We start from the raw sequence: 60,948 nt of genomic DNA on the forward strand, positions 1-60,948 counted from the left end.
TTTGTTGTTGCCTTCCTCAAACCCATGTCCTGAACCGGAACACTAAAACTGTCAAGTTTACACTCCCAAATCTTGGCTTTTTCTCATTAAGTGGCACCTGCTCACTTGGCCACTAGGTGGCACTAAAAGCCTAATCTTTTGCTTTATAAACCAAAGGAAGCTGGAAGCAAATTAGGTGTGTTTGGCAGTGAATCCTGTATTTTAAAATTAATTCTATACTATTAAAAGAGCTATCCTGTATATCAAACCCAACACACAATGTGAAAAAAGCCTGACAAAAACAGGAGTTTAACTTTCTTGTATTAAATTTTTTTTGAGGTAAAAATAATATTAATGTATATTTAGTGACTGCATAAATTTCAGAATAGTAAAAGGGCATGTCTGGCATGGTGGCTATGAATACATTTATTTTTTTTATTTTATTATTATTTTTTAATATTTATTTTTTAGTTTTTGGCGGACACAGCATCTTTGTTGGTATGTGGTGCTGTGGATCGAACCTGGGCCGAATGCATGCCAGGCGAGCGCGCTACCGCTTGAGCCACATCCCCAGCCCGAATACATTTATTTTTAGGAAGATTTTATTTATTGGTTTAGAACACTCTGGTCAACTGATAGGAATCTTAACATACTTTGTAGGATGGGTTAGAAGATCATGGAAAGTGGTCAATGCCCTCCTTGTAGATAATGTGCTCTGACTTTTGGAATAATGACTAGTAAGTCTTGGTGAAATATTGACCCTTGGAAGATTCTGCTCTTCTGTTCTGCTGTTGCTGGTAACTATGAGAAATTTAACAGAGCCATCTGGTCCTGCCTTAAACAGATGCTTTCTGCTTTCCCCTTATGCTTGCCTGAAGACTTCTGCTATGAGCTAGTCATCAAAAATTGGGTTTCACGAGAGAAATAACAGAAAAGGGAAACCTCAGAGGTGCATGACTCTTGATATTGTGGAGAATACACACACATATATGTATATTTATTCTATTTTCTGATGAGCATAAGAAAACCTGTTTTTTTTCCCCTTTATTTATCTATAACTCTCAGCTTTAGCCTATGCTTATGGAAACAAAGTCAAATGTTCTTGAGTGGTATCTGTTCCAAGGGACCCAGTTTTTCTGGAAAAATATCCTATAATAAATCTTAATGTAGATTACGAGGTCTATTGATTACTTAGGAGAAATTAAGCATGATTATGGACCTTATTAATTGGAATTTTGACAAATGCTTTTAAAATATTTTAAGGTTAGGAAAATCTTTGCTATCCTTTGTTAAAGAGCATAGAGTACAATTTTGCTTTTCATAACCACCATACATCTATAAACTATGAAACATTTTATAGATAGCATCATTGATAGAATTTATGATGATTTTTCTATAGAAAATTTGATACATAGTTATTTTCTGAAAATATGCAAAGTGCCTTTTATGGGTTACTTTGTTTTTACAAAAAATGTAGTAACATGCAATGTTTCAGTGATCCTGAGAGCCACAAATTTGGAGCCCTGAGATACCAGAACTGTTACATTAAAAGAAATCTCATTTATTTGGGCATTAAATTATTAAAGAGTGGGCTGGGGATGTGGCTCAAGCGGTAGCGCGCTTGCCTGACATGCATGCGGCCCGGGTTCGATCCTCAGCACCACATACAAACAAAGATGTTGTGTCCCCCGAGAACTAAAAAATAAATATTAAAAAAATAAATTATTAAAGAGCAAAGACTGTAGTTCATATGTGGAAACAAGGCTTACAAAGTCCTCCTAGGTACTGGTTTATAGGAGTCCCCACCTGATAGGTAGAAAAAACTTACTTTTGATAAGCCAGGATCACTGGTGAATTTTGGGAAACTCGGAGAAATAGGATTTCCTCCATAGATAGGGACTATGTATTGTCCTTAAAGCAAAGGAGAACAGTAAAACAACATGTCCCTGAAGGTCTCCTTTTTGTTTCCAAAATCCTACCCAAGTTAAGGGAACAATGAAAGCAGGCTTGGGTTAGAAAGTTCAGATACATATTATCTTGAAGGACACTGGTTTTCTGTTGGGCACACGGGAAACTAGGGCAAGTTAGTGTTATCTGCAAAAAGCTACTTTCTGGCATGTACACCAGGACACCTGCTCTTGGGGATGCTGGTCCTACAAGCAAGCTAATGCTGGAGATGTCCCTGCTTCTGTACCTTAATATATAAAACCCCTCTTTAGGAGTGGGGACAGGTGTGGAACTGAGGGCACTGTGGAACGGACATGTGCTGCTCATCCAGCTGGTGAGGGAGGACAAAACACCGTGAGGGAGAGGAGGCACTACATGGCACAGTACCCTGAGTGACTGACGGAGGTGCGATCTGCCTGTCGCCCTGAACTTCTCTGCTGTCTATAAGCACTTCTTTGGCCTCTCTGCAATCCTGGGACATCTGGGCTGTGGGTGAGACAGACTACAAGCAAAACTCTGAAGAGATGAGTCAGGGGAGGTTTCTCAGAATAAATGAGTTGATGAGTGGGGGTAAAAACAGACCTAATGGTTGGGGTATAGCTCAGTTGGTAGAGTGCTTGCCCAGCACCACACACACACACACACACACACACACACACACACACACCATACCATACCTTGTGGGCTGGGGGTGAGGCTCAGAGGTAGAAGGTGTGCTTAGCTTGCAGGAGGCTCTGGGTTCCATCTCCAGCATGCACACATGCAAACACACACACACACATACACACACACACATCCTGGTTAAGACTGAAGTGATTGAAATTATGACCTTATAGGACAAAGCCTTTCAGGCAGATGTGAACTCTCTAGCCTTAATCTGATAAGATTTTTGCTTTGTTAATTATACAACAAGGAAGTCTTTATTTCTGAATTCTAAAGCAGGTCAAACTAGAAGAGACGATAAAATTAATGAAACTGAATTAGAATATTTCTGTACCTTAAGGTCAGGAATTGTGTAGGAAAAAAAAATGTTCCAGATTAGTAATAAGGTGAAATTGTGCCTATTTGATTATTTAATATCATACTTGAATCTTTTCTCAATAGCCTGCCTCAACATCTGAGTGATTATAACTTGCTTAAAAGAGGCCAGCTCTATCAACCCAGCCTATACATTTAGAGGCTAATTGGTAGGGAGCTGATAAGGGATGGTGGCTTTTGCCTTTTCTCTGTAGAGGAGATAACATTAAGGTTGGGATTTTATTACCCTGTAGTACATTAACCATGCTGAATGGCTAGCAGCAGTTTTTCCTGTTTTTCATCCATCTCTGTTTTCATGATACTCTTTGAATCAAGTCTCTTGCATTCTTCCTGGTTCCCTCATAAATGATTTTGATAAAACTTTGAAAAGTCTAGTAAACACATCTGTTTCAGAATTAGGCATTTGGAAAGGAAGTGCTAGAACAACGGATGGGGGGCTCCTCTTGTGAAGTGGGAAGTCCCAAACCACACACAGAACGAGGGTGCTGAACCTCCTCAGTGCTGTGGGAGCTTGAGATGCTGCTGCTTCTTCTGTTAGGAACTGTGCGTTACTTGCAGCCACTACTACAGGCACCAGCCAAACCACTTCTGTTCCAGGAACTTCATCTTTTTACCATCGCTTCTGCAAAAGCCAGTTGCTGCTTCTTTTTTTTCCATTGGCCTTTGCCAGCAAAACGAATACAGGTTGGATGCTTTTTCCTGCTGTTGCTTCCTTTTGAATTGAAGTCTCAGGTGGATGAACTTGATTGATGGGACTCAGTTCCTGTGTTTCTGTCCTAACTTCAAAAAGGATTTGAGGAAGTGATTTTTCTGATTTCTACCCTAGAGAGGCAGGACTCATAAGGTAGGAGCTACTTCAGAGGACTCTAATGGTGTCCAAATTTGACGGACACCCAGGAGATATAATCAGAGTCCATACCCCAAACACTGTGAGTGCTTGGAGAAGTGTTGGGCTGCCATGAAAAGGCATTTTGGCTCATGGGCTGTGTCAGTGGTTCTTAGAGGTCTGGTAATTCACAGACTCACAAGACAGGATAAAATAATTTTTTTTTCTTTAGTCTAAAGTCATTAAGTTTGGGGGTGGTTTGCTAATAGCCACAGATAACTGAAATAAACAGTATGTTTTTTGTGTATGTATCTGGCTTTTTCACTTGATATTATTATTATTATTATTATTATTATTATTATTATTATTATTATTTTGTTACTGGGGATTGAACCCAGGGGTGATTTACCACTGGTCCACGTTCCCAATCCATTCTATTTTTCATTTTGAGACAGGATCTCATTAAGTTGCTGAGGTTGGTCTTGAACTCCAAATCCTCCTGCCTCAGCCTCCTGAGTTGCTGGGATTACAGGCATGTGCCACCGGTGCTTGGCACTCAATATTATTTCTGACAGAGTCATCCGTGTTGTTGTATTATCAGTTATTCATTAATTTTTCATTGCTTATGTAGTATTCTGTTGTATGAATAAGCAACATTTTATTTATCTATTTATTGTTGATGAACTATTTTGTGAAACCATTTCAGGGTAATTTATGGACAGTATGACATTTCACCCCTAAATGTTTTGTCATGTACATTTTAAGAACGTGGACATTTCTCCTGCGTAATCACAATACCATCATCGCTCCATCATCAGATAAACTTGATACAATATTACCAAACACATAGTCCTGTTAAAATTGTCCCTATTGCACCAGTAATGCCCCATAGAAAATTTTTGCTTTTGGCCTCATTTATGAGACAGCAGCAGATAATACCAGAGTCTCCTTCTGCTAGTGGGATATTCATGGAGGGGTTTGGTGATTCATGGTCCTCAGACTTCTCTGGATCCGCTCCTGGGCTCTCAGTTCATATCTCAGGATCCAGACCCAACCCAGCAGTGGCTGTGCCTTCGCATCAGGGCTCCTGTGGAGTTTCGCAGCCAACAGTAGACCCTGGGCTGGCCCTCGTCCTTGTCTGTGCCGCACTGAGGATAAAAATATTCCCTTAAGATGGCCACAGACACTTCTAAACTTTTCATTCACGTCTCAAGTTGGATTAAAAGCTTTCAGTTCAGGGGCTGGGGTTGTGGCTCAAGCGGTAGCGCGCTCGCCTGGCATGCGTGCGGCCCGGGTTCGATCCTCAGCACCACATACCAACAAAGATGTTGTGTCCGCCGAGAACTAAAAAATAAATATTAAAAATTCTCTCTCTCTCTCTTTCTCCTCTCTCTCTTTAAAAAAAAAAAAAAAAAAGCTTTCAATTTATTCTTTCTCCTCTCCGTGCTCTCTAGGGCAGTCAGAAGCAGCCAGCCTGTGATGGTTGGGACAGAAACCTCAACTGAGTCACCCAGAGTTTGTCTGGTACCATTCTATCTTGTCACAGGTCTCCTTGGAAGGGAGGCCAATCTGACACTTCACGGATGACCGTAGCAGTTCACTTAATCGCTCCTGCCACATTTACCTTAAAGTTTCACTTTGTGCCCTTGATGGCTAATTTTATGGGTTGACTTGGCCAGCGTATGGTACCCATTTGTTTGCTACCAGTCTAGATGTCACTGTGAAGGTATTTTTTTTTTTTAAGATAAATTCAGCATTTAAATCAGTACATTTTTGGTAAAGCAGATTACCCTCTCCACAATGCAGGCGGGTCTTCCAATTAGTTGAAGGCCTTAAGAAAGACTGACATTCTGCGAGGAATAAGGGACTAACTCTACCTCCACACTCCATTCAGGCTTCAGCTGCAACATCTATTCCTCCTTGGGTCTTCAGCCTGCCCAGAAGATTCTGAACTTGCCAGTCTCCATAGACACTGAGCCAATTCCTTAAAATAAATCTTTCTAGGGCTGGGGGCATAGCTTCATGAGAGAGCACTTGCCTGGGCCCGGGTTCGATACTAAGCAACACAAACAAAACCCAAACCATCTCTCCATCAATTCATTCTATTGGTTCTGTTTCTCCTGACAAATACAAGCCATTTTATAGAGAATGGAATCTCTATATTTTATCTCTGCATTTTTGAGAGCATACATTCTGTATTACACATTCTATACATGGAACTCTGTCATGTTCCTTGTTGGGTAAAGTTGAATATTGTGAGCCAATTTCCAATGCTTCTGCGTAAGTCCAGTGAGTGAAAATGTTTTTCTTTTCACAATATATATCCATAGCCTGCAGACTCAAGAATTTAAGGAGGACCAAAACAAAATCCATATATTCTAGCTTATTATATAAAATAAAACATGTTTTTTACATTCCAAAAGATTTATAATAATCTCCCCTGACCCCACAAATGCACTGTGGAGAGAGGCAAATGTAGGAATGAATATAAGAATAATTCTTTCTTTCTTTTTTTTTAAGTATTTTTTGTTGTAGATGGACACAATACCTTTTTTATTTACTTATTATGTGGTGCTGAGGATTGAACCCAGTGCCTCACACATGCTAGGCAAGCACACTACCACTGAGCTACAACCCCAGCCCTGTAAGAATCATTCTTCTTCTTTTTTTTTTTTTTAAATAACTTAATTTTTTTTTTTTTGAGAGAGAGAGAGAGAGAGAGAGAGAGAGAGAGAGAGAGAATTTTTTAATATTTATATTTTAGTTATTGGCGGACACAACATCTTTGTTTGTATGTGGTATTGAGGATCGAACCCGGGCCGCATGCATGCCAGGCGAGCGCACTACTGCTTGAGCGACATCCCCAGCCCAAAATAACTTTATTTTGTGTATTTATTTCTTTATGTGGTGTTGAGGATCCAATCCAGTACCTCACATATGTGAGGCAAGCTCTCTACCACTTAGCCAAAATCCCAGCCTGAATCATTCTTAGTTCTTACCTTCCCTTTCTAAATCTTGATCTTCAATTAACTGCTTTGTTTCCTGTTTATTTAGTTGTATGGGAAAAATGGGGGAATTAGCTAATATTTGTCATGAAAATATAAGGAAAATTGCTCTCAGAACTATGGTTTTCTTGTGAGTTGTTGATTTCATTTTAACCTCAGATGCAAATGGTGGAATTAATTCTATTCCTCAGTTCATTGTACATGGTCATCATCAGTCTATATAAAATCTCCTCTGTATTCATTATAATTTATTTCATTTCCTACTTCCAATTTCTTTCCTCTCACTAAAGACAATCATTCTAATGTGCCTTATGTATATTTCTTTGTTATATGTATTCTTGCAAGATTTGTATTGTTTGTGTGTGTGTGTGTGATTTTAACTGAGTAGTTTTGTGCTAAAATCTCATTCTATTGTTTCCCTAGCTTTGTGTTTTCTAGATCCATTCATGTCACTATGGGTGCATTTAATGCAATGCTCTTGGCTTCTTCCTGGTGCTCCAGGGTGGCCATTCACACCTTTCTCCTGCCTTCTCTCTGGTAGACCTGAGGGTTGTCTCCATCTCCTGACACCACAAGGTGTTTAAAATAGCTGCCTTACAGTAGGAGAGGTCTCCTTGTGGACACATATAATAGGAGATGCGGGCATGTTCCCAGGAGTGAGGTTATTGATCATAGGGTGTTCATGCACATAATGTGATCAAGCATCAGAAAATTCTCCCCAGAATGGCTGCACCAGTTCATATTTTTACTAGCAGTGTGAGGGGCTTCTCTTAGCCCTATTTCCTCAACATTTAGCATCATCTGACAATGCTTTCCAGTCTAATAGGTAAGAGGTTGTCTTTTGGTGCATTTATCTCTAGGGGTTGCTAACTTTTTAATTACTGATTTCCAGTAGTTCATTGTATATTCTGGATATTATCCCTGGTTTTATTTATTTATTAATTGCAGTGCTGGGGATTGAACCCAGGGCCTTGTACATGATAGGTAAATGCGCTACCAGTGAGCCACATCCCCAAACCCCTGGTTGGTTTTAGATAATGCAAATACCCTTTCTCATTCTCTTTTTTGTAAGTGCTGTCCCCTTCATTAAATTTTTTTTAAATTTTAATTTAATTAAATAATAAAATATTTCCAATTATGGTTTTTGAAGTTTTATATTTTTGAATAAGTTCTTTGCTACTAATCTTTTTTAAATTTTTTTAGACATTGATGGACTTTTATTTTATTCATATATTTATATGTGGTGCTGAGAATCGAACCCAGTGCCTCACACATGCTAGGCAAATGCTCTACCACTGAGCCACAACCCCAGCCCCTGCTACTAATCTTGAAGATAATTTTTTCCATTTTATTCTATAAAAGTTTCACATTTCTCTTTTCACTTCAACCTGACTGTAGTCTGTTATTGTATGTGGCATTATGTCAGGATCTGGTTTTATATTTCTTTATATGGTAAACTTTGTTTTGAATAACATCTGTTACAATCCATAGTTTCTCTATTAGTTTGTGGTGCCAAGTTAATGCATATTAGATTTCCATAAATCTATGGGTTTATCTTTCAGCTATTTCTATACCTCATTTCCATACCTCTGTTCCCTTGTCAATTTATTTTAAAAATGACTATTAGATTTATAATAAGTCTTTTTCCCAGTTAGTTCCATAGAAGGTCTTAGTATTTCTTTAGGTGAGTCTCTCCTTTATATTATTCTTTTCTGAAGGTTTGCTTAGCTATTTGATGATTTTATTCTATCATATATATTTTATTTTATTATTTTAATTCTATCATATATATTTTAAAGTAAATTTATAAGTTTCTTCAAAAAGGTCAAGTGGAGTTTCAAATGAAATTAAATTCAAGACTAATGGGGGGGGGAAATTGATACCTTTATAAGATTATGATCCTCCCCAAGAACACAAAATGGCTGTTATTTAAAGTCATATTCAATAACTTCTTAGGGTTTTAAATTTTTCTATAAATTCTCGATTAAGTTAATCACTACATGCTTTATAAGTTTTTTGTTTATGGTGAATGCTTCCTGATTTTATTGTATTTCTTATTGGTTGTTCTGGTGTACTGAAATTCTCTTAATTTTATAGCTGAAAATCTTGATAAATTCTTTTGTTATTTTAATAATTTGTTGCTTATGTTTTTTTCAGCCTGCATTATATCTGCTGTGCAGTGATCTGTGGGTGGACTACATGTGATGGAATTGATGGTCTTCCTCTATCATCAATGTTACAGGATTCTTTTTAAAAATATTTTTCTAGTTGTTGATAGACCTTTATTTTATTTCTTTATATGTGGTGCTGAGAACCCAGTGCCTCACACATGCCAGGCAAGTGTGCTACCTCTGAGCCCCAGCCCTAGTCCCGAATTTTTTTTTTTTTTTAAGAGATCATTATAAACAAAAAGTTAGGGCTTGCTGGTTAGAATGAGAACCAGTCAAGGAAAAGTAAACTCTTCTGTCCCCAAAGGGCATTAACTAGGTCTGTTTTCATGTGCATCAGACAGTACATGTATAGGAAGCACAGTATCAGTGTTTGGTTTTTCATGTGTGTGTAAGCTTAGTTATTAGTCTCCATCGGATACAGTCACCTGTTACTCAAACACACGTGGTGCCTATTGAAACAACAGGATAGAGCTGCAGATGTTCAGTAAGGCTAGGAAAATATTTGCCCATTTTAGCCGAGTTTGGTTTTTAATGGCTATAGTAATTAATTGAGGCAACTCTGGGGCATGTGCTATGAAAAATTCTATTCCTTTTCTTTTTTAAAAAAATATTTATTTTTTTAGTTGTAGTTGTACACAATATCTTTATTTATTTATTTATTTTTATGTGGTGCTGAGGATTGGACCTAGGGCCTCGCCCATGCTAGGTGAGCACTTTGCCGCTGAGCTACAGCCCCAGTCCCCAAAAATTCTATTTCTTATTAAAGAACAACTTAATAGTAGATGAGTATTTCAGCAGTTGACTAATGTTTGAAATTATTTTTTTCTAAGAATTTTTTATAACCTTCCCAAAGTAGTGATGTTTGTAGTTACTATAAGCTTAAGAAGTCCATAATAAATAAATAAATGAAGACTGCCTTCCTTTTAGGAAAAAAAATGCAATTTTCTGGCCACGAGGACATAGTACAGTTCACTTAAATGTTGACATAATTTATAGTCAGTCTCCTTTTCTCTTATGCAAAAGGTGCATAGTAAACCATATTTTCTAAATAGTTATTCTTAAAATTTCAGTCTTATAAAGTTAGTAATAGAGTTTTATTTAAAGGCCTTAGTCATTATTTTTTTTAAATGAGTGCTTGAACTCAAAGCAGGTATTTGGAATAGCTGCCGAAATTGTAGTCTTGTGTGTGATTTTTTTTAAGTTGACATGTTTAATCTAAAGATTGTTCCATTAAAGTTTGATCTTATGCTCAGGATGAGTTTGTGAACCACAAAGAAAATGAGACTAGAAAAACAAGTTAAATAATAGTAATTACAGTGGTTGCTGGTATTGAGATTATTGTTAAACTATAGCTAATAATTTGGATGGCAGTATTTATGTTTGTTGGAAACTCTCATAGCTGAATCACTTAGGTATAATTTAATAGAGTTTTAGTGTAGTTAATTCTTTTTTTTTAAAGAAAGAGAGAGAGAGAGAGAGAGAGAGAGAGAATTTTTTAATATTTATTTTTCAGTTTTCGGTGGACACAACATCTTTATTTTATTTTTATGTGGTGCTGAGGATCGAACCCCGAGCATGCTAGGAGAGCGCGTTAACGCTTGAGCCACATCCCCAGCCCTGTAGTTAATTATTAATGGGAAAATCTGAAACCTAAATTGCAGATTTAAAAGTTACTGTATAACCATTGTTTCTGTAAATAACCTTTAGTATGTAATACAACTCGAGTGAGCGCTTTGGGAAGTATTATCAAGTTCTAGTGGTTACTTCTTAGTATTGAAGTGAATTTTCAATTCTGTCCTAGACATTTTTGCACTACAGTAGCCAAATCCATTCTTGTGTCTTTTTGTTAATGTGCTCTATGCTGCCGGGGAGTGCTCCTTAGTTTCCTTACCAGCTGCTACAGAAGGTTATTTTACATCCCTGTAGCTATCGCCAAACCTACAAAAAGGAAAAGCTATATTTGTATGCAACATTAACCCTTTGATTTCTTTTTAAAAAACATTTATTTTTTAGTGGTAGGTGGACACAATACCTTTATTTTTTTATTTTTATGTGGTGCTGAGGATGGAACACAGTGCCTCACACATGCTAGGCAAACGCTCTATTTCTGAGCCATAACCCCAGCCCTAACCCTTTGATTTCTAATGTATGTTTCTGCTCTCTGTGCCTTGTTATGGCTGCTTTTTTGTGCTAAAAAAAAAGTATGTTTGGTGTTCTCCTTGTGGAGATTTTATATATATATATATATATATATATATATATATATATATATATATATATGAGAGAGAGAGAGAGAGAGAGAGAGAGAGAGAGAGAGAGAGATATTGAGAGAGTATGTGTTTGTGTTATCAAAATAAAAATGTTTGTGTTTTCAACCGGGTACAGTGGCGCATGCCTGTGATCCCAGCAGCTTGGAAGGCTGAGACAGGAGGATCACAAGTTCAAAGCCAGCTCCACAACTTGATAAGGCCCTCATCAACTTAGTGAGACCTTGTCTCAAAATAAAATATAATAAAGTGCTGGGAATGTGGCTTAGTGATTAAATACTGTTGAGTTCAATCACTACCCCCCCCCAATAAGATTTGATTCTTGGATCTATAATTTTTTTTTTCATTTATTTTTTTAGGTGTAGATGGACACAACACAATGCTTTATTTTTATGTGGTGCTGAGAATCCAACCCGGGTCCCGCGCGTGCTAGGCGAGCGCTCTACCACTGAGCCACAATCCCAGCCCCTCTATAATTGTTTTCCCCAAATCATAAATATATAGTTTATCAAGTGCATTTTACTAATCAATTGAAGAAAAGCAAATGACTCTAATTTTTTAATTTATAAATATTGTGAATTATAGCAATGTATTTTATTATATTGAATCATCCTTGCTGTCCAAGGATTTCCCATTTGATCTTGATGTATTATTATTAGGTTTAATGTCATCAAAATCAGTTCACAAATAATTATTTATTTTTTCCCATCTGTATCCAAGGTTAGGTGGACCTATTATTTTCTTTCCCTGAATATTTCATATTTTGATTTGGAATCAAAACTACATTAACCTGATAAAATTAGCTGGGAATCTTTTAATCTATTTTTTTTTCTATTTTGTGAGAAAAGTGCTGTCATTCTGGGAGGGCACAAACCTTCAGTCCATAACATGACCATTAACATCACACTCAGTCCATAACATAACATGTGAGAAGGAAGAAGATTGAGATACCTTGCCAGCTCCAAGCATGTGTGGGTGCTCCCAGGGACCTTCTGCATTCATCACCTCCTCTGCCTCCTCTTCTTGTAAGCCTTCATTTTGGACGGCAGCTTATCTACCAAGTCTTTGAGCTGGGGGATATTCTTGGGGGGACTTCCCAAGCTTACAAAGAGAACATCCATGATAGGACTCCACAAACCTATTTGGCTTCTATTGATGAGATTTGGTCCACATGACCTTTGCTGAGGTTTTGGAGCCTCCACCTGCCCCTATTCTGACTATGGTAATCGTGCTCCTGATACTTGAATAGTGGCCACACACTCCAGATGTTGCCTGCCTGGCCTCTGGCCTCCTGGGTTCTGAATTCCTTTCCAGCAGTCACTGCACCTAAGCCCTGGAATACCCCTGGGTTGAATCTTCCTCATGGTGGCTATTCATGGCTCCACCTTTTCCTATCTTTTGCACCAACATTGCATCCAAGTGGTCATAATAAGAGATGAATAAAGTATCTGGATGATTCAGTGGTGTGTCTGTTTGTTGAATATTTGGGGTATTACAAAATAAAACAAAACAAAAATGGGTGGCGGAGAATGAAGAAGCCAGGATACTGGACATCTGAACAACAACTGGGTTCAATGATTTGAGTTTGAGGTCCCTATTATGGGTTGAATTGTGTCCCACCTGTAATATGTGGAATTTCTAATCCCCAGAACCTATTGTGACTTTATTTGGAAATAAGGTTTTTGTAGACGATGGAGTTAAGATGAGGTTATATGGTGGGTCCAAATTCAAAATGACTGATTTTAAAAAGCAATAATTTGGACACAGAATCAGGCACGCATGGGAAGAAAGCCAGAGATGATAAAGGCAGAGACTGAAGTGATGCTTCTAGAAACCAAGAACATCAAGGATTGTCCACAAAACACCAAAAGCCAGGAAAGAGGCCTGGAACAGATTCTACCTCTCAGTCCTCGGAAGGAACCAACCCTACCGACACTTTGATTTCCAACTTCTAACCTCTAGAACTGTGAGATAAAAACTTTATTATTTTAAGATTTTAAGTAAAAGGGAGAGGAAGAATAAGGAGGAGGAGGAGGAGGAGTAGGAAGGAGGAAGGAAAGAAAAGGTACATAAGCTGTGAGCTGTGAGGCTGGGAGTTGTATGTTCTTTAATGTTTGATGTTAATCACTTTTTTTTTTTTTTTTTTTTTTTTGGTACCAGGGATTGAACCCAGGGAAGCTTAACTACTGAGCCACATCCCCAGCCCTTTTTAGTTTTTATACTGAGACAGGGTCTTGCTAAGTTGCTGAGGCCAGCTTTGAACTTGGAATCCTCTGCCTTAGCCTCCTGAGCTGCAGGGACTATAGGCGTGTGCCACTATACCATGACTGGTGCAATGTTACTCACTTGTAAGATCATCTGGGCATTTAAAAAAAAATCATTTATCAGAGGCCATCAACAACTTTTTCTGTATCTTCAATATTAATTGGTGTAGTTGATTTTGTATTTATTCTTGTGCTGATTTTAGTAGATTAAGTGGTTTTCTGGGAACTTATCTATCTCACCAAGGTTTTCAAATTTATTAGCATATATTTATTCAAAATACCCTTTATTATGTTTATATCTCTGTTGTACTCACAGCAATTCTCACTTTTTTGTTCTTTATTTTTATTCATTTTCTCCCCTTTATCCACAGTCTTGTTCTAACTTTGAATATTTTAGAAATATATTTTAAGAAGTAGATTTTTTTTTTCTGTACTAGGGATTGAACTCAGGGACACTCGACCACTGAGCCACATCCCCAACTCTATTTTTGTATTTTATTTAGAGACAGGATCTGACTGAGTTGCTTAGCACCTTGCTTTTGCTGAGGTTGGCTTTGAACTCAAGATCCTCCTGCTTCAGCCTCTGAGCCAATGGGACCTATCCCTTTTTATTTTTTATTTTGAGACAGGGTCTCAATAGGATGCTTACAGTCTTGCTAAGTTGCTGAGGCTTGGCTTTGAACTTGCAATCCTCCTTCCTCAGCCTCCCTAGCCTCTGGGATTATAGGTATGTACCACCATGCCTGGCTATACCTTTTGTTTTGTGACTCTTCACTACTTAGTTTTTGTTCTCTATTTCATTAGTTTCTATTTTTTTAAAAATATTTTTGTTCTTCTTATTTCTTTAGGTTTATCCAATTTCTATTTTCCCACAGATTTTTTTTGTACCAAGGATTGAACCCAGGAACACTTTAACCACTGAGCCACATTCCCATCTCTCCCCCCAGATTTTTTTTTAATCTTTATTTTACATTTATGTGGTGCTAAGGATCGAACCCAATGCCTTGTGCATGCTTGGCGAGTGTTCTACCACTGAGCTACAACCCCAGCCCTCCCCCCAGCTTTTTGAGGAGAATTTCTTGGCCATTTATTTTTAACTTTCTCGTTCTAATAAATATATTGAAGTCATAAAAGTCTTCCAAATTACTGCTATATCAGTATTCCAAAACATGGGGTAACATTTTTTTTAACCTGGTTTCAAATGAGTTCATTTTTCTCATGATTGACTTTTTTTTTTTTTTAAAAGAGAGAGTGGAGAGAGAGAGAGAGAGAGAGAGAGAATTTTTTTCTTAATATTTATTTTTTAGTTCTAGGCGGACACAACATCTTTGTTGGTATGTGGTGCTGAGGATCGAACCCGGGCCGCACGCATGCCAGGCGAGCGCGCTACCGCTTGAGCCACATCCCCAGCCCCATCATGATTGACTTTTAAATCAATGTTAGTTATCAATATTCTGTTAGATAAAAAAAAAAATAAAAAAAAATATTCTGTTAGATAAAAGAATTTTAGATATCATTTTGTTAATCGAGTTCTCATTCTGTTGCAGAACATAGTTTCTAAAACTGAAACTTTGAAATTTACTGCAGTTTTCTTTATAGCATAATGCATATTCTATTTCAGTAAAAGTCCTGTGTGACTTAAGAAGTTATATATTTGGGATTTTTGGGTGGCTTTCAAAATATAAATCATGTGAAATCTTGTTCTAGGTTTTATTTCCTTGTTCTCTTTCTATACCCTGTAGGTCAGAGCCAACTGTATTTTATCCATTGATGGCCGGCTGGTACATATGTGTCTTGTTAAACTAGCTTTCTGGGGGAAAAAACAAGATCTGACTGGTAGCACTGTTGATTTCTGTAGTGTAAATACTTCCATCATGGTCAATATCAAATTACCAATGATTAACAACTGTCTTGAGAAATTCTTTGAACTCACCATCCTTCTGCCTCAGCCTCTGAGCCAATGGGACCTAGCCCTTTTTATTTTTTGTTTTGAGACAGGTTATATTTTACAGTCTGTTCTTGCAAGCCAGTGTAAGCCAGCTCCATACCACTTTAATGTATATACACATTTTAGCCTTTAGATTCATTTATTCTCTTAACCTAATTTTCCCTTTACCCTGATTTGTACTTTTAAAAATTATGTCTGGCTGGGTATGGTGGCATACACCTGTAATTCCAGGGGCTCAGGAGGTTGAGGCAGGAGAATCGAGAGTTTCAAGGCCAGCCTCAGCAATTTAGCGAGACCCTCACAAAACCCTGTCTCTAAAAAATAAAATTCAAAAAAGGGCTGGGGATGTGGCTCAGTAGTTAAGCACCCCTTAGTTCAATCCTACGTACAATATATATATATATCATATCTGTCTCTAAACTGTTATAAACTCTTTTTGGAATGAAGGGTAGGGATATAAGAGCAGTTAGTTGGCCAATAAAAAAAATCAAGCCTTCCAGTTTTAATAAGTTTCAATCTTGGTTCAGTTCTCAGTCTCACTGTGCTGCTTAGGGTGTGTCACATGGGTAAGTCCCTGGCTTGTGCAGCTCAAGGGTAATTGAGCAATCACGAGGGTTCAGACCTGGAATCAGGGAATCCCCAGCCTCAGGGGTCTTTTCTGGAGATTCCCCTACACTCTCCAGCCCACAGGAGCCCTTTTTCTTACTTCCTCTAGTATTTGTTTTGGAGACTTAGCATTTGTGCTATGCTCTAGTGCACGTCTGTACTCAGAGAATGACTTCAGGGCAAAGGGGGGTGGGGAAGAAAGGCCTTGAACATGGCCTTTGAGTTCTGACCCTCTTCACAACCCACCTGCTCTTGTTTACTTTCAGACTCCTCAAGTACTTGCTTTTTGTATCCTGTACAGAGTTTCTAGTTGTGATCACCAGGAGAGAGAGGCTCTTAAACTATTATTTTTAAAATTCAAAACAAATAGCAAGGAGGCTTTTAAGATTTTAGATTTTCCCCACACTCCTAAGGGTATGTGATTGTCTCTGAGTACTCTAAATTAGCAGGTTTAGCCTGAGATGCTACTTATATTTCCGTTTCCGTTGAATGGACCTCTTAAGGGATCTTTTTTTTTTTTTTTTTTTTAAAGAGAGAGAGGAGAGAGAGAGAGAGAGAGAATTTTTTTAATATTTATTTTTCAGTTTTCAGTGGACACAACATATTTATTTTATTTTATGTGGTACTGAGGATCGAACCCAGCACCCAGCGCATGCCAGGCGAGCGCGTTACCAGTTGAGCCACATCCCCAGTCCAAGGGATCATTTTTTTAAAAAAATATATTTTCTTTAGTTGTAGATGGACACAATACCTTTATTTTACTTATTTATTTACTTTTAAAATGTGGTACTGAGGATTGAACCCAGTGCCTTACACATGCCAGACGAGTGCTTTACAACTGAGCCATAATCCCAGTGTCCAAGGGATCACTTATTAGCAAAATGTCATTGGATGCTGGAGAAAGAAAACACTCACCACTCTCTGGTACAGAGAAGAAAAGGAGAGCTCTCTGAAGGGAAATAAGTTGCCCTGTCACTCAGGAAGTACAGGCAAAGATAGTACCAGAACTCAGCTATGTTTAACCCAGTTACTCAAACATCTGTAACAATTTCCTAAGTGTCAACAGACAAACTTGCAGGTTATTTTTTGCACCCTTATCTCTTAAGCCTTGGAATGAGTTGTTTTATTATTATTATGATGATGATGATGATGATGATGATGATGATGATGTGTGTGTGTTAGGGATTGAATCCAGGGCATGTGCTCTGCCACTGAGCCATACCCAGCAGCCCTATGAGATTTTAAAAAATTATCTATAATGTTTAAAAATCACTGAGTACATGATGACCTATCACATATAGGTTCCCTCCTATTTCTAGTATTCTCCTGTCTCCTTTCTCTAGGAAAGATGTTTCAGATCTGAGACAAGAATTAAAAGGATATGCTGACATCTGGGAGGGAAGAAGCCCCCTCTCCTAATATTCACCTCTCTGACACCCATTCCCCATTCACCACTCTGGCCTCTGGTCCTGTAGAGTTTATTAAAAACAAGGAAGGAAAGTCAGAGGAAGATTCACTCGTCATAGAATTTTGGCAGCTCATTCCCCAAGATTACTCGATGATCCACACCTGCAGCGGTGATAGTGACCAGGTAGATGACACCTCCACTGGAACCATCCCGGTTCATGGCCAGAGTGATAGCTGCAGAGGATTTCAAGTTCGAGAGAGGAGGAGAGAATGACTTAGCTTCAAAAATCTTTTCCTTCCCCTCCTGTCCACCTCAAAACCCCGCTTCCAGAGAGGCATATTTAGTGGTGAACTGGTAAACCAGCTTCAGAAAAGCAACCAAAAAGAAGCCTTCATATGTAGCTCCCACTCATGCCCTTGGTTTAGATGTACCCACTGATCAGTTTCAAACAGATTAACAAGAAGTTCCAAACCCTCGGATATTTAACAGTCAGCCCTCATGCATTGACATGAGCCAGCCCAGCACACCACTGGTTCCTATGAGGACCACATATCCTAGCTTATTTTGTTCTGAACAGTTCTGATTTACCCCTATTGTCCTCAAACCCCATTCAGTCTTATATTTGTCCTTCCCAATTTCCCTTTCACAGTGTCCCAGTTTGGACATTAAATTAAGTGGCCATCTATATTCCTGTTCCTTGTAACCTACTTCCTTCCCACGTGCAGCCTCCCACCCCCAGGTTACCTCCCATATGGTTAGTTACCATCTGTGGTGAAGCGCCTGCACTCCTCAGGGGTCATGCCTGGTTTATATGCTGCATCCACATAACCGTACATGTAAGTGCTGCCAGATCCACCAATGGCAAAGGGCTGTCGAGTCAGCATTCCTCCCAGGGTTCCATATACCTGGCAGCGGAGGCACCCTCAGGTCAGACTAAAGAATCATAGAGCCGCTCGATCCCATTGAGTCAAGCAGGTCGTCTCTGCACCCTGCAGGGAAGCCCCTGTTTTTCATATTCCCAACAATTGAGGCTGTAGTGTACTTTTTAAGAGGCAGTGTCTTTGGAACTCATTGCTGGAATGACTTATGACCTCCATCTCCTGGGTAGGGAAATGGGAAACCCCAAGGAAGGGGGTGCCTTAGGAGGGACTCACCTGGCCCCCTTCACGTTGGTCCCAGCCAGCTATCATGAGGTGTGCCGACAAGTCTTCCCTATATTTGTAGGTGATGTTCCTTATCACATTTGCAGCAGCCAGAACCAGTGGAGGTTCTTCCAGTTCCAACCTGAAGGAGATGTTAGGAATAAGGGTTGATAACATTTTCTTAAGTCCCACCCTCCTGTGCCGTTACTGTCATCCCTGCCAAGTGACACTTGAACCTACAGCTGCAATAGTTCAAACTCCAGATTCTTTCCCTCATCTACAGAGAAACTAGAGAGCCACACCACCAATTTGTAAGGAGCTTTCAGTTATTCACCCTCTTCCACTCAGCTCCACCCCACCCACCTTGCAATGGTACAAGTCTCTTTTGGCTGCAAGGGCCCTGCCCTTATGGGGAAAAGCAGATAAGCTTCACCTCAGTCCTAGGGACTTTGATTTCTCATGTGGTGACTGCCTGATATTATGGTGAGCCCCACATCATCGTTTTCTTCCTGATGAGTTTTCTTAGGATAGTGATTTACAGTTTTCAAACGGCTTTCACATTTATCATTTGATCTCAAAACAGCCATCTGGGGAGTCAGGGTAGGTACTATTTACTCCACTTTACAGATGTGGAAACTGTTCAAAGCTAACAAAAACAGAAGCTGAAACATTGCTCCTAGAACAAGATACTTCATCTGGAGTCAGGTCCTCAGGGTGTCATACCCATGCAACTCCAGCTGGTAGGCAGCCATGTCTGCAATGGCTTGGGCATCAGCGGCTGAACCAGAGAGGGCACAGTAGATGCGATGGTGTAGAGGGGACAGCTTGTCAAACACCCGGTTGACCACTGCTTCTCTGTTGGGAAACAGCCAATGGTCATTAATGTTAGAGTTGCAGGAATTTGGGGGCTAATCATTTATTGTTTCTCAAGGTTATTTGAAAAGAGAATAGCATGAAATTTAATGCTTGGATTAAAGCAGCCAACAAAAATAAAATAACCTCAGATAAAATAATCACTCTATTAATCATTATTAATTAGACTTCTTTTCAGACTTAGATTTTACAACAAAACAAATATACGGAGTTAAGAAACATGTGCCTCATGAATTTTTCTTCCCTATTAATCATCTTGGAGGAGTTCTGTTCTACAGAACATAATGTAAGTAATACTGATCTAATCCTATATACTCATGTTGCATGTGAGAAAACTGGCTAGGAGGGGAGAAGAGACAAAATTAAATGAAAATGTAAAAATGAGAAGTGAGATGCTTACTTGATGAAGCCATCTTGTTTATCCTTAAACACAGATGGAAGAAGACTCCTCAGAAACCTACAGCCTGTGCCACATTCAGACCCTAGTCCTTTACACTTATCGTGACACATGACAAGGACAGGCTATTTAGGCACTCAGACCCTAGATCCTCCTCCATGAATTCAGCACCCATACATCTACCCAAGGTCATATTATAGTGGATTTTTGAAAAGGTCAGCTTCATTTCCTGAAAGCTCTAACCTATCAGATTTTTTCACAAATGGGTCAGAAAAAATGTGTATTGGGGGCCATCATTAGCTTCCTTCCAAAGGTATACACCTTCACTGTACTCACCCTGCAGACACCCGGGAATCAGAACCCACCACGACACCCCCATCAAACTCCACTGCCATGATGGTTGTCTGCAAAGACACAGAGTATGAAATGTCAGAGCAGGAAAAGTCCCCATCCCTTAAGCTATAGAAGAGGAGACATTCCCGGAGAGGGAAGGTGACTAGCTCAAGGTCACACAGTAGTTCAGGCCAGAGCTGACTCCTAGCACAGGATTTTTTTTTCCCCTACATCTTTCTTCTTTCCCTACTGTTTCATTCAGCTGTAGGCAAATGTCACAGCCTGGCTCTAAGACCGCACAGAAAGAGCTATCTCTAAGCTCCAACTTCCCTAAGTGGAATTCTTACCACTCAAAAGAGAGGTGGAGATGAGGTTCCTAAAGGGAGAAGTGATCCTCCTGAGGGGAGGGCTGGAGGGGGTCACTTCCATGTGCTGGTGAAGAAGCCCACAAGTGAATAGTCTCCACTATCTTGTGCCTGTTGTAGGTGCAGATGTGGTCCAGATCTGATAGTGCAAGTTACTGTGAATTTGATAAACAAGGTCAGATCTTTTTTTGATCCCAAATCCTCTACCTCCATTCTTGCTTAATCAGAAGTGAGCTCTTTAAATTTACCAGGCAATGGAAAACATCAAGGAGGTCAGTGGTTGGCATGGCCACGGGTCAAGGTAGGAGGGTAGAAACAAGAACACATAGAAGGATTAAAAGAGGTAAATCAAAGTCTTTGCAGCCAGGGGAAGAGTCTGTACTAGGAGAGTGCTGATCTCTGTCCAGATCTCTTGACTGGAAAATTTGAACTGAAATTTCCAGGTCAAGAAAAGGATTAAGGAAGAATGAAAGAGGATAAAGATATACTTTTCCAGATCTTGTTGAGTTGGAAGGAGCCTTAAAGATTCTCTGTTCAGTGGAGGAAACTGAGTCACGGAGAAGAAATTACGTAGCCAAGGTCATGCAGAATTAATAGCAGACCTGGAACTAAAACCCAGGTCTAACTCCTATCCCTTGATTGGACTTCTTGTGCTTTCCACTGCTAATCTGGCAGTGAGACTTCTTGTGCTTTCCACTGCTCACCTGGTGCTGGTGAGGCATCTTGAGCTGTCCTAACCTGTACTGGGCAGATCTGCCCAGAGACAGGTGAAGAAAGAGTCCCTCCAAGTGGCTAGGACGAGAAAATTTGTGAATGTGGATCTGAAGGAGGCCAGGAGAGGAGGGAAGTGAGTGTGTGATGGCGACAAGGGGGACACCAGGGCTGCTAGCCAGAATGTCAGTTCTGATTTCAATGACCACTTCCAAAATATTTTGGGCGGATAGCTTTTAGAAGTGGGCAGGTCTCCATGCCTTACTCTGGCCCCTACGGAGCCTACCTCGAGTGCACTTTCTGACATACTGACTTATATACAAAGGGCCAGAGAACAGGAGTACTACATCTCAGAGGCCATCTCTATAACAAAACCACCTGAGGCCTAGAGTGGTGGCAGTCAGTGGTCAGAGAGCAGAAACCAGCCATATGCTTTCATATGCTCCAGGCACCCGGTATGGGCAAACTCCCCCAGCGGGCATGAGGGAGGTAAGGTAGGGAGCACGGTAGCACCTGTGCTAAGCAGGAGCCTTCCGGGAAAGAGCATCACTGACTCACATAAGGACACCTTCCTTCCTTTATTAGTGCTTGGGCTGCGAGTTACCCAGGGACAAAGTTTTGTGTAATGAATTGGTCCTTCTGCATAAATGCTCATATTTCTTTCTTCCAAGTGCTGTCCTGCTTCATTCAGGGCACCATTTCCTTATCTCTTTGCAGTCTCCAAGCTCCTCTCATGATTTAACTCACCCCCATTGTACACACCAGAGTGAAAGCGAAAGCGCTTCAGAGCAGCTTCCCCTTGACGCTACCAGCTAAGAGCCAAAGCTCCCTTTTCCAACACGGTCGCACGGAGACCCTGAACATCTCCCTTACGAATAGGGGCACCTATGTTCATTGCGGAGTGCAAGCACTGGCTGCTCCAGGCTACCTCCCTAAACTTCTGGTTAGTTTCTCTATTCACTGCCCGGCTCTTCCAGGGTCCTCCTGTCTCCACCTCCCTGAGCCCTCTGCCAACCCTCAGACCCAGACTCATTACCCCAGTGTGGACTTCTCCGGTCCGGGAGAAGTCCCCGGTAGGTGCTCCAGCCCGCAGCATCCCAGCCAAACGCCGCGCTCCTTGCTGACTGGGGCACTGGTTTCCAATCAGCGGCAGCGCGCTGCCTACGGCTCGCAGCCCCGCCCCCTCACTACTTCCGCCAGGGGGCGCCGGCGAGGCGTCGCGCGCTGTCCTAACCTGTGCTGGGCAGATCTGCCCGGAGACAGGTGACAGAAGAGTCCCGCCAGGCGGCTGCGGTGAGAAAATTTGTGCCCGTGGACCTGAAGGAGGCCGGGAGAGGAGGGGAAGCAGGGGGGGGGGGGCTGTGTGATAGCGACAATGGGGACACTAGGGCTGCTAGCCAGAATGTCAGTTCTGATTTCAATGACCACTTCCAAAATAGTTTGGGCGGGTCGCTTTTAGAAGTGGGCGGGTCTAATGAGCGGCGGCCGCTTTCGATTTCCCTTTCCCCTAAACAGCCACACTTCTAGCCAGCGCGGCCGGCATCAGCCGGTTCCTGGGACTTTCCTAGAGCTCCGCCTTGGCCGGCGGCTCTTCCCTCCCCCAGCCGCTGGTCCGGTCGCCCACAGGATCGTGGATTCCCGCAGCAGAGACTCCGGCCCAGTCGGGAAAGCGGAGAGTCCCAGGCCGGGACCAGGGACAGCTCCTGCGAGGCAATGGCCTGTCCAAAGTGGTCCGCCGGCTGCAGGTTCTTCCGCTGCTCCGGAGCTTCCCTGGGAGCGTGGCTGGGGGCGTCACTGCTACTTTCCGCCGACTGTGTGCTGCTCCGGACTGCGCTGCCCGGAGTAGTCTCCCGGCTAGTGCCCTCTTCGCTGCTGCTGCTCCGGACCTGGGTGGTGGGCCTGAGCCGCTGGATCATACTGTGGCTGGGGGTCCGCGGGATCCTCAAGGCAACAGTTGGCTGCAAGGGCGGAAGCACAAGGGGCCACGGGTGGCTGGCAGTTTTGGAGCCATTGGCGGCGGCCCTGGGTTTGGCCTTGCCGGGACTTGCCTTGCTTCGAGAGCTGGGCTCGTGGGGAGCCCTCGGGGATGTTGATAGCACCAGACTATTGCATTGGGGAAGTCGCCTGGATGCGTTCGTCCTCAGTTATGTAGCCGCGCTGCCTGCAGCCGCACTGTGGCACAAGCTCGGGAGCCTCTGGGAGGCCAGCGGTCATGGAGACTCTGGGGTTGCGGTACGTCGACTTCTAGGCTGCCTGGGCTCAGAGGTGCGACGTTTCCCTCTGATCCTGGTCCTACTGGTTCTCTCCTGTCTTGGTAAGGGAGACGCAGGGCTGAAGGGAAGGACGCTGGGGGCTGGGCAGAAAATCCAGGGTGATGGTCAAAGAAGAGCAGTGTGGGTTCTGGGAAATGTAGATGGGTGGACCTCTACCTAGCTCAGGTCTGCAGGGACCATTCCAGACTGCACTGGGTGGGAGCAGAAGTCCTGGGCTTCAGTGCTGGCCTGGGTCACTATGAGCAAGTCCTTTCTCTGAGGCAGAATATCTTATTTCTAATAGGAGTGTGTTTTACTGCACCATCTCCATCCTTCTTAATTAAACCTCCTGAAGGGGCTGGTGGGGCAACCACAGGATTGTGAGTTCAGTCATATTCAGCTTGGGCTATGAACTCAAAGTCTTTTTTTCTGCAGCTGCCCTGCAGGGTAATGGTAAGCCTGGAGAGGGGCTGGGCGGAGACAGTTTGAGGAGAGATGACCTACTCAGACTTAAAGTTTGTGACTGACCCATCTCTCTTCTCTCCCAGGGGAGATGGCCATTCCATTCTTCACTGGCCGCCTCACGGACTCGATTCTACAAGATAAGACAGCTACTACTTTAACCCGAAACATCACTCTTATGTCCATTCTCACCATAGCCAGGTCTGGGAGTTCAGCATAGGAACCCTGGAAAAGAGAGGGTTGGATACTGGGGAGACCATCCAAAGTGCACTCCTGCAGGGATATCTGGGACCTTCTCTTCCTTGCCTGAACATACCCTGACCCTTCTTCTCCCCCATCTCTTTTTAGTGCACTGCTGGAGTTCGTGGGTGATGGGATCTATAACAGCACAATGGGGCGTGTACATAGTCACTTTCAGGGAAAGGTGTTTCAGGCTGTCCTGCGCCAGGAGACGGAGTTTTTCCAGCAGAACCAAACAGGTTTCTCATGAAATTCCTTATACACTCTTATGCTCTTTATCTCCATATAAGCTCTTTTACTTTTAATCTTGCAGATTTCCTCTGCCTTTCTTAAACCCACACATTCTTTTTTTTTTTTTAAAGAGAGAGTGAGAGAGGAGAGAGAGAGAGAGAATTTTTTAATATTTATTTTTTAGTTCTCGGCGGACACAACATCTTTGTTGGTATGTGGTGCTGAGGATCGAACCCAGGCCGCACACATGCCAGGCGAGCGCGCTACCGCTTGAGCCACATCCCCAGCCCAACCCACACATTCTTATTTATTTATTAGTTGTAGTTGGACACAATACTTTGTTTTATTTATTTACTTTTATGTGGTGCTGGGGATTGAACCCAGGGCCTCACACATGCTAGGCGGGTGCTCTACCGCTGAGCCAGAAACCCAGCCCTAAACCACACATTCTTATTTGATATACCTCAGAAACAATATTGTTCTCTTTACCTTAAAAAATGTTTTCATCCAGAATTCCACATAAATATGTCCCCATGTGTTCTAGACAGAAACTATAGAATTTGAAACCTGGGAATGTTGAGATCATGAAGCCTAACTGCCTCATGAGGTCTAGACCCTAAATGCTGAAACCTGGATAGTCATATTTGGTTAGAGGCAAACTTGGTGTTAGACCCAGTATCTTGATTCCCAATGCAGCATTCATCCTGGACTCCTGGACTGCTTCCTAGCAGCACCCTCCCTCTGGGTCTCTGGGTCTGCTGCGCGACCAATTTGAGCTCCTTCTTGTGAATAGTGTGGGATATACAAAGCTTTAAGGAAGAGAAAGCTTTTAGAGAAATATAAAATCACAGGCAAACCAACTTTCTTAGAGTTGAAATGAAGGCCTTTGGCCAGGCTTTTCCTCTCTGACACTCATTTTTTCTGCATTGAGGTTCCCACACCTCCCCAGACTCCTAAGCTTATTTGCCTAGCCTCCTTAGAAACCCATGTTGACACCCCAACCCTGGCATCCTGGCTCTTTGTTCGTTCTTCTCATCACTCTGTGAACTGGTCTCATTCCTTCCACTCTCTTCTCCCCGACCCTGGCAGGTAACATCACCTCTCGAGTAAGAGATGACACATCCGCCGTGTGTGAGTCTCTGAGTGAGGAGCTGAGCATATTGATGTGGTACCTGGTGCGAGGACTGTGTCTCTTGGGGCTCATGCTCTGGGGATCACTGACCCTCACCCTGGTCACCCTAGCTGCCCTGCCTCTGCTTTTCCTTCTGCCTGAGAAGCTGGGAAAATGGTGCCAGGTATGTCCAGGGAGTTGGCTCAACCTACACAGACCATCATCACTGACTGGGAGACTCATTTTCCCTCAGATTACTTACAGCATGACTCTCTTGGTACCTTCACTGATTCTCCATCTTCATGGAACTCCCTGTCCCTATAGTTCCTATAATCCATGTTCACACATTGCTCAGCATTGATCTCCATATTCTCTTCTAACTTCTGCCCACAATCTCTCCTTAAGAATATGATCCTCAAACTATTTTGAGAAATTTTCCTCTTCCCTGCATGTCTTTAGTGTCCAGTGGTATAGTTGTGCCCCCTTGTCTTCCCTCCTGTCCCTCTTTCTCTTCCTGACTTTAATTTTTAAGAAGGTAGTTCAGATAATAGTGTCTCTTATGGTTTGCTAACCTTATGTGACATTTCTTGTCCTTGTCTTCACAGTCACTGGGAGTACAGGTGCGGGACTCTCTGGCAGAGGCCAGCCAGGTGGCCATCGAGGCCCTATCAGCTATGCCTACAGTCCGGAGCTTTGCCAATGAGGAAGGCGAGGCCCAGAAGTTTAGGCAGAAGCTGGAGGAAATGAAGACACTCAACCAAAAGGAGGCCATGGCCTATGCATTCAACCTGTGCACCACTGATGTGAGAACCTGGAGATGAGTTGCCACTCCCTTGTCCTTTTCCTGATCTTCCTTCCATTCTTCCTGCACCAGGACATGGTTGGTTTAGAGTTTTCATCATAGCACTGAGACTCAGTTACTCTACTTGTTGTCTCTAACTTCCTTCTTCTTTTAGGGTTGCTAAGTAGCTTCCTTCCACTATGGTACACAAAGTTCACCCAACCTTATGGATTGGAAAGATGTCATGCCTTCCAGTCCTAGGGCCTTCCTTTGCCTCTTAGCAAAAGCTAAGGGAGTCATAAATTTCTGCACCTGGGCCCACTTCATAGTGGTGCTGTGCCGATATGCTAGTGAGAGCCATGGGAATACTAGAAGCCAGGGATCAGGGGCATCTGTGATGGAATGTAAAGGGAACTGAACAGCAATCAGCAGTCCTGGCTTGATGCTGCCGTTTACTAGCTCTGAGTACAGGCAGGTAACTTACCTTCTCTGAGGCTGTTTCCTCATTTAGAAAAATGGAAATGATAGACCCTCCTTTACAGGGACTCTTGATACTAATAATAGCTGACAGCATATTCATGAAAGTCTTTTTGTGAAGAGTAAAATGCTCCCCAAATAAGTTGATAATGGTGATGTGAGAAAGGTAAGGACGACTCCTGGGATCTGTATTTGAGTCAGACTCTGTGGATTCTCTGGTTCATTCTTCCTTTCTACTTATGGAGCCTGCTACTATAGATTGAGAGAAAGGGACTTTATCTCTCCTTTATGCTAACTACTCTGGTTCTTTGTGTCCCTTCCACAATTCTTCTTTTTAAAAGTCTCTCTGTGTGGTCTCTCCATAGATCTCAGGGCTGCTGCTGAAGGTGGGAATCCTATACATTGGTGGGCAGATGGTGATAACAGGGACTGTAAGCAGTGGGAACCTCGTTGCATTTGTTCTCTACCAGATACAGTTCACTGGTGCTGTCAAGGTGAGGCCCTTCCAGTTTCACTCCCCAGTGCCATTCCTTCCCCATCCTGTCACACCTGTGTTCCTTTCCTTCCACTCTTTACCCTTCTCACGTCATATAATGCTGGCAAGTAGGTTAGGATTCCCCACCGCCCCTCTCACATTCATATCTCTCCTACAGGTGCTGCTTTCCACCTATCCCCAGGTACAGAAGGCTATAGGCTCCTCAGATAAAATATTTGAATATCTGGACCGGACCCCTCGCTGCCCACCCAGGGGTCTATTGATTCCCTCAAACATGGAGAGCCTTGTCCAGTTCCAAGATGTCTCCTTTGCCTATCCTAATGATCCAGATGTCCCAGTGCTGCAGGTATAGCCTCTCAATCTCTGTATTCCAGCCACCTCACCTTAACCTCTGTCATCCTAAATTTTCTTTCTGCTTCTAGCCTGCTAAACATCAAGCCCAATCTGTAAAAGACATTGATAAGGCTGGGCATGGTGGCACATGCCTGTAATACCAGTGGTTTGGGAGGCTAAGGTAGTAGGATCACTAGTTCAGAGCCAGCCTCAGCAACTTAATGAGGCCTTAAGCAACTTAGTGAGAACTATCTAAAACAAAACAACAAAACAAAAAACGCTGGGGATGTGGCTCAGTGGTTGAGTGCCTCTGGGTTCAATCCCTGGTACCAAAATAAATAAGTAAAAAATAAACAGGCATTGGTAAGCATATCTGTTCCATAAATCTTCCCCAAACTCAAGGATTAGTTTGAACTTCCAAGGAGAATGGGAAAAGAGGTTTTAAAGAGAAGACTCTCATGTTCCAAGGACTTGCTCACCAAAATATGTGTTCCTGGTCTTCTTTCTTTTCTTGTGTGATTAAGAATGTGATTTTTTTTTTCTGCTTCCTGGTGGTATCCAGTATCATGTGTGTGGCATAGTGGTGCTTTTCTTTACCTTCTTCTTTGTCTCATCTCCCATCTCTTCTCCTTGGGGAGGTATCATCCCAGAAGTCTATGCATATGGGCTAGTAAGAATTCCTATATGTCGAGGCTGGGGTTGTGGCTCAGTGGTAGAGCGCTTGCCTCGCTTGTGTGAGGCACTGTGTTCAATCCCTGGCACCACATAAAATGAAAATAAACAAAAATAAAGGTATTGTGTCATTTTACTTATTTTAAGAAAATAAGTTATATTTGCTTAAAATTTATCTATCTATCTATATCTGTATATCTATCTATATCTATATAGATAGATATTTAAGAATTCCTATATGTCCTCATTTTCTCCTTTCTTCTCTGGGGTAAGACGTCATGCTAAGTAACAAGACAATGACAGTCTTAATGTTAGAGTCCTTGATTAGAGTGCTTCTTATTGTGATTCTCTGACTTCCAGGGGCTGACATTCACCCTGTATCCTGGTAAAGTGACAGCACTAGTGGGACCCAATGGATCAGGGAAGAGCACTGTGGCTGCCCTGCTGCAGAATCTTTACCAGCCCACCACAGGCCAGCTGCTGCTGGATGGGGAGCCCCTTCCCCAATATGAACATCGCTACCTGCACAGACAGGTGAGCAAGAAGATGGCATGGGAAAGAAGGGGAGCACCAACCTAAGAGAGCATTGCCACTGAGCTGAAAGGAAGGTTAGGAATGATTAGGAGACTTTGGGTGGATATAGAAGTGTGGTCAGGAGAGGAATGTAATTTTATGATATGCTGTCAATCATGAGTGTCCTATCTCCAGATAGCTATACTCCTCTGTTACTTGTTCTGTGATTCTTCACCATATCTCATCTTAGGTGGCTGCAGTGGGACAAGAACCACAGTTGTTTGGAAGAAGTATTCAAGAAAATATTGCCTATGGTCTAATCAAGAAGCCAACTATGGAGGAGATAAAAAGTGCTGCAATACAGTCTGGAGCCCATAGTTTCATTTCTGGGCTCCCTCAGGGCTATGACACAGGTACCTATTCATCTTACCACCTGAACACTTTTACCCTTCTGAAACCCCAGTAGTCTTATCTTTATTATTCCATTCCTCCTGCCCCGTGGACATCAATTTGAAGTTGTAAGATCTTGTTGCTGTGGTGGCTTCATCCTCATAGCCTCAGAACTCTGCCCACCCTCCCAGAACCTCCCCTATCCAGTTGTATCCATCAGTCCTTGGTGTGTGTGTGTGTGTGTGTTTGCACATGTGAACACATGGGTCTATCCAGCTGTCATCTGGGCTCTTGTCTCTGCAGAGGTAGGTGAGGCTGGGGGCCAGCTGTCAGGAGGTCAGCGACAGGCAGTGGCCTTGGCCCGAGCATTGATTCGGAAGCCACGTGTACTCATTCTAGATGACGCCACGAGTGCCCTGGATGCAAACAGCCAGTTACAGGTAAGACAGCCATCTTCTTAATGCCTAGATCCCACTGAACCTTACTTCCTTTACTCATCCTACATTAGTTACACCAATGTCACAATTATCCAAACTGGTCCTTGGAATTTTTAGTTCCCATTAGTTTTCCCCCCAAGACATTCAGAACCAGTTAAAAGAGATTATCTCTGAATCCATAAAGACAAATATAAAGAAAAGACTATTCTAATATTAATATTAATTAAGCTTGTACTTATGTACTAGACTTGCTACTAAGTCCTTTACATGTACTGTGTCATCAATTTATTAATCGTGATTCTTGTGAGCTGGACATTATTGTCCTCTTCTACAGATACAATGGAGGCTAAGAGAGGTTGAGTAACCTGCTGTTTGGCCTGGACCCAAATTCAGATCTGTCTGACTTGAGTGCACATGCTTTTTACTACTACTAAGTTATATTTGCTCAAAATCTAAAAAAAAAAAAAAAATCCTGCTTGGTACAGTGGCACATGCCTCTAATTTCATTGGCTTAGGAGGCTGAAGCATGAAGCTCCAAGTTTAAAGCTAACCTAAGCAATTTAGTGAGACCCTGTCTCAAAAAATAAAAAGGACTAGAGATGTGGCTCAGTGATTAAGCACCCCTTAGTTCAATCCCCAGTACCAAAAATAACATAAAATAAAACAAAGAAATCCTGGCCCATAGGCAGAGAGGAGATTTAGTTTCACCATGAGATTCCTACTTTGTACCGCCTCATGTGAATGAATGAATATTCCTTAACAAAATAAAGGTTCGACAGAGAAACACTCCAAACAGGAATCTTCAGTGTCCTTGGGGTTATTGGCAAATCAGGCAGTGACCCTGTGAGGTCTGTCCTAGCCCTGGTTCTTGTGCTGGGAGTGAGGGGTCCCGTCCTGACAGGGTTTCTGTCTTTCCTCAGGTGCAGCAACTCCTGTATGAAAGCCCAGAGCGTTTCTCTCGCTCTGTGCTTCTTATCACCCAGAATCTCAGCTTGGTGGAGCAGGCTGACCACATCCTCTTTCTGAAAGGAGGCACCATCTGTGAGGAGGGAACCCACCAGCAGCTCATGGAGAATAGGGGATGCTACTTCGACATGGTGCAGGCTCCTGCAGGTGCTCCAGAATGAAAGACTTCTCTACCTGCACATTACCTTTCCCTCCATTTTCTTCTGTTCTCTGTGGTGGAGAACTTGGGAGCAAAGGTCCTACCAAAGCTATAGAGTGGGCAGCTGCTGCTAGGAAGAGTTACATGTTAAGACCTAACCTCCTGGGTGATTCTTGAAATTTGTATGTGTGTGACTTCTTCTCCAAGCTCCTCTTGATAATAAAGACTTCCTGGAAGACAAACAGGATTTTGTAAACCCTCCATGGGTTTAGAGATACATTTGATGCTTTGGTCTGAACAGCACTCTAAAAATGAGAAGAAATATTCAGAATGTACAGAAAGGGGAGACCAGCAGCCTTCAATATGTCCAAAGGCATATGCTGGCCCATAATTACTCTGTGGGTTCTTGATATTTATAATAAAGTTGGTGTTTTGTACTGTGATTTCTCCTGTTTCTGGCATCCCAAGAGTTCAACACCTTTTGCAGTGTACTTCTCCAAAGGTCTTCTTTTAGTATTATTAATGTTTGACAGCCCTAGGGGCACCATCCGCTCCCCCAGATATTTTATTTCTGTGGCCACCCCTCTATTCCCCTACACTGATCTGCTCCCAAGGATGAGCAAGACTCTGATGCGGTCCTCCTCAGGACACCAGCAGCTGCAGCTCAGAGCCGACTCTTTCAGAACTGGAATACCGAGGGCGAACCCAATGGAGGAAGCGCAAGCGCGCGAGCAGGGACTAGCAGGGCTTCACACCACCCACCCAGTTTCCTTAGATCCTTTCTGAAAGGCTCTCTCCATTCAGAGTGGCATCTGCCGCCGCGGTAATCTCAGAGTAGTGGGCGGGCTTATCTAGTAAATTTCTTCCATTCAGGGAGGGCCAGGGTGTGTGACGTTAACAGTTGCTGGGCAGATGAGGCCGACACAGGTTGCAAGAAGAGGCGGGGATTCAACTCAGCAGCGTTTTATTGCAGTCAGGAGCCAGGCGAGGAGAGGTGGGCCGAAAGGCATGTTCTTGGGGGTGGCCTCTGGTTAGGAGACTGTTGAACCAGGAGGGGCCCGACAAGGGACCACGTGGAAAGAGATTCAGAGACTCTCCTTCTCCTTGGGACCTGGTACAATGCGGGTACATTCTTTCCGGTGGCCCCAGACGCAGTGTCCCCAGCATCCCCGCCATCTACTTCTACTCTCCTCTGATTTTTATAGAAAGATGCTAACAGGAACACGGTTCCCCACCCTCACATGCCCCGACATGAAACCGCCTCCTGCCCCTTGCCGACTTGCACCTTTCTGATTGAGGCTACGTCTTTAGGTGCCACGGCCCTACCCACTCCTTGGCTGTTTCCAGCGGGTGCCTGCCTGGTGTCTCTCACTGTAATCTACTCCAAGAGGGCTTCCGAAGGCGCGCTCTCTCCACCCTTGGGACAGACCATTACCCATCGTTTATCAACCTCTGTGATGCGGAGAAGAGACGTCTGTCCCCAGTATAGTACTCCTGGTTCAGACATCCCCTGGCCTTTTCTCGGAAAGGGCAGGGGGATGTGGGAAAAAAAAAAAAATTCTGGTTCCCTCCCCTTGGTGCCACGGCTTTCGCTTTCACTTCCTCCTCCGAGAGTCGACGGATCTCCGGGTGTTAAGCGATCATGGCGCTGCTGGACGTGTGCGGAGCCCCCGGAGGGCAGCGGCCCGACTGGGTTGTCCCCGTTGCGGGAAACAGGCATCGCTCCGACCCGGGACACTACAGTTTCTCTATGCGAACTCCGGAGCTCGCCCTCCCCCGGGGAATGCAGGTGAGGGTGGCGGGAAACCCTAAGCGTGGAGGATCGAGGGTCTGTCTTGAGGTTTCCTTGCCAGAGGCGGGAAACGCCTAGGGGGTGATCCTTCAGCGAAGAAGAGCAGCATCCAGGGCCGGCCCCAGAGGAGCCCACAGAAGCGTGGGTATCTAAGGGCTAGCAAGTGCAGACGAGGACAAAGTTAGGGATGAGGTTGGGACGCCTTACCCACAGCAAGAGAGCTTTCCTCTCCCTTCTCCACCACACATAAACCGTGAAGCCTTTTTCATTAAGTTGCCACATGGTGTAAGGGCTGTGCAGGGTCTTGGAAGACCTGTGAACTTTGGTGGCTAGTCTGGTCTCAGAAACTCACAGTGTGTCCGAGAACAAGTCATTCGGTCTAGGTTTCAAGCCCCTCTTCCTTAAAATGAGAATATGTTCATAAAACATGTTTCCTGAAGGTTCAATGACCTATCAATGGGAGAAAACCCCTTAAAATCATTCTTAAACATTTTTAGTTATGACAACATTTGTTTTCTTTCATCTCTGTGGCACTGGAAAGTGGAAACGTTTTGTGCCCTGTGCTGCTTTTTTTCCTTCTCCCAAGTCATTTCATTCCAGAATTGGTTTCTAACTATCACGTATATTGGTGGCTCAAGAATTCTTACACATCTTATTCCCAGCCCTCTTTAATAAAACAGTTTTCTTCGGAGTTTCCTGCTACAGAAGTGTTCAGTGCCCCTTTCTCTTCCTCTTTCTCTCTCATAGCCCACTGAATTCCTGCAGTCCTTAGGTAGGGATGAAGAAAGAAATGTCCAGATTGAGATGGCCCATGGCACAACCACACTGGCCTTCAAGTTCCAGCATGGAGTTATTGTAGCAGTGGATTCCCGGGCCTCGGCCGGAAGTTACATTGGTGAGTGTGCAGGCTTCTTCAGCAGAATCGGAAGAGCTGGACCCTCTTCTCAGCAGGAGCCCGATGTTTGCACCAAAGCCAAAGCAGATATTGATCTAAGGCACATAAGAATAATTGTGGGGTCATTCTGCCTCTCTCAAAACTCTGTCTTCTTTCAGCCACCTTAAGGGTGAACAAGGTGATTGAGATTAATCCCTACCTGCTTGGCACCATGTCTGGCTGTGCGGCAGACTGTCAGTACTGGGAGCGCCTGTTGGCCAAGGAGTGCAGGTGGGTGAGGCCTCACACCTCCCTTTCTTAGTCTAGTGGTTGATTCCTGGGTCTCCTAGATCACTGCTCCTCACCCTTGTCCCCTGTGGTCTATATTAATGCTAAAAGAGTACTTCCCAAACAGCCTTTGAGTGATAAAAGCCTCCCAAATCTACATCTGTACTGCTGCCTATAAACCAAATACTTTCTCAATTATTTAGTGTGGACATCAGCTGTGATGATGTAGTATCATTTACTAGGTTTTAAAAATGTGTTTTAGATACTTTACATTCCACATCTTTCCTCGATCCTTGGAGCCTACAAAATAATTCCTTCCAAGTATTTAGCTTTTAATCATTTCCTGATTCATCAGGTGGGAGAGAGCTAAACTTCCTCCTCCACCTCCTGTCCTCATACAGGCTGTACTACTTGCGGAATGGGGAGCGGATCTCAGTGTCAGCTGCCTCCAAACTGCTCTCCAACATGATGTGTCAGTACCGGGGCATGGGCCTCTCCATGGGCAGTATGATCTGTGGCTGGGACAAGAAGGTGGGTACTCTCCATTTCCCATGATCCCCCAGCACAGATGAGTGAGCTCTTCTGCCTGCTACCCTCCCACTTCTGCCCCGACAAGATGTACAGCATATAGAATGTTGGATTCTAGAACTGTTTCAGTATATGCACAGGCTATTTCTTGGTCCAGATGTGGACACTTTATGTACTTCATAAACTATTTTGCTAAAATAGCTGAATCCCAGTTTTGTTTTTCCTTTTATTTCTAAAGTGATTTTTACCAAAGTGCTATCCTAATTCAAATGTTCTTATGGTAATTTTCATTCTTTTGAAAACTTTTTATGACTCACCCTTAAGCCTCTATGTTACCAACATTTCCTTTTCAAATTCAATTCAGAACTTTGTTTCATCCTACAGGGTCCAGGACTTTACTATGTGGATGAAAATGGGACTCGACTCTCAGGACATATGTTCTCCACGGGTAGTGGGAACAGTTATGCCTACGGGGTTATGGACAGTGGCTATCGGCCCAATCTTAGTACTGAAGAAGCCTATGACCTTGGTCGCAGGGCTATTGTTCATGCCACTCACAGAGACAGCTATTCTGGAGGCGTTGTTAATAGTAAGAGACTGATAATCCCACCATCATGCCTGGGAAGTGGGATTTAATTTTAGGGTACTCAGGGGAGGCAGAGTGGTAGGGAGGAGGTTTTCAGAGTAAGAAGTGCCCAGTAATAAGGGTTTTGAGCATGTGTGTGTGTGTGTGTTTTTGTGGGTCTGTGTGTGCACATGTGTATTCTTGTTGCCTTCAATATAAAACTGTGAACAGGAACTTGCTGAAGGGAAGGGTGACTCCATGCTCTTCTCTCATTTGTCCACAGTGTACCATATGAAGGAAGACGGTTGGGTGAAAGTGGAAAGTACAGATGTCAGTGACCTGCTGCACCACTACCGGGATGCCAGTCAGTAATGGTGGAGACTGGGTAGGCCTCCTCGGGCTAGCCTGGTAGACTCAGGGAACTGGTCATCTTAAGTCCCAGGAGAAAGAGTAGCCCGACCAAAGCCAGAGATAGAGAACTGGCTCCGCAGTCAGTGGGGACCTGGAAGGTTGGACCCAGCTCATCTTTTTTTGTGTGTGTGTTCTCCATTTCAGGGAGCATCCCTCCTGGGTGCTTCCTAAGCACAATAAAGTAAAAACGGTTATAAATGCATCTGTGTTGTGTGCTGAGGAATGGGGACTGTGGTTTTATTTGGCAGGTTGGAGTAGAGGGGAGGAAATCGAGACACTTTTCCAGAGAAGGGACTTAGACTCTTACCTAAGAAATGAGCTCTGACCAGATAGTTCTTCTCTCTAGGATCTCAGGAGGGCTGATGATGTTCTCTTTGGACACTTATTTGCAATTTCATTTAACTCAGGGTCCTTTCTAAAGAGACATTATCTGGAGACTCCTATGTGGTCTGTTATTAACTTTCTGGGTTACTTGCGGGGAGGGCACCTAAAACAGATGGTTTTTGACTGTAAAATGGAATGAAAAAGTTTCCACCTCACATATGTGTGGTAGTTGTAAATACTGTACCACTTACCCTAAGCAACACCTTGGAAGTATTGTTTTTTGAATGTAAGATGGGCATTTAGGGTAATTGGAAGTTGACAGAATCATCATGATTGAAGAGGAAGAAGACATAAACAGGAATCAAGTGGGGAATATGAGGTAAAAATAAAAGATCCAGGTTAGAAACAAAACAAAACAAAACAAGACAGATACAGTGAGATTCTCTGATTCACACAGGAGCTGCAGGAAGGAGCATGGACCACATCTTGGTCAGAAGAGAGGTGGTTAAAGGAGCCGCTTAACAGTTGGGAGCAGCTGGGAAAAGACCCTTAAAACCCCAGAGCAAATAAGTTCAGAGACATTTTAATAATTATCTACTTCAACACTTTCCTGCAACTATTTTCAACTTTAAATGTTACACAAATAACTTTTTAAAAGGGAAGTTTGGAATCCAAGTGATCACTGCTTTGGGGTTTTTGTGTATAGTTTTGGGTGTAGTTTCAACCGGAAGAGAGTCATTTCTGAAGTGAACGAATTTGCAGTTTCTATAGATAGGCTCTGGGTCTAGTAAAACCTGAAGAATCCTAATGGCATTTTTCTTTTTTGTAATGGAATTGAACCCAGGGCACTTCACCACTGAGCCCTTTTATTTATTTATCAGCCCTTTTATTTATTTATTTTTTGAAGAACTTCTTTTTTGTTGTAGATGGACACAATACCTTTATTTTATTTATTTTTTTTTAATGTGGTTCCAAGGATAAAACCCAGTACCTCACACCTGCTAGGCAAGCACTCTATACCACTGAGCTACAACCCCAGTCCCAGCATTTTTATTTTTTGAGCAGGGTCTCTCTAAATTGCTAAGGCTCAATCCTCCTGCCTCAGCCTCCCAAATCGCTGGGATTACAGGCGTGCCCAATTGTTATTCTAATCTGTATTAAAATAGACCAGTACCTGACATTTTCCTCATATGCCAACCACTTTCAGCACATTTCTGAACACAAACGTACAGGCCCTGTTACAAGTGCTCTGTTGAGCAGAACACATGAAGATAAAGGGCCAGGACCTCGCTAAATTAAAAATCTATTAGTGGAAACCTTCTTTGACCTGGTAAGAGTGTCTGGAACTTCTCATTAACGAGCGACCCTGCCTGTTTGGCTCTGGCTCTGGCTGTTTTACCCCGAGGCCCTAAAACGGGCTCTTCTGGGAGAATAGGGCATTTCCTGAAATAGGTTCCGAGCTAGAGGGAAAACTGAACAAAGTTACAGAGCACCTCAGACCCTGAAGCAGTTTTGCAATTTTATATTAAAAACTAACCGCCACAGAGGATGAACCACACTCCAGGGTTGGGATTTGCGAGCGCGACCTGCGGATCCCGGCTCCGCGGTCTGCGAGTCTCTGGCGCCGCCTGTTGGCCGCCGCGCCCAGAAAGAGGCAGGAGCTGGGAAGAGAAAGCGAAAGCCGCGAGGCCCCGGCGCCGGGCTGGGAGAACATCGCCGGCCGACCAAAGAGGGAAACGGAGTTGAGACAGTAGGAGCGGATTTCAGGCTCAGACCCCAGCACCTAACCGACAGCCGCGCAGAGCTGCAGTCACGCCGCCGCCGCTGGTGAGTTTGTGCGCACGGAAACTTGGATCGCGAGCAGGGGCGCCGCCGACCACCTCCCACCCCACCGCCCACCCCACGCCACACCCTTTGCTTCCCGATCCTCTGACCCAGAGGAAAGGAAGAGAGCAGGGCTGGGCTCGCTTGGCTCTTCTGAGCTCCGCGGCGACAGGCGCGGATGGCGGCGGGACCCGATTAGGGGATTTCTTATTTTTAAAGCGTGAGGCTTCCCAGCTCCCTCTGACGGGCAGAGTGCCGTCAGCCCTAGGAGGGACGTGCTGATGAGCACTGGGTACCCAGGGAATCTTACAGGGTGGGATCGGATGAAATGAGAAGCCAGTGGACCGGTGGGGGGGACACAGGGTGGCGGGGACAGAGAATGCTACTCCACTTCCCAAATTTTTCACTTTCTACCCGTAGATGGCGCTCCCTGACCTGAGGCCCTGGGCCTCCCTGCTGCTATTGGACGCAGTCTTACTCTGGCTGCTTCAGGGGACTCTGGGGACTTTGCTTCCTCAAGGGCTTCCAGGACTATGGCTGGAAGGAACCTTGAGACTTGGAGGCCTGTGGGGGCTGCTAAAGCTGTGGGGGCTTCTGGGATTTGTGAGGACCTTGCTGCCCCTGCTGTGCCTGGGGACCCCCTTGTTCCTCTCTCTGAGATCCTTCGTCGGGGGAACATTGAGTGCTCCCCCAGTCAGAGTGGCTTCAGCCTCTTGGAGCTGGCTGCTAGCAGGGTATGGGGCTGCAGTGCTAAGCTGGGCGGTATGGGCTGTTTTGAGCCCTCCTGGAGCCGAGGAGAGAGAGCCGAGCCAGGAGAACAACAGAGACCTGATGTGGAGGTTGCTGAAGCTCTCCAGGCCAGACCTGCCATTCCTCTTGGCCGCCTTCTTCTTCCTTGTTACTGCTGTGTTGGGTGAGTGGGGCCGGGCATTGTGAGTTCGAGTCTGAACAAGGGCCTTGGCACCAGCACATTCATCTGGTGTTCTCATGCCTTTTTTCAGGTGAAACATTGATCCCTCACTATTCCGGTCGGGTGATTGACATCCTGGGCGGTGATTTTGACCCTGATGCTTTTGCCAGCGCCATATTTTCCATGTGCCTGTTCTCTGTTGGGAGGTAGGTGATGGGCAGTTGGATCCCCAAGTCTATACAGGGGTCTTCACTCCTAAATCTATTTTGCACAAAACACAAAATACTTAAACTGAAATATACATGTATTTATCCACTATTCACTTTCATCCACTCATTCATTTCTTCCTTTATTCGCATTTACCCAATATCTTCAAAGTTTATAATACATTATTACCAATATGAGTATGGTTGGATGTAGTACAGAAGGAATTTATGTGTCAAAGGGAATGTCTTTCAGTTGCCTATCAACATTTCTCCATGAAATTCCACTTCTCTTTTCTGCCTCCTCCCTCCCACCCCTGTGTGTCTCCAAAGCATCTCTCCAAGGTGGACATATCCCTATCTCTCTCCACCCTTCAGTGTTCATTCATTTTGCAAATCCCAGAAGCTCTCACTCAGAGGCCTATCTTCCTTATTTCCAGCATCTTTACTCTTTCTCTTGACTTGCTTTCCCCTCTTTTTAGACATACACAAGAATCTGCTGTCACAAACAGGCTGGGACTGGATGAGGTGAATGAAGCAGCTAGGGTGCAAAATTTAAGGAGATGCTCACTTTAGCTTGCAACTGCTCCTTTTTCATGGCCATACTTCCTTTCAAATACTCTCAAAATCCAATTCTTTCATTATGTCTTCATTCTATACTTGGTACTTTCTGCTGGAACTACTCGAATGTGAACTTCTTATTGACCAATCCACTATCCCTCACCCCCTTCTAATCAGACCACAGTTCTTTTTGGTTTCTCTGTAGCATTTGGCTATATTATAATCTCTTTATTGATCTCTTTCTGCAGTTAGCTTTTATGAACTCCCTTTCTACTTTCCAAATCATTCTGCCTCCTTTGAAGAGCTTTCCTCCTCTGTACACTTAAATATGGACTTTGCTTTTAACTCATTTTTTTGATCTTTAGTAACATTTTTCCTATTAAGCTAATTGAGTTCATCTCTGGATATCATCACCAGATCCATATTTCCATAAGGATTGTCCCCTTATATCCAATAGAATCCCTGTTGAATAGCCCACTCACACTTCGTGTACTCAGAACTCCAAATGTATCACACACGGTTCTGGTCATCCAGAAATTGGCTCTGTCTTTTCATTCATGAAACCATCAGTATCCTGGGCTTGAGCGTCTGCACCATGGATATCATCCTCATATCAAACACTAGTCCTGCTATTTCCTACTTTCAAAATGTTTCTTCTATATGTGTTTTTTTTCTTTTCCTTCTTATTTAGATCACCAGTCCAAAACCCTCCTGATTTCATGTCTGATTACCCAACAGCCTTTTATATATGTAACTAAATATTATTAGAAATCTGTGTTTTATAAACACACATTTTTATGTTTTTAAAATATTTTTCCTTTAAGTTTTTTAAGTGTATTTTTTTCAACTGTAGATGGACACAATACCTTTATTTTATTTGTTTATTTTTAATGTGGTACTGGAGATAGAACCCAGTGCCTCATGCATGCTAGACAAGTGCTTTACCAGTGAGCCACAGCCCTGGCCCTCCTTTACGTTTTATAGTAAAATTTTGGTTGGTCGAAGGGGAAGTCTTCCAGAATGAAAGGCAGGGTCAGTGTGATTCTGTCTCTGGAGAACAGAAGGGCAGGGAGATCTGTGCTGAGTTCCCATAATGAAGTATCTATGATTATGAAGAAGGGTTTTGGGGCCAGGGAGAAAAGAGACCAAGACAGAGAAGAAGCCCAGAGGGACAACATAGAGGGAGGCCAGAAGTAAGCCCTGGGCTACTTCCTTTCACTTCTGTTGTATTCCGCCTTGCCTTGTGTAACACAGAGTGAACTCCATGAGCATTCATGAATTGTACATGTGATGACTTTGCTCCCACATCTGGCTTATCAGCTCTACCATTTCTTCTTCTCTTTATTCCCAAACCTCCTCTTCTCTTCTCTGTCTCTCGTCTCTCTCTGTCCCCCCCCCCCACTCTTCCTCTCTCCCTCTCTTTCCTTTTTGCTTTCCATGGTCTGCTGTCCCTAACTTTTGTATTTCTTTTAATTCTGGCCTTCTCTGCTTCTCTCGCCTCCCACTCTTCTCTGTGCCTCTGTCTCCTCTTCAACTTCCTGCTTTCTTCTCCCTTCCCACAGCTCGGTGTCTGCAGGTTGCCGAGGGGGCTCCTTTTTCTTCATCATGTCCAGAATCAACTTGCGGATCCGGGAGCAGCTTTTCTCCTCCCTGCTGCGTCAGGACCTCAGTTTCTTCCAGGAGACTAAGACAGGTGAGGGCTGAGTCCAGGTCTGGGATTCCCCTGGCCATTCCTTGTCCCTGTTACCCTCCCATCTTTACTATTTGCCAGGGCCCAGAGTTCTCTTCTGGGACAGTGTAGTGATGCACGTCTCTCTGTAAGGCAGGAGGGGTTTCTGTCAGTGGTGATGGTCAGGAGGGAGTTTTGGGGATGCTGCAGTGTTATGGTTTCCTCATCTGCTCTGTCGTTCCCAGGGGAGTTGAACTCACGGCTGAGTTCAGATACCACCCTGATGAGCCGCTGGCTTCCTTTAAATGCCAATGTAATCTTGCGGAGCCTGGTGAAAGTGATTGGGCTGTATGGCTTCATGCTAAGCGTGTCACCGCGACTCACCTTCCTCTCCATGCTCGAAATGCCCCTCCTAATAGCAGTGGAAAAGCTGTACAATATGCGCCATCAGGTATGTGTGGATGTTAGGGAACTGAGAGGAGAATAAAGCGTAGAGGCGAGGAATCCACATTCATAGCTGTAGGATCTCCTAGAGAGAAATTTTCTCTTTTCAGCCCTTAGAGTATATTATATATTTGTACCTTTTGCTTATTCAGTCATACATTGATGGACATTTGAGTCAGAAGGTCCATGGCCCCCTTAAACTGTAAGCAAACATGTACATGAGTGTGGGAATATACCAACTCCTGAGACTCTGCTTTCAATTCTTTGGGGTATACGTGCAGAAATATAATTGCTGGATCATATTGTAAATATATTTAATTTTTAAGGAACTGCTCTACCGTTCCACAGTAACTGCCCCATTTTACATTTCTACTAGAAATGTGCAAGGATTCTGATATTTTCATACCCTTGCCAACACTCACTTTCCTCTGTTTTTCTTTTCTTTTTTTAAAATAATAGCCATTATAATGATTGTGATGTAACTCATTGTGGTTTTGATTGCATTTCCCTAGTGATTAATGATGTTAAGCATGTTTTCAAGGGCTTATTGGACATTTTTGTATGCTCTTTGGAGGAATATCTGTTCAATTCCTTTGCCCATTTTTAAATTGGGTTGCCTTTTGTTTTTGTTGATTTGTAAGAGTTCTTTACAGATTGTGGATGACATTCCCCTATCGAATATATAATTTGCAAATGTTTTCTTGCATTTTGTGATGGCCTTTTCACTGATAGCACCCTTTGATGTACCAAAGTTTTTAATTTTGATGAAGTCCAATTTATCCATTTTTTTGGTTGCCTATGCTTTTGGTGTCATATCTAAGAAATCATTGCCAAATCATGAAGTTTTCCTCCTATGTTTTCCTGATAGTTTTAGCTCTTACCTTTGGGTCTTTGATCCATTTTGGATTACATCTTCACCTTTCTTAGCTAGCTCTCACTTCTTGGGAAAAGTATCTTTCCTTCCTTATCAGACACAGGAGGTTGAAGAATTACCTTATTAGAAGGCTAAAAACAAACAAACAAACAAATAAATAAAGCAAGCAAGCATATATCTCCCATACTACCTAACAGTGAGCACTCAATAGTATGGTTTTCTCCCTCCTTTACTCATTATTCCTTCTGTAAGGAAAATTAAGGAAGAGGGTAAAAGAACCGTTTGATGTTTTCCGGAGGTTGGGGAGCATCCCAAGGGCTGGAGGGTACCTGGGGCCTGCTGTCTTCTGTGGCATCACCGGGGATGTCGCTGTGCCACGCTTCCAGGCCGTGCTGCTGGAGATCCAGGATGCAGTGGCGAAGGCAGGGCAGGTGGTGCGGGAGGCAGTTGGCGGGCTGCAGACCGTGCGCAGTTTTGGGGCGGAGGAGGATGAGGTCTGCCGCTATAAGAAGGCTGTGGAGCGGTGCCGGCAGTTGTGGTGGCGACGGGACCTGGAACGTGCTCTGTACCTGCTTATACGGAGGGTGAGACAGCTGAGTGGCAGGATGAGGGCGTGGGAAGGGAAAGGAGAAAGGATGGGGGCGGGGAGACAGCAGGTTCTGGGTGTCCCTCACCAGTGTCTCTCACAGGGGCAGGTGCGGGGATAGAATGCGGAGACTTTACAGCCTCTCCTCTTCCCCCCTCGCAGGTGCTGACCTTGGGTGTGCAGGTGCTGGTGCTGAGCTGCGGGCTGCAGCAGATCCTGGCCGGCGAGGTCACGAGGGGCGGGCTGCTCTCCTTTCTGCTCTACCAGGAGGACGTGGGGAACTACGTTCGAGTGAGTGAGGACCCACGTGCTCTCCTGTTTACTCTGTTTTTCTCTCGGCCCTTATGGGTCTTGGGCTTTATTTCTTCCCCTTAAAAATACAAAACAAAATAGAAAACCCCAATTCATTTTGTTGTGGAGAATTTCAAGCATTAAAAAAAAAAAAAAAAAAAAAGAGGGGTTGGGGTTATAGCTCAGTGGTAGAGCGCTTGCCTCGCATGCGTGAGGCTCTGGGTTCAATCCTCAGCACCACATAAAAATAAATAAGTAAAAAGATATTGTGTCTTTATACAACTAAAAAATAATGATAAAAAAGAAAGTAATATAACAAATTCACATATGCCCAATACCAGCTTTAACAATTAACATCTCATGGCCAATCTTGTTTGGTCTGTATCCCCACTCACTTTCCCCACCCATATTATTTTAAAACAAATTCATTATCTGTAAACATTTTGGTATATATCACTAAAATAGAAACGTCTAAAAAAGTACTTAATCAAAAAGCTATTATCACCCCTAAAAATTGACATAATTCTTTATATGCAATCAATGGTCAAGTCTCCAGTTGTCTTAGACATGGTGTAGTAGGTTCCAAATAAGGTCTACATGCTGTGATTGGTTAATATGAATTTTAAATCTCTCAAAAAATTTCTCTCTTTGCAGTTTATTTGTTGAAGAAATAAGTGGTTTGTTTGGGAATTTCTTATGGCTTGGATTTTGTTGATGGAATCTCTGGGGTTTTATTTATTTATTTGTCGGTACCAGGATTGAACCTAAGCCACTTAACCACTGAGCCACATCCCTAGTCCTTTATATATTTTATTTAGAGACAGGGTCTCCCTAAGTTGCTTAGGGTCTCCCTAAGTTGCTGAGGCTGGCTTTGAACTTGTGATCCTGATTCAGCCTTCAGAGCCACTGGGATTACAGGGGTGCCCCACTACACCTAGATGTGGTTCTATTTTAGTAGGTTTCTCTACCTCTATTTTCCCTGCCCATTGGTAGACAAATCTTAAGTTTGTGAGATTCAGGATTCCTTCCTTCCTTCTTTCCTTCTTTTTCTTCCTTCTTCCCTCCCTCCCTTCCTCCCTCCTTTGTCCCTCCCTTCCTCCCTCCCTCCCTCCATCTCTCTCTCTCTCTCTCTCTCTCTCTCTCTCTCTCTCCCCCCCCCCCTCTCTCCTTTCTTTTAGTACTTCCTAGGTGGTGGTGGGTTCTTCCTCCAGGAGACTTACAGTGTCTCTTGTGGTAATATCAGACTTTCATGTTCAATGCCTAGAACTGTTAAATTATTGGGGCTGCAAAATGGTAATACTCTATCGTATCAGTTATTAAGAAAGACTTGTTCTCATCTATTATTGGGCTACCCAGTGATGCAGTTTGATTAGGAAAGGCAGAATGAGGATTAGGCCCTTTTCCTATATTTATCAGTTCAAAGCTAGTTACCGCATCATGGGTTTTATTTTGTAATTTCTCTGACATTTACTGATCATCTTTTATGTTTGGGAACTGTGCTAGGTACTCTGGTGGCTCCAAAGGTGAGTTAGGTACAATGTCTGCTTTTAAGGTGTTTCCTGTCTAGTCAAGCAAGACAGAACTGTGTATGAGGGATATAAAACAGTAATTTCCAAGGTCTGGCGATAGGCATAGTGCTGTGTGGTCAGAATATGGAATTTACATCCTCTTCATTGCAAATTAGAACACTGAGATGTTAGTGCCACTTTTAAATTATAAATTTCACATTTAAATAAGGAGTATCTTTTTTTGAGTGGGTGGAGTGTTGCAGGGGAGTGTGAGGAATTGGGAGGTTGGTTTCCATAGGATGTTTGCTTAGCTGACCTGTCCATTCTTGTTTCCCAGGCTCTGGTATTTGGTTTTGGTGATATGCTGAGCAACGTGGGAGCTGCAGAGAAGGTTTTCCGATACCTGGACAGAAAGCCCAACCTGCCTGAGCCAGGGACTCTGGCCCCTCCCACACTGCAGGGGATTGTGGAATTCCAAGACGTCTCATTTGCATATCCCAATCGCCCTGACCAACCTGTGCTCAAGGTGCCTGAGAAACGCCCCAGGGAGGGAACTTGTCCCTGGCTCCCTACTGCTTTTGGGTGATCAGGTACCAAAGACTGGAGATCATTTTCCTTTGAGGAGCTGATTTTGCTTCTGCTAGGAAAAGAAGGAAAGAGATGCTGAGGGAAAAGTGGCAGGCCCCTGACTCTCCTGGTTTTCCAGGGGCTGACGTTCACCCTCCACGCTGGAGAGATGACAGCGCTGGTGGGACCCAATGGTTCTGGGAAGAGCACTGTGGCTGCCCTGCTGCAGAATCTGTACCAGCCCACAGGAGGGCGGCTGCTGTTGGATGGGGAGCCCATCTCAAACTATGAGCACCACTACCTGCACAGCCAGGTGGGTGGGGAGGGAGGGAAGGGAGTGGGTAGGAGAGGATGATGGCTGATCCACAGGGAGAAATGTCAGGGGTCCATTCTGAGGCAGGCAGACAAGGAGGAACGGAGGGTCCCAACATAGGATTTGCACACTGTCCTCTGCTCCCATTCCCTGTGTACAGGTGGCTTTGGTGGGGCAGGAGCCCATGCTGTTTTCGGGTTCTGTGAGGGACAACATTGCTTACGGGCTGAGGAACTGTGAGGATGACAAGGTGATGGCTGCCGCCCGGGCGGCCCATGCATATGACTTCATAAATGAAATGAAGCATGGGATATATACAGGTACTTTTCACAGGTTGTAAGTCTACCCTTTCAGTCAACAGAGAAAGTGGAGCTTATCCATGGGGTGAGGTTGGGTTCCTGTAACTTGTTTACTCCTTTCCTGCCGTCCCTCTGTTCCCATTCACCGTTCTTCCCCAGCCTCCCTCTCTTGCTTGTTCCCTTGCTTGAGAGCATCCTGGAAGTAGGGCTTCTTCCACACAGGCAGCCACCGTCCCCACCTCCCAGGCTTCCCCCACGGGGCCCTCTTACCTCTTGAAGGGCTTGTGGGAAGAGCTGCTGGGCACTTGTCTCTCTGCTCAAGAAGAAGTGTCCTGATCCCTGTGTCTGAGGAATGGAATTTCTCTGGTTTCCTCAGATGTAGGGGAGAAAGGGAGCCAGTTGGCTGCAGGACAGAAGCAGCGCCTGGCCATTGCCCGGGCCCTTGTGCGGGATCCACGGATCCTCATCCTGGATGAGGCCACCAGTGCCCTAGATGTGCAGTGTGAGCAGGCCGTGAGTACCAGAGAGGGAAGGGCAGGGAACAGTGGAATCTAAGGGTCACAATTGAAGGATCAGCCCATGCAGAACTGGCAGGGGAGGACAGTAGCCTGCTGGTGCAAAGGGAGGCTGTGCCTGTGTAGGGTTGGGAATGAAATGGAGAAGGCAGTGGTGCAGGGGCCTACCTGATTCCTCCAAGGGTCCCTTTCCCATCCTCCAGTGGCAGCAGAGAGAAGGGCAGGGCAGACCCGTATCTACGGCCCTTCACACTGATCTCATGTTTCACGTCTTCTACACCCTAAGTCACAAGAGATGGTGCCCAGGCAGGTGGTGGTGTCCATGCTGTTCTTACCTTTTTGAGACACTGTGGTCCTGCCCCTTCAGCTCCAGGCCTGGAAATCTCGTGGGGACCGAACGGTGCTGGTGATCGCTCACAGGCTGCGCACGGTTCAGAATGCTGACCAGATCCTGGTGCTGAAGCAGGGGGAGCTGCTGGACCACGCCCAGCTCAGGGAGGGCCAGGACATCTACTCCCGCCTGGTACAGCAGCATCTGGAGGAGTGAGGCCTCCGGACACTGGGACCTTCTCAGGACTATTGCTGCAACCCAGACTCAGAAGCTCCTGCTCTGAATTCCCCTGGGTTTTACCCTGGGTAGCTCTTCCTGGTGCTGGAGGCATGATGGGGATTTGGACCATGTGTACTTTTGGCAGGCCGGGGTGGGTGGGAGTGAGGGGATGGTGGGTGGCCGTGGTGGGCTGACTTGGGCCATGGTGGGCTGTCTTGGGCTGTGGTGGGTCTGCTGTCTTGTTTAGAAACTTTTTTTCCCTTGGTTAATAGTTTTGCCTATGTGTAGTGTCTAGTGGCATAATAAATATGTTTAAAAATGCTTTTTCTTATATGTATATAAACAAGTACACATTCATTGAGAAACTATGGAAAGGACAAAGAAGAAAGTCAAAACTACCCACCATTTCACTTTCCAGAGAGAACCAAGGTTACTGTTTTGCTGACTGCCCGCTCAGTCACGTATCTGTTCTTTGAAATACCAGTTAACCCAATATGACATAAATATTCCTGGGTTGTCTTTCTGAATCCTTCCCCACTTCCATTAGTGCCTGCTTTTTTGGGGGAAGCTAGGGTTTTCCCCGAAAAAACACAGATCTCTAATTAGCAGTATAAATATATTGATAATAGCTACCATTTATAGAGTTTTAATATGAGTAGGAACTATGCCAAGTCATTTTTCATCACTATTAATCCTTGCCCCTAACAATATGAGGTTGGTGATTATTTATTATCCCCATCTTATACATGTGGAAACTGATTATATGACTTTTCCAAGGTTACACAGTGGTGGAGTTGGAGTTTGAATCCAGGTCTGAACCTACAGTCCACACCCTAAACTATCAGGGGTCAAAGGCCAGCGTCTCAATAAGGGCTCCTTCCTGCCCAGGGGAATCCAAGCCACCCTAAAACTTACAATATCAAATAACTAGCAAATAACAAAGTATGAACACTCAGAAATATATTTATAGAATGCAAAGCCCCTGATAGATCTAGTCCACATGGGTTCTGGAACTAGACAAAGACAAATGGCTCTGGTGGCTTATTTAAGCCAGTACATCAAAGGCAGGGGTAAGGTTTCAAGAGCAGAGTCTTGCTTCCTGATGTCTTGTAGTGAGCAGGTTGATTGACATCTTGGCAGGTCACACCCATCTCAGGTGCTATGTGGGCCACTGCAGAGTGGGAAAGCGAATCACATTGTCCCTGGATAGTTGACCAGAGGAAATGTCCACTGGCCGTTTCCAGACACCAGTTGTCTCTAGCAAAATAAAAATCTCAAAGGCATGCAGCCAATGATCTTCCTCTAACCCATGCCTATAGTTACCAGTTGCTATCCAAGTAGTCCATTCAAATTGTTAATCCATCAAATGGATGGATTAATCCATCAATTAGGTTATAGCTCTAATATTCTAATCATTTCATCTCTAAACATTCCTGCATTAACACAGGAGCTTTGGGTGGACACCTCACATTCAAACTCATTCATCCTATTAAGCTATATAGCTATATCCTATTAAGCTATTAAGCTATATATTGCTCCCCAGCGCACGGCCTGATTGACAATAGACAATAAATAATACATCTGTTGGATAAATGAATAAACCCCAGTCTTCCCTATAAGTAGCAACCACCAAGAATCCACACTGCACACATCACTGGCTGCTGGGAAGGACTTGTTTTGGAACTCTCCTATTCTAGGAAATAGAAACTTTCACATTCCCGGAAACAGCAGGTACTTTCCAGTTTGGGCGATGAACTTGCCAGAACTACTGTTTGGAATTTCTTCTGCCTGGCAGCTGCTGGGAGCAGGTAGGGTGAGAATGGAGAGCTCTTGTATAGATCAGCCTTTGTGTCATCCTGCTGCTACCCAGGAGCTCCGTTCCCACCCACCTCCCAGATTTTTTATAGAGAAACTGGCCTGAAATCAGCTAGTTAATCAGTGACAGTGAAACTGGATTTTCAGCCTCTGCTGTTGTAGTGGTGCATCGACTTCAGTTGCCACCTAGTGATTTCTTTCTGGGTCCATGTCTCATGAATTCGAAGAATGAAATCTATGGATATCAATGGAAGGTAAAAGTGAAAGGAGAAGGATTTATTTGAGGGAAAAAAAGAAGCAGAGCTCTTGCTGGGTGAGAGGGGATCCGATAGCAGGTTGCTGTCTAGGGGCTTATATAGCTACTGGGCAGGGGCATTGACCAATATTTATGCTAATCAGGTATTGGAAAAGTGCTGTTATTGGTTAGGCATACAGTATTCTGATTGGTTAGCCCTTAAGTCTGTAGCCTTCACTCAGATCTGTCCCACCTCCCTTTTCCTTCTGTCCCAGGACAAAGGAGTTGACTGGAATGTTGGGAATGTTTCTACAGGTTAATTTCATGGAATATTATTTAGAGATGTTTATTTAGAGATGCTTTTCTGGGTGGGGACATATTTCCTTAACTGCTTGCCTATTTTATGATCTATCTGTCCTATCCTATTCAATAGAACAGGGAGAAAAACTTAGGCATCCCAATGGGCAGTGCAGGAAGATGCAATAGAATTAAAGATCTTAAGATCTCCCCTCCCCCTACACCAATTTCTCATCTCAGAGGAAACACCCAGGTAAGCCTGTCAGGGATCCAGAAAATGTTCCCTGGTAGTCAAAGTATTCAGTGTAGACAGACAAATTCCTTCATGTGTGATCTGCCTGGTAATCGCAGATATTAGTCATTCTAGTTTGTCCAGAGTTCCCTTCATTCTTTCTCCTACTCTTAGAACTATGTGATTTCCTTGTCCCATAATTTCCCCTTGTTGTTACTCACCTTAAATTCCCTTTTTTAAAAAAAATTTAGTTATAGATGGACACAATATCTTTATTTTGTTTGTTTATTTTTATGTGGTGCTGAAGATCAAACCCAGTGACTCACATGTGCAAGGCAAGTGCTCTGCCACTGAGCCACAACCCCAGCCCCCAGTCTTACTCTTTCTAAAGGAAAATATGAGTGGAGAGGGAACCCTTAGGAAAACTTCATGGATTTCTTTGGGCCCCAGAACAAAAACCCACCGCTGCTCTGCACTCTGTGGAAAAGCATTTGGCTTCAAGTCCTTACAGCCCCTGCCCAGTGGGATAGTCTCTGGGAGGCCACACCGCAGTTGTAAATAAAGCAGAGGAAATGTAGAGTTGTCAGCATTTGAGGGGAAAGAAGGAGGGGATAGGGAACAGCTTTTCCTTGGGTCATGGTGTAGTGAGCTGAAGGACCACCCACTTGAGTCTGGTGCCATCTTGTGGTCCTCGGAAAGGGTTTTGAATCTAGAGTTTCATGGAATCTTATGAATTATCTTACTTATACTAATAATAACCATTCACTGGGTGCTTATGGTGTGCTATGGCTATAATGGGTGCCTGGCATATACATCTTTACTTTATCATCAAGGCAATCCTATGCAGCAGGTATTACTATCTCAATTCTAAGCATGAGAAAATGGAGTTTTAAAAACATTAACTAACTTCCCTGGGTCACAAGAAGGACAAGGTAGGCTTTTACCAACTCTGCAACAAAACTACTTCAAAGAAGTTGTCTTTATTCTCTGGGTCTACTTATACTCCTACTGTTCTCTTTTTGAAAGACACAACTTATTTGTTTATTTAATAGGCAATATATTAATGGGATTTCAAATTGAAAAGACATAAAAATATACAGAGGACTGCTTCATGCCCATCATTCCCTACAGTTTTTAGGCAATCCAGCTCTAAGAGTTATGTTTATCATCTTAGAGAAATTTAATGTATATGTAAGCAGTGGTGAAATCAATATTTCTTCATATTTTCACAATAGTTCTCTAAATATACTATTGTAAATTAAAATTTTATGGTCATGTGGGTTCAATTTTATGAAAGTATCATGTTTCATTTAGCCTGTCTCCTCCTGTTGATGGGTGGTCAGGTTATTGGAATTCTTTTGCCATTGTAAGCAAGAAGGGGCAGGTTCAGGCTTATGCCTCTTCTCCCCTCATGCTTTTTATTGCTTCTGATAACACCATGTCACATCCCATGTACTATGACTCCTTTGCAATTTGATATTTTAAGCTGAAGAAATCTGAGAAATGGTGGGTACAAGAAAGGCTTTTTGATCTTGCCCACCTCCTCTGAGTCAGGTTCTAGACCCTCAGGTAAGATGGAGGGGGAGTGAGAGGAACCCAAACAAGCAAGACTTGCTTAGCTTTTCCCAGTTTGCTAAGTTCATACTTTTGTTCCATCACAATTCCCATGACTTTCTATTCTTCATCAAACCTACTATAAATACACTAAGGCTTAATGTCACATAAGACTTATATTCAATAAACTTGTGCTCTTTTCTCTTGAATCTGTCTTTTGTTAGTCCAATTCACAGGGCTCCCTCTAGAGAACTTCAGATAGGTAGAGAAAGCAATTTCTCCATCCCTACAGTAACAAACAACTGCCATTTAAGTAAATGTGGTTTCCTCACTCCGGAAGAAACTGTTGTAGGTTTGGGTGGTGCTCTAGCAGCTGCCCTCAGTGATGACTCAGTTGGTTAGACTGATTTATGTTTGATTTCACCACTTCAATGCAAGGCTGTGCTGGTGCTCCTCTCCCTCTCTTTCTCTCCACCCCCCCAGCCTCTAAAGTCAGACAAACCATCACAGGACCCAAAGAAAAAGGTAGTTCTCTGTCTCTGTGTGATTATTTCGTGCAGCCCAGTTCACCTGGAGTGACCCTGAGTGTTTAGTTGTGGAATGCGACATTATCAGATATAAGTACATTCACTCCTGCTCTCTTTGGGTGCCATTTGCATGTAATATCTTTTTGCACCTCTTTACTTGTAGCCTATGTATGTTCTTAAGGTTTGAGTCTCCTGTAGGAATCATATGGTTTGATTTCACTAAAAATGCACTTAGTCTTCTATATCGTTTGACTGGATTATTTAATTTTATCTATATTTGCATTTTTTTTTACATTTCTTCAACATTTATTTGTTAACTATAATAGGACTTCTGAAGAATACTGGGAAAGGAGAAAAATATTTCCACAAATGCACCTATGCAGAATATGTTGACGTTTTGACATGATCAGGAAAATTAACCATTAATCTTTAAGCTGTAACCACTGAGCTATGTATATACATAGCTCAGTGATAAATTTCCCTGATCTTTTGCCCCATCCCTAATGTTGGGAAACACATCAAAATGTATCAATACTTTTGTTAAAAAATATCTTTCACCAAACACTATGGTTAATTTAAGATTTTCTTTTTGACATTTTAAATATATGTGGTTTATTGAATGCCAAGATTAAGTTCTGGTTTTAGTTGTTGCTTTCAATTGTGCCCCAGCAGAGAGAGGGTCCAACACTTGACCCTTCTACAGTGGAGGTCCAGAGAAAAGGGAGCATTTGTCAGTGCATGAATGTAAGGACTTATACTGCAATTTAAAAAAATTGTCTTCTGGTTGTCTTGCAGATCCTTGGTTTTTTTCTTTGTCTGTTGATGCATTCCTTTGCAATCAAGTGATTTTTTTCCTTATGATGTGTATTGATTCCTCCGTTAAAAAGAAAAAATCTTTTTTTTTTTTTTTTTTTTTTTTTTTTTTTTTTTTTTTTTAGTACCAGAGATTGAATCTAGGATCTTGCACATGTTAGGCAAGAGCTCTAACATTGAGCTACAACACCAGCCCTTCTTTATCTTGTTTTGAGACCGGTCTTGCTAAGAGTCTGCACTGGCCACAAACTTGCCATCCTCTTGCCTTAGTCTCTTGAGTAGCTGGGATTGCAGGTGTGCATGCCCACATTCAGCTGATTCCTTGCTTTTTACCTTTTGTGCACCTAAGATAGATTTTTGTTTCGTGGTTACCACCAGTGGACAAGAAACATCACATAGTTATACCAGGCTTTTTTAAGCAACTTAGCTTTGATTGCTAAAAATACCTACAAACCCCCAACACTCTACATTTTTACTCTTTCTTTCCCACATTTAAAAATTCTTGATGTCATTGTTTACATCTTTTTAACTAATGATTTTAAAACTTTCCTATGTTTTTGTGTTACTAATTATCTTTTCTTTCAGCTTAAAGAACTTCCTTTAGCATTACTTGCAAATTGGCTCCTGTGGGGATGAACTATCTCAACTTTTGTTTTTCTGGGCAAGTCTTCAGCTCTCTTTCATTTCTTTTTTTTAAAGTATATTTTTAGTTATTGATGGACCTTTTTTCATTTATTTATTTATATATGGTGCTGAGAATCAGTGCCTCACACATGCTAGGCAAGCACTCTACCACTAAGTCACAACCCCAGCCCTCTCCTTTCTTTCTGAAGGTCAGTTTTGCAGGGTAAAGTTTTCTTAGTTGGCAGTTTTTTTTTTCCTTTAGCATTCAAATATAATATTTAATTTTCTCCTGGCCTGTAAGGTTTCTGCTGATAAACCTACCATGTGCATATAAATTCCCTTATACATATTATTTGCTTCTTTTCTCTGGATGCTTTCAGGATCCTCTTTGTCTTTGAGTTTTGATGATTTGATTATATTACTCCTTGGTGTATCTTGTTTAAATAGACTCTGGAGACCTTTGAACTTTCTATACTTTGATATTTTTATATTTCCTATTTGGAAATTTTTATGCTATAATCTATTTAAATAAACTTCCTACTCTTTTATCTTTTCTTCTTGTTAAAATTTTATGCTTATGTATTTGTTTTTTTTGATGTTGTTCCATAAATCCCACAACATTTCATAATTAATTTTCATTATTTTTTTCCTCCTTTATATTTTTTTCAAATAAACTGTTTTCAAGTTCACAGATTCTTTCTTCTGCTTGATTAATTTGCTGTATTGTGCTTCTCATTTCATTTATTGTTTTTTCAGCTCCAGGATTTGACTTTTGAAAATAATTTCAACGTCTTCATCAAATTTCTCATTTTAGTTATTTGTTTTCCCAATTTCATTGAATTATTTTTCATTTATTTTTCTGGGAGTTTGAACTCTTTTAAAAGAATTCTTATTCTTAGTTCATATAGCTCCATTTGGGGGATTCAACAATGGTATTTGATGGTATGTGTCTCTTCATCAGTGGTTGCCTTACACTGATGCCTGCTTATTTGAATAAGCCTTTGGGCAGGCTGGTCTGCAACTGGTCAGCAGGTGGGAGAGCCTGGCACCAGGGTTCATTGGGTTCGGTGAAAGAATGGACCCAGTAGTGTGGACAAGCTGATTGATTGAGTCTGCAAGAATGACCCTGGAACCTAAGTACCCCAGGATGAGGTTGGAACCTGAGTTCAGTGGAGCCTGCCTGAAGCCTGAGTCTACATGAGCCATCTGGCATTGGACTGGGTTTGGAACCTAAGTCTGAGGTGGTGGGTCTGGGTCTTAGGTTCATGGACTAACCTAGAGTTTAGATCTTCAAGGGTGGTCTTGGATCCTTAGTCTATGGGGTATGGCCTGTCACCAGGGGCTATTGGGATTTGCTAAACCAAGTCTGGACCTTAGGTCCTCTGAAGCCTGGTACCACCACAGGGACTGGTATCACCATCTGTCCTAGCTGGCAACCTAATGCTGGATTCACAAAATCTGACTATTCCAATAACTTAAGTGACAGTTCTCCAACCTTAAGGGTCTGTGGAAAGAGAGAGAGAGAGCCACTAGAATTCTTTTTTTTTTTAAGATAGAGAGAGAGGAGAGAGAGAGAGAGAGAGAGAGAGAGAGAGAGAGAGAGAGAGAGAATTTTAATATTTATTTTTTAGTTTTCGGCAGACACAATATCTTTGTTTGATCAAACCCGGGCCGCACGCATGCCAGGCGAGTGCACTACCGCTTGAGCCACTTCCCCACCCCAAGAATTCTTTATTCTTATATAGGGGACACATAAGGGGAGTTTCCATGGAACATTTATCCCCAAAATGACAAAGGGGTAGGATTACAAGGGAATAGGTGAGCGTAACTCAACCCCAGTGGGTGACGCCTACTCCTGGAGCCACGCCTTGTTATCTGAGCTGGGGTAATACCCAAGTTATTGCGACCTGGCACTACTGTGCCAGACTGAATGCAATAATTGTGCATCAGGACTTAAAGTTGTCTGCATCCAGGGCAGCTCCCGACAGACTGGTGTGGACCCCCAGGGCTGACTTAGAACAATGGCAGGCATGGAGCCTGGAGCCTAGGATTGCAGGTTCTGGCCTGGTTCTGGGGCTGGCCTGGAACTTGGGGCCCTGGGGACTGACTCGGATCCTGTATTTGCTGGTGCTGCCCTGGAGGCGAGGCGCACAGGTCTAGATGCTAGCTCAGTGAGGGCTGACATAGGTCTTGGGGCCTTGGGAACCAGCTTGGGACTTAGATACACAGAATCCTTTGCTGAAACATGATGTGGTACTTAGATCTACAGGGAAGGGTTGAGTGGGTGGGCAATGGGGAAAGCTTGGCATTGGATAGGCCTGGAGCCATTTTTTATGGGTGCCTGCCTGTTGCGTGAGGCCAGGAATGCCAACCTGATGCTGGGGTGAACCTGAAGGGCTGACTTGGCACTGGGTGGACCCGGAAACAGGGTCTGGACTGGAGGCTGGGCCTATGTTTACTGGCCTGATGACTGATCCTGCAGGGATTGGCCTGGTGCTGGGACCTTGAATATTGGGGCCACAGAGTCCAGCCTCGTGCTGGGGCATCCAGAGCCTGAATCCACCAGGCTGGCCTAGAGTCCTGTGAATACATTAGCCTCTCTGGCATAGGGTCAATTTTGTTGGCTTAGTCCACAGGTACTGGCCTGGAGTTTGGGGACACAGGGGTTGGCCTGACATTGGATCATCATGGATCTTTTATCTGTAGGGTCAGGCCTAAATTCCTTGACCTTCAGAGCTATTCCAGTGCTGGAGGTGGTCCAGAGCAAGGCAGCAACAGAGACTGAGTTCACCAGGCTGACCAGGAGTCTGGGTTTTGGGAGCATGCCCAGCGCTGGGGTTTTTGGGGGCCTGGTATTGGATGCTTACCCCACTCTCCTTCCTCCATGTAGGTATCTCTTTTCATAATGAGCTGTAATGTAAAACTGATTCACTGCATCTTTTCTTAATTCTGTGCTATATCCAGTTACTATAAATGTTTTTACCTGGTTTCCTTAGCTCTTTTGAAAGTATTTTCTTCCTTGGGTAGTTGTTCTAATTGATGTTTTTGCCAGCCACGATGTACTAGAGAGTCTTATTCTGCCATCCTGCTGACTGGAACTCCCTGTTGCTTTCTTGTATTCTATCCTTAAGAAACAATTTTGCAGTATTTTATTCTTTTGAGAATCCTCTCTCCATATTCCTTTCTTTCTTTTTGTGGCTCTTTCTTGGCTTACAGGTAATCATACTCTCCAGGCTGTTATCTATTCTATTTCTTCTCTGATTACCCCTTCGCTAACTCCTCTTAGGACATATACCTCAGAATGCTATCCACTTTTTCTTTATTCACACACTCTCTGTTGTCAATGTCAACTATTCCATAGGAAGTTTTCAGAACAATCAAGGGACAGTGCTAAGTAAGTATAACAGGACATATAAGAAGCAATCTGCCTCGTTCTTTATGCCTTGTACTCCATGCTATGGAGAATATGTATTTCTTCTTATCTTAGCCCATTTCTCACTTACCTAAACTACTCTCAGTGATTCTACAGGTGACCAATTTCTGAACAGTATAGCACAACTTTATGAAGGTATTCTGCCCAGTGCCTAATGATGCAAAACTCTTCTATCTTGATTGGTTAACAGTCTGAGGAAGTTTCCAATCCCATGGAGGCCAGAAAGTTATCTATACTCAATGATTTTTTTTCCCACTGAGTTTTGAGGCAAGTTCTATTCTAGAGAGGTTGATAATTTTACTCTCATTTCCTGCTCTTCAGAATGGGCTCTGCATGGGTCCCCTGGGTGACAGCTCTGCTAGTGAATCTGATCAGGCTGAATTTCTCCATGACTCAAAACAGAGACTCTCCAGGTAAGTGCAGAGAACATCTTTCTGGATGTGTGTGCTAGGATTGGCATGGGGGAGGGGTGTCTTTCCTTATAGGTCCAGGTCACTGGACCGAGTGGAAGTGACTTCTGGCATCCAAGAGCAGAGTTCTTCCCATTGACAGAGAAGTGCTCTTTTCTTCTTTATCATGTACAATGTACCCTGGGAGAAGGACTTCCAGTTCCTAGACAAAGATTTGAGGGTAGGAAGAAAGGAAACGTTTTGTCTTGTTAGATTCCTTATTATATCAATATCAGTCACAGCAACTGTAAAAGCTGGAGGCAGTCTGAGAATAGCTGCCATTCTTAAACCAGGAGTTTATTATTCTGACAATTATAATGATTTCTGTCTTTATCTAGTAGGGGTGTTTATAGACAAATTGTACTGGAAACAATTTCTTCAGTCACTTTTTAAGATCTTATTATATGGTCTCAATTGTAGTAAGCAGTTTTGAGAAGTTGAATACATTAGTTATCCTTGTTCTCAGGTTACTGGGTACATATAATTTGCCACTGTTATTTTTCTTGCTAAGAAGACAGGCTATGCAAACATGTAGTGATGTTAGACCATGAAAGCACATATTTATGTGCAGAAAACAGGATGTACGGTGCTAAGAACAGAATCCCCTTTAAATGTCAGAGTTCCATTAAAGACAAAAGAGGAACTGACTCTGGGGAAAAGTATCATGGTTCTCAGAGAATAGAAACTACTTTGAGTTTATACTGTTCATTAAACAATACAATTAAAAATAATCGGTACAGATTTTAAATGATGATTAAAAATTCAGATGATTTTTCTTATTTAGACTATAAAGGGTAACAGAGAAAAATATAAATATGGAAAAATTGGAGGTTGGAACCTCACCTGAAATCGGCTGCTGAGTGAGAGATGAGCCTGGTTGGCCCAGGAAAATCATCCTTATGGCTCAGCTGAGGAGTTCCCGAAGGGCTCTCTGAACTTAGAAATAAAAGTAAATTTACAACTCAAGATCAACAGCAATTCTTCTTCAAGTCTCAAGTGTCATTTCTTCAGGAAGGTCTCACCTGACCTACCTGCATGATTAACCTCATTTGAATTTTCTTTTATTATTATTAAGGACATAGGATTGAACTAAAAAAATCTCAATGAGTCCACAGCACTTTGTAGTCACTGGTCAGTAGGAAGACCCTCCTCTCCTCCCTTGTCTCCATTATTACTCTCTCCTCTCCAGAGATATTCATTCTTAGTGTGTCTGGTATGTCTTGAACATGAGGGAGGCTTTTAAAAATATGTAGTCTTATTTTTCTGCATATATTTAAAGTTTTTAAAATGTGTCTTTGAATCACATTGTTTCTTTTCTCCCTAAACACTATACTTTTGAGCTCACTGATGTCAAAAGCCTCCTCTCAGATCTGTGTGGTCTGACATAATGTGGCAGGAATGGGACTTCCCAGAGGGGGAGGCTGTTTCATGGTCTCCCTCCTTTTTTTTCCCCCCTAGAAGATTTTGTGATTCAGGCAAAGGCCGACTGTTACTTTACCAATGGGACAGAGAAGGTGCAGTTTGTGGTCAGATTCATCTTCAACCTGGAGGAGTATGCACGTTTTGACAGTGATCTCGGAGTGTTTGTGGCATTGACAGAGCTGGGGCTGCCTGATGCTGAGCAGTGGAACAATCGGCCTGATATACTGGAGAGGAGCAGAGCATCTGTGGATATGCTCTGTAGACACAACTACAATTTGGGGGCCCCGTTCACTGTGGGGAGAAAAGGTGAGGAGAAAGGTGGGTCTAGTGGGGTTCAGGAGTCTGTTCCATGAGAACCTGTCCACAGTGCTTCTTCCTTATGACAGGTAAATTTCTGCTTCAGGATAAATGGGTTACAGGTCAGAAAGTGTGTGAATATGTTCTGTCCCCAGCTAGATGTGAGTCACTCGTTATCCTCACAGCTCAGGTCACTGTGATCTTGGTCCCAGACCTCCTAGGTTCTCAGGGTCTTTCAGGACTAGCATACTCTCAATAGAAGGGGTGATTGTAGGAGGATCTGATAAGATCTACATACTCTTCAGGGGGCATTGAAATAACCTATTTCTTAGTCTTTGAGGGATGCAATATCTCTACACTTGTATTTTTCACTTGGGTGATCTGGGATAGAGATTGGGGTAGTGATAGTCCCTAAAGAAGTTGCTGCTCTGGCTTGGCTGGTCTCATTTTTCTCTCCCTCCCTAGTGCAACCAGAGGTGACAGTGTACCCAGAGAAGACCCCATTCCTGCATCAGCACAACCTGCTGCTCTGCTCTGTGACAGGCTTCTATCCAGGGGACATAAAGATCAGGTGGTTCTGGAATGGACAGGAGGAGAGAGCTGGTGTTATGTCCACTGGTCTTATTAGGAACGGAGACTGGACCTTTCAGACCATGGTGATGCTGGAAGTGACTCCTTCACCTGGAGATGTTTACAGCTGCCTTGTTGAGCACCCCAGTCTGCCCGGCCCCGTTTCTGTGGAGTGGAGTGAGTAGTTTCTTGTACTCTCTGGGCCTGACTCAGGATCAAACATTTACAGGCTGGGTGTCTCTTCCCCATTCATCTTGGTCACAACACAATTCTTCCCCTTGATCTGGGAGGGTCACAAAAATCAGAGTCTTTGCTTTAGGATGGGAGAAAATAGGACAGCTATTCATCTTCATGTCTTCCAAGAAATAAGGAGGTTTAATCACCTCATTATTTGCTTCCCCCTCTGGGAACTACTCTCCTTCATGGAATATAAGAATCAATAAAAAGTGGGAGGCAACTCTGTAGTTGCAGACTTTGACCTTGGAGTGCCACTTCTAAATATTTTTCTTCTCTAAATAGCATTGGTGTCCAGTACAGACTTTGGAATTTTAAGAAGGTGCACCAACTACTGGGTGCTACTCACTAACTTTAAACTTGTTTTCTGCAGGAGCTCAGCATGAATATTCTTGGAAAAAGATACTCAGTGGAGTTGGAGCCTTCCTACTTGGGCTAACCTTCCTTCTGGTGGGGATCATCATCCATCTCAGGGCTCGAAAAGGTAATGAGCCTCTGAAACCTTGCCACCTGCCCTGTGACTTCCCTGGTTTCTGACTTTCCCTACATCAAGATCTGAGGCAGGGAAGACTGTACTTCACAGGGGTCACTAGGATCCCTGAAGCCAGAAACAACCCTAGGGTGAGCAGACACAAGTTTTGACAGTGCAGGCCATTTCCCATTCCTCAGAATAATCAAATTTGGTCCTAAATGGATCATTTCACTGTCTCTTTCCAGGATCTGTGGAGACTCAGTCTGGTGATAAGGTAATAGCTTTTCTTCCTTGTCTCTGGGTGGCATCTTCAGACAGTGCATTGGCTAGAGGGTGTCAACGGGGTAAGGGAGGCAGAGGGTGGCCCCGGCTGGTGGTATGTCTCCTGAGTTCCTGGAATGGGGGGTGGGGTTGCTTCATGAGACCTTCATCACTGTTTCCGCAGATCTCAAGAGCTATTCTACAGAAGCCATACTTAGGTCAAAGCTTCTCTCCTGAAACCTGAAGTAGTGCTGTGGCTTAGGAAAGGACATTGGAGAGGTCACTGTTCTGGGAATGACTTTGTTCCATGATTCTTGGAATCTTGAATGGATTTTGGAGTTTTGTGCTGTGAGATCATACATCCTCCAACCTCTGTCCTTCCTCTCATTGTGTGCTTTATTAGTTCCCATTCCAAACACATGGTTCAGAAATTTCCAGAAGACCTAACTCTTTCCAGTCCCAAACTATGCTTTTCTAGAGCCCAGCCCTAACCCCCACAATACCTAAATCTATCTTTCAACTGCAGTCTCCACTGTCTTCAGAAGACAGATGCTCAGTTGCTGTTTCCATTTACTATTTAAAAAAAACAATTATTGCAAAGTAAAACAGAGATACAGATAACCACACAAAATATATGATTTAATGGATTAAGGCAGAACCCCTATAGTCACCATTTAGGTCAAGAAACAGCACTTTTCTAGTCACTACAAAAGTTTTCATGTGTCTCAGGACAATCAAGCCCCTTTCTTCCCATTTATGATGCCCTCTTTCTTGTAGTTATTTATAGCCTATTCACCCAAGTGTGATTCTTGCACACCACACTTAGTTATCTTTTATGTCTCCTAGATCTCAGGTTTCTCCCCCATCCCCTTCTTTTCATTATGATTAATTCAGGAAAAGCTCCAGTCACTTGACCTGAAGTGTTTCCCACACCCTGGATTTTGGTGCCTGCATAAACATGGTGCAGTTTAACATGCCCCTTTGCCCTCTGTAATTTTTTTACCAATTAGCATCTGGTGCAGAGGTGGGATTAGATT

General features: G+C 43.3%; 5 protein-coding genes across 5 annotated transcripts; 4 read left to right on the forward strand and 1 right to left on the reverse strand.

The window, feature by feature from the left end:
• Positions 1–17,513: 17,513 nt before the first annotated feature.
• Psmb9 (proteasome 20S subunit beta 9) lies at positions 17,514–22,434 on the reverse strand. Its single transcript, XM_077801641.1, has 6 exons — positions 22,317–22,434; positions 20,208–20,275; positions 19,325–19,456; positions 18,614–18,743; positions 18,223–18,364; positions 17,514–17,692 (listed from the first exon to the last, which is right to left on the reverse strand). The coding sequence occupies exons 1-6, from the start codon at positions 22,374–22,376 to the stop codon at positions 17,565–17,567; spliced, it is 660 nt and encodes a 219-aa protein (XP_077657767.1). The 5' UTR covers positions 22,377–22,434; the 3' UTR covers positions 17,514–17,564.
• Positions 22,435–22,715: 281 nt separating this feature from the next.
• Tap1 (transporter 1, ATP binding cassette subfamily B member) lies at positions 22,716–31,202 on the forward strand. The gene is made up of 11 exons (XM_026382584.2): positions 22,716–23,594; positions 24,081–24,195; positions 24,343–24,473; positions 25,555–25,760; positions 26,182–26,379; positions 27,200–27,328; positions 27,488–27,676; positions 28,696–28,869; positions 29,099–29,261; positions 29,542–29,678; positions 30,596–31,202. The coding sequence occupies exons 1-11, from the start codon at positions 22,994–22,996 to the stop codon at positions 30,800–30,802; spliced, it is 2,250 nt and encodes a 749-aa protein (XP_026238369.2). The 5' UTR covers positions 22,716–22,993; the 3' UTR covers positions 30,803–31,202.
• A 1,162-nt stretch (positions 31,203–32,364) lies between these two features.
• Psmb8 (proteasome 20S subunit beta 8) lies at positions 32,365–35,424 on the forward strand. Its single transcript, XM_026382582.2, has 6 exons — positions 32,365–32,569; positions 33,320–33,467; positions 33,626–33,737; positions 34,136–34,265; positions 34,647–34,851; positions 35,111–35,424. Exons 1-6 carry the CDS (start codon positions 32,423–32,425, stop codon positions 35,197–35,199), a joined length of 831 nt encoding a protein of 276 aa, XP_026238367.2. The 5' UTR covers positions 32,365–32,422; the 3' UTR covers positions 35,200–35,424.
• Positions 35,425–37,216: 1,792 nt separating this feature from the next.
• Positions 37,217–46,822, forward strand: Tap2 (transporter 2, ATP binding cassette subfamily B member). Its single transcript, XM_026382581.2, has 12 exons — positions 37,217–37,389; positions 37,807–38,299; positions 38,388–38,502; positions 40,623–40,753; positions 40,975–41,180; positions 42,434–42,631; positions 42,796–42,924; positions 44,770–44,958; positions 45,139–45,312; positions 45,473–45,632; positions 45,988–46,124; positions 46,494–46,822. The coding sequence occupies exons 2-12, from the start codon at positions 37,807–37,809 to the stop codon at positions 46,671–46,673; spliced, it is 2,112 nt and encodes a 703-aa protein (XP_026238366.2). The 5' UTR covers positions 37,217–37,389; the 3' UTR covers positions 46,674–46,822.
• A 9,706-nt stretch (positions 46,823–56,528) lies between these two features.
• On the forward strand, positions 56,529–59,715 carry LOC113178128 (HLA class II histocompatibility antigen, DO beta chain). Its single transcript, XM_077801501.1, has 4 exons — positions 56,529–56,619; positions 58,114–58,383; positions 58,840–59,121; positions 59,552–59,715. The coding sequence occupies exons 1-4, from the start codon at positions 56,529–56,531 to the stop codon at positions 59,713–59,715; spliced, it is 807 nt and encodes a 268-aa protein (XP_077657627.1).
• Positions 59,716–60,948: the final 1,233 nt, after the last annotated feature.

This window comes from Urocitellus parryii, chromosome 8, assembly GCF_045843805.1.
Source record: "Urocitellus parryii isolate mUroPar1 chromosome 8, mUroPar1.hap1, whole genome shotgun sequence".
Lineage (NCBI taxonomy): Eukaryota > Metazoa > Chordata > Mammalia > Rodentia > Sciuridae > Urocitellus > Urocitellus parryii.

What these genes read in the sequence shown, in the direction of transcription:
- Tap2 (XM_026382581.2), top strand. Translation starts at nt 37,807, where the DNA reads ATGGCGCTCCCTGACCTGAGGCCCTGGGCCTCCCTGCTGCTATTGGAC. An exon ending in ACGTGGGGAACTACGTTCGA is followed by an intron (nt 42,925 to 44,769) that starts GTGAGTGAGGAC and finishes CTTGTTTCCCAG; the next exon opens with GCTCTGGTATTTGGTTTTGG. An exon ending in ACCACTACCTGCACAGCCAG is followed by an intron (nt 45,313 to 45,472) that starts GTGGGTGGGGAG and finishes CCCTGTGTACAG; the next exon opens with GTGGCTTTGGTGGGGCAGGA.
- Tap1 (XM_026382584.2), top strand. Translation starts at nt 22,994, where the DNA reads ATGGCCTGTCCAAAGTGGTCCGCCGGCTGCAGGTTCTTCCGCTGCTCC. An exon ending in TTTCCAGCAGAACCAAACAG is followed by an intron (nt 24,474 to 25,554) that starts GTTTCTCATGAA and finishes CGACCCTGGCAG; the next exon opens with GTAACATCACCTCTCGAGTA. An exon ending in AGCTGGGAAAATGGTGCCAG is followed by an intron (nt 25,761 to 26,181) that starts GTATGTCCAGGG and finishes TTGTCTTCACAG; the next exon opens with TCACTGGGAGTACAGGTGCG.
- Psmb9 (XM_077801641.1), bottom strand. Translation starts at nt 22,376, where the DNA reads ATGCTGCGGGCTGGAGCACCTACCGGGGACTTCTCCCGGACCGGAGAA. An exon ending in GATTCCCGGGTGTCTGCAGG is followed by an intron (nt 19,457 to 20,207) that starts GTGAGTACAGTG and finishes GTTTCCCAACAG; the next exon opens with AGAAGCAGTGGTCAACCGGG. An exon ending in CAGGCGCTTCACCACAGATG is followed by an intron (nt 17,693 to 18,222) that starts GTAACTAACCAT and finishes AATCCTCTGCAG; the next exon opens with CTATCACTCTGGCCATGAAC.
- Psmb8 (XM_026382582.2), top strand. Translation starts at nt 32,423, where the DNA reads ATGGCGCTGCTGGACGTGTGCGGAGCCCCCGGAGGGCAGCGGCCCGAC. An exon ending in CTCGGCCGGAAGTTACATTG is followed by an intron (nt 33,468 to 33,625) that starts GTGAGTGTGCAG and finishes GTCTTCTTTCAG; the next exon opens with CCACCTTAAGGGTGAACAAG. An exon ending in CTGTTGGCCAAGGAGTGCAG is followed by an intron (nt 33,738 to 34,135) that starts GTGGGTGAGGCC and finishes GTCCTCATACAG; the next exon opens with GCTGTACTACTTGCGGAATG.
- LOC113178128 (XM_077801501.1), top strand. Translation starts at nt 56,529, where the DNA reads ATGGGCTCTGCATGGGTCCCCTGGGTGACAGCTCTGCTAGTGAATCTG. An exon ending in TCAAAACAGAGACTCTCCAG is followed by an intron (nt 56,620 to 58,113) that starts GTAAGTGCAGAG and finishes TTTCCCCCCTAG; the next exon opens with AAGATTTTGTGATTCAGGCA. An exon ending in GTTCACTGTGGGGAGAAAAG is followed by an intron (nt 58,384 to 58,839) that starts GTGAGGAGAAAG and finishes CTCCCTCCCTAG; the next exon opens with TGCAACCAGAGGTGACAGTG.